The sequence below is a fragment of the Citrus sinensis genome, chromosome 4, assembly GCF_022201045.2.
Source record: "Citrus sinensis cultivar Valencia sweet orange chromosome 4, DVS_A1.0, whole genome shotgun sequence".
In the NCBI taxonomy this organism is placed as follows: domain Eukaryota; kingdom Viridiplantae; phylum Streptophyta; class Magnoliopsida; order Sapindales; family Rutaceae; genus Citrus; species Citrus sinensis.
The window spans coordinates 25073936-25135382 of NC_068559.1; the positions used below are offsets into that span (position 1 = coordinate 25073936).

The 61447-nt window shown below is 34.5% G+C and overlaps 8 protein-coding genes and 1 non-coding gene across 17 annotated transcripts; 4 read left to right on the forward strand and 5 right to left on the reverse strand.

The window, feature by feature from the left end:
• The first annotated feature begins 493 nt into the window (after window positions 1–493).
• LOC102617791 (uncharacterized) lies at window positions 494–2916 on the forward strand. Of its 4 annotated transcripts, none has more exons than XR_001508672.3 (3): window positions 494–1255; window positions 1558–1777; window positions 2569–2916. XR_001508672.3 is itself a non-coding variant. In XM_006484075.3 (2 exons), exons 1-2 carry the CDS (start codon window positions 871–873, stop codon window positions 1641–1643), a joined length of 471 nt encoding a protein of 156 aa, XP_006484138.1. In that variant the 5' UTR covers window positions 494–870; the 3' UTR covers window positions 1644–2092. The 4 variants fall into 4 exon arrangements, 2 of the variants coding, with proteins under 2 accessions (XP_006484138.1, XP_006484140.1); XR_371201.4 differs by having other exon boundaries at window positions 496–1255; window positions 1602–1777; XM_006484075.3 differs by lacking the exon at window positions 2569–2916 and having other exon boundaries at window positions 1558–2092.
• A 1059-nt stretch (window positions 2917–3975) lies between these two features.
• LOC102617509 (hypothetical protein) lies at window positions 3976–4557 on the reverse strand. The gene has a single exon (XM_006484074.4). It carries the CDS (start codon window positions 4428–4430, stop codon window positions 4221–4223), a length of 210 nt encoding a protein of 69 aa, XP_006484137.1. The 5' UTR covers window positions 4431–4557; the 3' UTR covers window positions 3976–4220.
• Window positions 4558–7511: 2954 nt separating this feature from the next.
• On the reverse strand, window positions 7512–8367 carry LOC102617214 (hypothetical protein). Its single transcript, XM_006484073.4, has one exon. It carries the CDS (start codon window positions 8016–8018, stop codon window positions 7809–7811), a length of 210 nt encoding a protein of 69 aa, XP_006484136.1. The 5' UTR covers window positions 8019–8367; the 3' UTR covers window positions 7512–7808.
• Window positions 8368–12991: 4624 nt separating this feature from the next.
• On the forward strand, window positions 12992–22241 carry LOC102616513 (calmodulin-binding transcription activator 4). 2 transcript variants are annotated; one of them, XM_006484071.4, is made up of 13 exons: window positions 12992–13873; window positions 14027–14152; window positions 14239–14354; window positions 15116–15204; window positions 15436–15481; window positions 16026–16488; window positions 16944–17065; window positions 17341–17428; window positions 17524–17744; window positions 18768–19444; window positions 20055–20637; window positions 20933–21223; window positions 21929–22241. In XM_006484071.4, the coding sequence occupies exons 1-13, from the start codon at window positions 13864–13866 to the stop codon at window positions 22016–22018; spliced, it is 2922 nt and encodes a 973-aa protein (XP_006484134.1). In that variant the 5' UTR covers window positions 12992–13863; the 3' UTR covers window positions 22019–22241. The 2 variants fall into 2 exon arrangements, with proteins under 2 accessions (XP_006484134.1, XP_006484133.1); XM_006484070.4 differs by lacking the exon at window positions 12992–13873 and having other exon boundaries at window positions 13999–14152.
• A 655-nt stretch (window positions 22242–22896) lies between these two features.
• On the forward strand, window positions 22897–24895 carry LOC102616034 (uncharacterized). Of its 2 annotated transcripts, none has more exons than XM_006484068.4 (2): window positions 22897–23219; window positions 24133–24895. In XM_006484068.4, the coding sequence occupies exons 1-2, from the start codon at window positions 23091–23093 to the stop codon at window positions 24595–24597; spliced, it is 594 nt and encodes a 197-aa protein (XP_006484131.1). In that variant the 5' UTR covers window positions 22897–23090; the 3' UTR covers window positions 24598–24895. The 2 variants fall into 2 exon arrangements, with proteins under 2 accessions (XP_006484131.1, XP_006484132.1); XM_006484069.4 differs by lacking the exon at window positions 22897–23219 and adding an exon at window positions 23238–23403.
• Window positions 24896–25312: 417 nt separating this feature from the next.
• LOC102615739 (nuclear transport factor 2B) lies at window positions 25313–27890 on the reverse strand. The gene is made up of 2 exons (XM_006484067.3): window positions 27441–27890; window positions 25313–25626 (listed from the first exon to the last, which is right to left on the reverse strand). Exons 1-2 carry the CDS (start codon window positions 27735–27737, stop codon window positions 25552–25554), a joined length of 372 nt encoding a protein of 123 aa, XP_006484130.1. The 5' UTR covers window positions 27738–27890; the 3' UTR covers window positions 25313–25551.
• Window positions 27891–28105: 215 nt separating this feature from the next.
• On the reverse strand, window positions 28106–28187 carry TRNAS-UGA (transfer RNA serine (anticodon UGA)). The gene has a single exon. It is a non-coding gene; the product is annotated as a tRNA-Ser (tRNA).
• A 1056-nt stretch (window positions 28188–29243) lies between these two features.
• LOC102615053 (histidine kinase 3) lies at window positions 29244–36269 on the reverse strand. 3 transcript variants are annotated; one of them, XR_003066214.2, is made up of 11 exons: window positions 34841–36269; window positions 34167–34427; window positions 33789–33958; window positions 33202–33414; window positions 32792–32978; window positions 32649–32700; window positions 32312–32541; window positions 32105–32203; window positions 30566–31704; window positions 29940–30309; window positions 29244–29781 (listed from the first exon to the last, which is right to left on the reverse strand). XR_003066214.2 is itself a non-coding variant. In XM_015531946.2 (10 exons), the coding sequence occupies exons 1-10, from the start codon at window positions 35324–35326 to the stop codon at window positions 30045–30047; spliced, it is 3102 nt and encodes a 1033-aa protein (XP_015387432.1). In that variant the 5' UTR covers window positions 35327–36269; the 3' UTR covers window positions 29244–30044. The 3 variants fall into 3 exon arrangements, 1 of the variants encoding a protein (XP_015387432.1); XR_008054017.1 differs by having other exon boundaries at window positions 34167–34353; window positions 34841–35004; XM_015531946.2 differs by having other exon boundaries at window positions 29244–30309.
• A 19621-nt stretch (window positions 36270–55890) lies between these two features.
• On the forward strand, window positions 55891–59756 carry LOC102614074 (uncharacterized). 2 transcript variants are annotated; one of them, XM_006484061.4, is made up of 2 exons: window positions 55891–56092; window positions 56632–59756. In XM_006484061.4, exon 2 carries the CDS (start codon window positions 56760–56762, stop codon window positions 59178–59180), a length of 2421 nt encoding a protein of 806 aa, XP_006484124.1. In that variant the 5' UTR covers window positions 55891–56092; window positions 56632–56759; the 3' UTR covers window positions 59181–59756. The 2 variants fall into 2 exon arrangements, with proteins under 2 accessions (XP_006484124.1, XP_006484123.1); XM_006484060.3 differs by having other exon boundaries at window positions 56635–59756.
• Window positions 59757–61447: the final 1691 nt, after the last annotated feature.

The following is a 61447-nucleotide window of genomic DNA, read 5'->3' on the forward strand; positions in this document are numbered from 1 at the left end:
TCATTAATTATTAAAAGGACACAGAAATTTATACACGGATTTGCCACATAACAATCTCTGTAATAATCGAAATCACAATAATAATAATAATAATTGCCACTTGCAAGAGAATTGATCAATCACTACAAAATACAAATGGTCGCTGCTCGTGCAGTCGTGCTCGGGGCTGCTGCCACTTTAGAAAATCAATTATATCCTCCTTATCCACTCCTCAAAATTAGCTGAATTCCGTAATCGTGAGAGATTTGTTCTTAATTTTTACATTAATCAACTGCTTCACATAACTGCCAACAATACCCACGCGCTTCAAGGACGCTGCATAAAATAATAACTAAGAGGTCATCAATTCCTTTCTGAGGATAAGGTCCCACGTCAGCAGGCCCCACCCCTTTTCCCCCCAACCCGACTCTTAATCCGGAGCGCGGTTCTCGCACGCGAATACGCTTACGTGTGTCGCGACCTAATCTTCTTTTTTTATCCTGAAAGTCAAAGATTGACAACTTTTTTACTCTTGCGTTAAGTTTCAATTTTTCTAATCTCTTATTGATTTATTTTGTCAAATCTCACCTGGTTGGTTTGGGAATTCAAGATGAAGCATAAATTGCTGTATTGACTGCAAGATTTAAAGAAAGAAACTGAAAGCATCGCGTCACTTTATCTCAGTTTCTCCAAGAATTTTCCTGAGAAACAAACAAATTGCGACCTATCAGAAAGCTACATTTGTGACTTCACGTTACATTCCTCTCCAATCACACACCGTTTTAGATAACAATAGTCAAGTTTATCCATTCGCCTCGTTTTAAGCAATTTTTTTTTTTTTCTTTTCCCTCCCAAAATTTCTCGAGAAAACGAAAAGAAATTGAATCAAACATGATGAGAAGACCACAGCAACACCACCACAACCACCAGGATCAGCAGTCGAGGGCCTTTTACGAGCTGTCAGCGCTAGTACTGAGCATCCTACGGTCGCCGCCGACTCCGATTCCGTACTCCGACCAGTCGCCATCAACGAGTAGGACGTCAGCGGCTCAGATCACGCCGGCGGGATTTGCTTCGCTGATGCTGGGGATATCTCTGGCCTTGATGCTGTGCGGATCGGTCACTTTCTTTATTGGATTCATGCTGATGCCGTGGGTTCTTGGTTTGGTTATGGTGTTTTACGTAGCCGGAGTTGTTTCAGCTATCTCTGTGTTAGGAAAATCGATTTTTTGTTACGCTATGTCCACGCCTTCTTCGCCTAGAAAGGATATTGCTGGTATGATTTTCATATAATTTATTAATAAAAGTTTTGACTATTGTGTTATTGGTTTGTTTGTTTGCTTCTGTGTTTCGTTGCTTTCCAGGAAAGAACAAAAGGGTAATAGTTAGTTATATGTATAATCTTGCGATCGTTTTGTTTGTCCTTGTTTTGGCCGGCTGTGTTGGAGATGGGAAATATTTTAATTAGAACTATGATGCTCTCTCTCTCTCGTAAAGATTGAATCTTGTTATGATATTTAACATTCACTCGATAGATTGAAAATTAATTACATTTTTTGTGGGTTTATTTATGTTCAGCTCATGTCAGGGGTCGAACCGTTAATTCTCTGTTCAATCTACAGGAGATTATTACAAAGCTTACAGAAAATGTGAAAAGGGGCTGAGGTGTTTGATGAGCGATCTCAACAAAATATAGAAGATAGGAAATTACTAGCGAATGGAATTTAAGAATCAGGGTTCCTGGTTTCTTATTGTGAATGCTTCTTTCATCTCTACAAGACAGAAGCTTTAGATCATTGTATGCCTATTACTTATCTTGTAGCCTACATTTAACGTCCGTCCTTATGGGAAAACCTCCATTCTATTCTGTACTTCATGGACAATCTTACATTTGTTGTGTTGATGATACATAAAGTCTTGATGGCATATCAGAGTCTAGATTTAGTAAGGAATAAGTTATTACCTCTTATATTTTGGAACATGTGGATGGTTTTAGGTTAATGGCTAATCGTATAGAAGGGTTTAGTGTTATAGCTTTTTTGGGTTATGCAGCATTGTTCTTGGGATAAATTCTTTAAAACGTATTAAATTGCCAGTTGGTTGATTTCCTTCAGTTCAAGTTGTGTTTTGAGTCTTCTGATAAGTAATTGAGTAAGTCAATTTCAGATGTATCATGTTTGGGTGAATTTGGTGCATCAACCTTGAACTTTGATTGTGGTTTGCTAAGTTTCCTACGTTGTTCAACCTCCTTTTTTTGCAGCCCCCACAACCCCGCCCCCCCCCCCCCCCCCCGCCGCCCCTCTAAGTACAATCTTCCTAGACCCTTGCCCATCATTAGAATTTATCAGTTAACATGTCATCATATATTGTAATTTTTTGGCCTTGGCAAATTCAGGACTGCTCAAGACTATTTCTGCATAATGCCTTCTGTGAAATGGCAGCTAGTTAGCTTAGAGGAAGTTGGCTGTTCAACTTAATATACCTGTTCACTTCTTCTACCGCACTCTTCTTTAAAAGATTAAAAGTTTATTACTCTGTTCAAGATTGACAATTAACTCATTTGTTTCAACAATTTTCCCCTGTTAACAGCATGGAAGCTTTTGTGAAGAGGGTAGGAGATTCAGAAATGTCGCTGAATCATGTAATGGAGAATTGAGCCGCAGCAGTACTCCAGTGAGTGGTGCTAATTGTAATCATCAACACAGAGGAGGAGAAGAATTGATTAAGATTTTGAAACGATCGATTATGCAGGATTTGTGGATAACTGTTTTTCTATATGTTATCGAATTATGTGGATATGTCTTCTTACTTGTTAAAGTAGAAATAGTAAATTGTCCAAGGATTCAAGTACTAATGTTTTACAATTTTCCCATTTGCCCAACAAAATGGTAGGGTTTGTGCCCGGTTTCTTTCATATATTCAATTTCTATTTACCCACGTCTACAGCCCCAGTGTAACCCGAACACTCGTTAACGCTTTAGCGTGTGTTATATTTTAATTGTCCGATTTTATCAAAGAGAGAAAAATTGTCCATTGATTCATTAGCTTTCTTCGCCTTAAAGGTTTTGGTTCCCTTAAGTCAGTTTGCAGAAGCAAAGCAACCAATCCCAAAAATCAATAAATGTTGAAATTTTTAGCGGTTGTGCAGGTCTGGCTTATCCGCACAGTTAGTGTAATTACAAAAAAAAAATATTTGCTGGTGCACAGTATTCTTCATTAAATTGAATGATGACGACGTCGTTTTAACTCGTAGTAATGGACGGCCGCGTGCACTCCGCATCTCGATGCTTATCATCGGGCCTACTTTTGGGCTTTATTGTGGGCCCTTTATCTCAATTGATAAAGTAACGCCATTATTTCAATCTTCCGAAAAATAAAAAACACGAGCACAATTACTTTTTGTTTTTAGTATTTTTTTTTTTTTTGCTTTTTTAATCAAATTCCATGCACACCGACGCAATAATGGAACCCCTTTTTCATTTTTTAGCACCGCCGCGGTGTTTCGTATGTGATCGATATCAAGAGTCGGGCGGTGTACACGCGCGGCGTCTTGTCTGCTTCTATAAATGTGAATTACAATACTAATTCAGATGCATATTAAAAGTTATTTTAAAATAATTTAGATAAGTTGAAGTATTTTTAAATAATTTATATATTTTCACTAGTGCCACTGGGCGGCGCTGTTTTGGATCAAGTTGAGTACACTCATCATGTTCGACTGCCGTAGAAACTTTTGGCTTTTTAGTTGCAATCATTTAGATGGAAATGGATGATACGGCATTATGCAATTGGTATGTCGTAGTCAGATGTTACGCGTAATCATCAATGCTGCGCACAAATGACAGGTGTCCATATCTATGAGGGCTTTCTTAATTCTCAGCAATACTCGTATATAAATCCGAAGATAATTCTTATTTTGCAAACAAATTATTGGCTAAATACATGCCAAAACTTAAAACATAATTTTTGTAATTTATAACATTGCAACACGTCAGATAATAAAGATACTGTATGGCTGCAAATTTTCCAAGTATCACACAAACTTCAATTATTTTCCTCTTTTTCATCCAAAGGCACAAACAAAGACAAAAAAATTATATAGTGCGGGAGAGTTGGTAATAATAGTGACAGGTGAAAGAAATACAAAAGACTAAAACAAAAGCAGAAATCATCAAGAATTGGGAGAGACAGTATACCAGAAAAACGAACACGGAAATCAAACGATAATTATCATCAATTCATCATCCGGTATGGATGTGAACGCCTATGGCGATGAGAAAGATGGTGACGAGGCCAAAGAAAATGATGGTGTGAACAAGAATGGATAGGCCACTTGTATGCATGTTGCCAAACTCGACCACCCTGTTTCTTCCCGGCAGCTGAAACAGCAATCCTGGACTCAACAGCACGAACAGCACCACTGCTATCACAACCGGCCCCCAATCCGCCATATTAATTTCTCTTTTACTAATTCTGCACCAACTCACTGCAATTCTTGTACCTCTTACTCTCTTAAAAGGTCAATTGGGAAGAAAGACAAAAGAGTGTGTGTGTCGTTTTATACAAGAAAAGAATCAAATCTAATGGCGGTATCAGTAAACAACAAGAAATCTTGTTCTTCCACTATATTACATCGTAATCGATACTCTTTTTCTTTCGACACATGCCAGCGGCAATGTGGTAACGTGGCGGTATCTTCTTTTGGTTTTTGCTAGCTGGTTTGCTATATATATTATACTTTACTACTGTTATTATAACATTAATCATCCAATTAAAAGAAGAAACCTGTTTTATACGTAACCCCATTTCTTCTTTTTTTTTCTCCTTTTTGTAACTCTAGGCTTGAAAGTTGAAAGGTGATGCTTAGGTTTATGTTTCTTCACTGGAAACGCACTTAAATGGAATATTTAGGTGCTGGTGGAAAGTGGAAAAAAAAAAAAATTTAACTGGATTACATATTCCTAGTTTATTAGTTACATAATTTGTGGATCGATTAGCAATGTAATGAGTCAAAGATGGTAGATGTCAATGTTTAGTTACATAATTCTAGTACATTAGTTACATTGCATCTCTTATTGAAAACCTCAAACTTAACTTCTGTTTAATCGTCAAGATTTTGTTTTATTATTATTATTAATATTTTGTTGTTAATACTCTAAGCTTTTGTGTGCTATACGCAATGTATAGTAATTTAGGGATTATTTGTGAAAAACTCGGAAGTATAACCAAAATTTGAGACTTTTGTATCAAAGACTAGAAGGTTTTTGTACTATCAGTACTGGAGAATGATAGGTAGCAGATCGATCTCTATGGAAGATTCATTAGCCTACCAATTAGTAAAGCCCACTCTTAACGGTGGAGAGTGAGATACAAGAACTAAAGGGATGTTTGAAGAAGAGCTCTAACTTATTGTTGTGTACCTTCATGACGGATATATTTATTGATGCAGAAATCTGGTATTGTCGTTATCTCGACTAGATAACTATGTCAACACTTAAATTTGTTTTGATGGGAGACGGTTCTGCTTCCACTTGCTTCCTTTGAGTAGATACGAACGTCCACGAACACTTCACTCTGACCTTACCTGCGATTACAAGGAAAAGTCAGGGGGGCGCCGGATGTTTTTCCAACAAAACCTTCCGATGTTCAAGTTAGTTATCGGGTTTCTGAAAAAACTTGTGCCGCAAATCTCCGTGGTTAATTATGACAATTCAAAGCAAAAATTTTAATTCCCCCAAGAAAGAAATAATTCAAGAAGAAAAGTTATAGAATTAGAGAGACAGAATTGTGCTTGTGCTTGGTTATGAGGCGGTTGAGAGGTTGTTACAGTAACCGTCTGGATGTGGGCATCGTGCTTGGTTTTCCAGGACAACTAGCTGGTCGACCTTTTGCCTAGTCTTTGTAAAGACCTGATCTTAGCTTCTCCTCGCAAGTTTCTTGACAGTCCTTGTGTATTCGAGCAGCTGACTACTGCGACTCTCCTTGTGAATTGCTTTGATAACGAGGAGGCCACAACCTGCTCAGGTGTATATCGGGCAGTAGTGTTTTAACCATCTAAACAAATATTATTTGTAAAGGTGTCTCTTGAACGCATTGAATTTCTACTTGTTCCACAATGTGATATGTTAGGTAGTTTATCAATGGAGTATTGTAATGAATTTTCCATAGATCGATCCTGATAGCTGTACATGTATTAGTTTGATGAAATGGAATATATGTATTTCCTTGTTTTAAAAAAAACTAATAGACAAGGTAAGGGGACTGGACACAGGAATCTAATCGATATATCTCGGATCACAGTTCTTTTTTTGGAATAATTTGTGTGGCTGTGGGCATTCTGGACTTCCCACACAGTTTCTTTGATTTAAGTTGCCCCTTTCCTAGCATGTGAACCAAGCACAATCGAATTAATACTCCTTTCATCATTTTTCGCGTGTAGAAAACCAATCCCCACCTACCGGTTAATTATTCTAGAAAATCATTCTACTAATAGAAAAACAGAGCGTTAAGAAAGCAGGGCTAATGACACCTGTGAATTTCCATGGCATAAATACATAATTTGAAAGAGAAAAGTGCTGAGTTTGGCAACATTCCAGCGGATAGTCTATCCGTGTGTTGGAAGAAAATGATCAAGTCCAGGATACCATCAAGAAACTTGTAGACAAAGTTCAAGGTCTATATGATGCATATATGTATATTAGTCAAATTTCAATAATTTTATTACTGAATTGCTCTGCTCTCTGTCAAAATCTCGACCAAATTGTCTCACACAAGCTGCTGCGCGAAACAAACAGGCATGTACTCATTCCTATATGTTGTGTCAAGATTTCTTCCATAACATGATACTACTTGCTATTTGATATGATCTATAGGTAACCAACAGACGTTTCATCTCGATTATACCTTATATTACGGGTTTTAAGAATCTCAGATGATGTCAAAAATTTACACGAGGCAGCATGAGAGTTCAATTCATTCTAATGTAATCATGAAGTAATTGAAGAAGCAACGTTATCCTAACCAAGCTAGTTCGCAGTAGCCAATATATAAGGTACATCTAATTAAATGGATCAGATGAAAATCACCCACCAAGATGTTCGTTGATGTACTAATACAATGAAAACCACACATAATCAGCCAAGTTTTTATCAAGATTCAAAATTAATAAGTTCAACAAAGTTACCACTAAATTCTACAAGCAACCAGCCGGCAGCTAATATGAAAACTACAAGCAATATGGCAGAAATGCTACATATGTCTCGCGTAGCCGACCCAAATTCGAAAAGTGCATGCTAATAACATCATCCAGATAATCTCTAGGCAATGCTTCTTTGAATACGTTTATGGAACGTAATAGCTTTTCCAGATTTAGACCCAGTGTCATCATTGTTATGGCAAAATTGTATTGCTTCCAAGTTCCCATGGAACGGAGTTGTGTTTGCATCTTAATTACAATCCCATTCTACATAAAGAGATTAGTTCCATTTTCATGATTATTCAAAGAACCCAAGCCAAAATGCACCCAATCTATATACCAAAATCATCCAAAGGCAATATTATTAATTAATGGCTACACCACTCACAAGCCCAGAAATAGCAAACAAGAAGAGTGCACAGATAGACAACTGGAGATAAAATAGAAGCCTCCCTGAATAATATTATTCCTCATCACTCGGTTACATCTTACATTAATTCAAAAAAGAACATGAAATACAAACAGAGAGCAGCTGCAATTGACTCAAATCAGAAATGCCGAAACACCCCGGACTGACGGAAATCACCATAATCGGGGACCTTAAAGCTATGTGTAATTAGTACATTACTGTTGATTAACCAAGGTACAAGTGAACCTTGACAGCAAGAAAAAAGACACAAACGAGAGCAAAATAGAGGAGGGAATGCACCATAATTGCTGCGCCACTTGTTTGAAAATTGCCAAACTCGACACACCTGTGTCGCCCTGGAACCTGAAACAACAGGCCTGGCGATAGCAGCACAAACAAGATCACTGCAACAAACACGGGGCCCCAATCCGACATGTTGTTTCTAATTCTTTGCTAGAACTAATGATTTGATTGATTGATTGATTATAGGGAATGGTGAGCAAAATAGCAGGCTTGAGTGTGGTTGCATATACACAACAAAAAGTAAGTACACACAGGATAAAGAGAATCTGAGTTGTGTGTTGTGTGTTGGGTTTTGTGTGGGTTGTGGGGCGGAGCTTAGGAGATGAAGTCACCGTGATTCATTCACTTCATTGTCATTGTCAGTGTGTTGGTTAGTTTTGACACGTGACTATCAGAATAACTTGCATGTTATGCTTACTGCTCATGCAAATCAACTGGGCATTGCTGATTGTCTTTACATCTTTCCCTTCTCTTTCAGTTTTTTTTTTAATTAATTAATAGTTGTACTTAGAATGTTTAATGTACAGGTATGTTGCTGTCTAAGAATAATGTACAAGTTTATTACAGTAATGTAGAATGTTTTGTGTACACGCAAATTTAAAGCCATGTTAGAAACTGAAACACCACCTGGTGGAAAGACATGACATGTGTTAGATATTATCTATATTTTTGGAACTTATCTATAGTGCAAATGTGATACCATACTACAGTTGCTTTCGGCCATTGAATCTAACCATGCATATTTTTGTTGTCTTTTTAATTTTTATATGATTGCAAATATGAAAACTAGTGTAAAATCACACTGGGCTCCAAATAGAAGAGAGGAACCTATGTGTAAAAACAGCTCTTGTTCAGATATTTATCAAACCCCATACCTATGTGTAAGGTATTAAAATAAAGCATGGACTTGAGGAACCTAATAAAGATAGATAACGTAAACAATTTTTTTTTTTGGGCATCAATTAACATGCATAATTTGTTAATTAATTGTTATACGCATAATGTATTCAGTAAGGTACTTATTCAGATTATATAATTTTTACATAACATGAGTAGATAGTGGTGAGATTATGATTATTAACGCGGTTACAGATGGATAAAGTTATTGAGCTCAAATTAATTATGAAATCCATAATTAATTATCATAATTTGAATTGATTATCACAAATTTCGAATCATCCAAGAAAATATTTAAGATAATACATTATGAAATAAGGAGAAACTGTAATCGACTCGAACTCTCAACTTTAAATTAAATATGAAGAATATTTAAATCCTTAAACGTTTTACTTTAATAATGAGGTGAGTAGTTAAGAATTGTTAAGCCAAAAAGTGTTTTTTTTTTCCAAAACTCTTAATATTTGATCAGCAATAATTGACATGATAAATATCGCAATCAGATTTATAATTAAAAAAGAAATTATCTATAAGAAACTCTGGATAAATTTGTTGATATTTTTTGTCAACAAGAATCTATTTTTGCCCCGTACTTTGCTCACATGACTTTTGTTTTTAGGATAATTTTTAGATACCTCCCCTGAGGTTTGACATATTTGTAGATAGATGGCGAATATGTGTTTATTAGTGTAAACTCCCCTACCGTTAGTTACTTTTCTGCTTGACTGTAAGTTCACATTTAAAATACAATATTGCCCTTGATAGCTTTTGGCATGCCTGACATGCCTCAAACCTTAATTAAAGCATCTACTCCAAAATCACCGCTACAAAATTTGACGAAACTACCCTCACGATGTATGTTATTTACAACTGTATCAAACAAATAATACAATAATTTTCCCTTAATTTAACATTTAAAATTTACAAATAAAACCAAATAAAAAGAAAAAAAATGAATGTTAAATTGTTGCCTTCCAAAGTCTTTCAATAGAATGCTAGAATGCTGGATGAATCAGACAAAAGCAAACTAATGAAAACTAACAGTAACCAATAGGTTCTAAAATGCAGTGGTGTGCACTTAATAGTAGCCACACTACAAACAAACAAATTAAGATTCAATCCCACCAAAGTAATCGATAGCTTATTTTAATCCACCACGGGTCTAGTGCCGTAACTACAGTACTAACAAACATAATATTCCACTCAAATATGAATTCAATTGAATTTAGCACAACTGAGAAGTGAAGCTTAAATTGAATATAAAACCAAATATTGCATTTTAGTATCAAATAATTTAAACAGTATTAGTTATAGCCAGAATTAACAACATTCACAAAGCAGGCAATATAGCTGCACACAATAGGCTCCTCGCAACTCATTTCCAATCTGTAGGAATAGCAAGCTTGCGATATTACTTGTCTTTGGCAACATGAATTTTTCATATACAAAAAAATCAAAATAAGAAAAAACTCAAACCTATGCATAGTCTGAGAAGAAGATGATCTATCCGCCTATCTATTTTTGCCTATCAAAATGTGTTATATCACCAAATCAATCCCTTCAAATATCAGTTGGTAGGATTAGATTATGCTTAAATGCTTTGGTTGTCAATGCACCTTTAGTTGATCTGCTTCATTGCTGGATGCTATGGGTCAAGTGGTTTCATTCTTGGGTAAGCTATCTTGGTTTCTAGAAGCAAAAAAACAAACAATCAAAATGAAAAACGATATTAAACATAAACCAATGGTTACTGACTACATTTAAAAAAAAAAACTAATGTGAATTGAAATTAAAATCTCAGCATTATCACAGGCGTTGGACTAGCACAGGACAATCTTTGCAGCTATACCACTTTCAAGATGCTGGGAACTACAACTTACACATCCATCAACACTTGTGACACAATCCACAACATATATAAGCAATGAATGAAGTTATGCTCTACAGAGCAATGTATGATGCACAAAATCTTTATCAAATACAGGCAAAAAAAATAAATAGAAAACTCCACAAAAATTTCAAGATTAGGCAAATTAAAAGAAAATCAAATAGAAAACTCCACATCGTGGTGTCTTAGGTGAAAGGCAGCTTAAAATTGTTTGCATGCATCATCATCAACTAACATTAAACCCACTTTAACTCATAAAAGTTCGGCATCAATTAGTCTACTTGTGTAACAATTTTGAAGGTAGTGCTCTTCAAATACATTAGGAGCATCACTAGACATAAAAATAAAACTAAGAATAAAAAATTCAATTTTTTAACCCATCTAAGTTGAAATCAAGCTCTGATTTAGCACCAACATCAAACCCATTTAATCCATCGTCAGTTAAGCTTCAGGAAAATCACAGCTTAATAAACTCACCAACTTCTTTTTCTTTCCCCTCCCCCCTCCCAAAAAAAAAAATTAGGTTTCTTCACAGTAAATAAACCCACAACAAATACTCGGACACGACCAACTATTAAAAAATGCATTCTACATTTTTTAGTAAAGGCAGCATAAATGCACTCCAAATGAACCCAAACAAGACTTGAATTCGACACTGACCTGTTATAATTGGCTTCCCCAAAACAATCCGAAGGTATAAGACGCTGACAAAATTCAGATCAAAACACAAGGTGCGGTGGCTATTGTTCCTTTACTTCACGTAAAGATTGAGCACTAGACTGGTTTGCATATGACAAAGGTTTCGATTTGATTCTAACACAGAGCTGTACACGGAACTTGAAGAAAGAGAAATAGGAAGCTTGAAAGAAAGAAAAATATATATATTGAAAATCCAACCAGGGGCATTTTTGTATTTATAATGTCAACTAACAGTCAAGCACGAAATTAACTGACGGCAGGGAGTTTTTCACTAATAAACGAATCTTCGCCATCTAAGTGCAACAAGCCCAAAACTTAGGGGAGGAAACTAAAAATTACCCTTAAACATTTTACTTTAATAATGAGGTGAGTAGTTAAGAATTGTTAAGCCAAAAGGTGTTTTTTTTTTTTCCAAAACTCTTAATATTTGATCAACAATAATTGACATGATAAATATCGCAATCAGAATTATAATTAAAAAAGAAATTATCTATAAGAAACTCTGGATAAATTTGTTGATATTTTTTGTCAACAAAGAATCTATTTTTGCCCCGTACTTTGCTCACATGACTTTTGTTTTTATTACAAAGGAAAAGAGGTCAGAGACATAACAAGTGGCATGAAGACACTGGCGCCATTTGTAGTATGTGATGCACCAACGGTAAATTTGTTGCGATAGATATATATCCCAACAACTAAATTGAATGGCATTGATAAATAGAGTTAAAGACTTAAACGCCCACACAGAATCGTCGTCTTTACTCTTCAGATGGTGAGTACAGAGTACCCTCTCAAATGTTCTCTATGGACACGGCAGCCCGTCTCTGTCAACTTGTGCAAAAGCTATTGACGGCCTTTTTTTTTTTTTTTTTTCAAGTCCAAATGCACTCCTATTTTTTGGGCCCACTAAGCTTTTCTCTTGGACTTTTAGCTGGATGATGATGTCAACACGAATCATTTGATTTTGTAATATTTCGTTATTCTCATTGCAAATTTCGATCAATTTAATTTGTTCAATACACGAAAATTTACCAAGGAAAAACTGATATATGGTTTAATAAAATTCTTGACCCTAAACTATGTCAGATTTATAGACAAATATGATAGTTGTCATTTAATTGATAATGAATAACTCCGAACTAATATTCTTTATTGAGATTAGTTTAAGTAACTTCTGACCAATAAATGTTAAGTATTATTTTTAAAAAAAAAATTTAAAAGTAATATCTTCTAAAAGTCTTGAGCATTTTAAATTGGATTGTAATCTAATAAGTATTGATGCAGGATTGGAACATTTAAAATTAGATTGTAATCTAGATTAGATGATATTTGATCATTACCTTCCATCATTAGATTAAATTAAGATGAATTCCATCGAATTTAAATTTAATCTCTATTTAAATCCACGTGACTTACATCGGGTTGTGTTTTCCAGCTTTTATTTTATTTTTTCTTTTTCATATAAATGGGCGAAACACCTTTATCACGTGTCTGTTTATATTGGAAAAAGATAATTATTTAGTCCACAACCTTAAGACCCGGCACTTAGCAGCCATCAAAGCATGACCTTCTGCGCCGCACGGAATGGGCAAAGACAAGAATTTCAAACGACAAAATTACGCTTAAGTGTTGATGGTGTCAAAGTCGTTTTAAGTGATCCATTGTTTACTTAAAAAATACAATTAAAAAAAGAAAATCAAAGCCAAACATATAACCAGCAGATTGCCTCTCCATGAATTCCCATGAATGACAGCGGTTAAGATTAAGTTGTCGGTTTTTGATGCCTTGATTTTGTGTTAAATCCAACGGCGGGGTACAGATTTGGAAGCAGACTCATATGCAAAGTTGACGAACGAGCAACAAATTAGTATGCTACAGACAACTCTGGTGAGTCACTGACTTCGACAAAGGTTAGTTGAGTAATTTACTCTGTACGAGATTCTTCCTCAAGACTCTATTACCTGCAGCTAGACTATTCCTGGTTATGCAGTCACAGCTTACATCGATAAACCTTCCCCCCAAAAAAAAAAAAAATCATTTTTTACCAATGATATTCTGCCACATCAGCAAAAAGAAACCAGGCGTTATTCTAGGCAGAGGAGTACCAGAAACTCTTCTTCCATGCACTTTCGGGCTTTGTCTGGCCTGCTGAGCGCCGAGCTTAAAAATAGAGTATAAAAAAATTGAAAAATCCAACCGTACGGTCGCAGTGCTGCAGTTTGCACTTTGAAGTCAAAATCTCTCTTTCTCTACGTGTGTTTCGCAAGTCCGTGTCAAGCTTGAACTGGTTCGAGAGTGATCTGGTTCAGGATTAACTAATCCTGTAACAGTGGAACTCTTCAATTTCTGCATCCAGTTCCGCGCTGAGCGGCGTCGTTTCGAGCTCTGATCGACACCGCCGGGTACTGTTCAAATGAATATTAAGTGAAAGTCTTTCTCTGCAATTCGTCCGGTTCTGATTTTCTTTCATGTAATTTCAAGCGTTTCAATACGATGCAAGGAGGTATAATTCTGCTATGCTCTTAGAAATTTTAAAAATCTGTCAGATTTAGTCATTATGTTCTGAAAACGTACACGTAGGGGTAGGGCTAAATTTATGTATTGTGAATGACTTGCTAAGTTCCATGGAGCTGTTTTGCGTGTATGATGCTTGCAGGATATGATGTTGACATTTTGTTTAGAGAAGCACAAACGCGTTGGCTGAAGCCAGCTGAGGTGCTGTTTATACTACAAAATTACGACAAGTACGAGCTCACGCAGGAGCCACCGCAAAAGCCAAACAGTGAGCTTCGTATTAAATGTATTGGATTGAAGCAATTCATTCACAGCTTTCTCGTTTGTTCAAAATTTGCTTCGTATTTTCAACAGGTGGATCTTTGTTTCTGTTTAATAAGAGAGTCCTCCGGTTTTTTCGTAAGGATGGTCATAATTGGCGTAAAAAGAAGGACGGGAGGGCTGTTGGGGAGGCACACGAACGCCTTAAGGTTTGTGAAAAAAATATCTACACAATTACCTGCAAATTTTTTCTTTCAAGGTTTTATTTTATTGTTCTCCAAGAAAACTCAAAAACCAAAAGATGAAAAAAGCCCTATGTGCTGCTTCTATGACAAGTAATCAGGGATTGCATTGCCTTGGTAGGTGCCGAGAATTAACTGTTGCATGAGAAACATTTCTCTTAATTTCCATATTTATGTTTACTTTTGTTTCATGGAGGAAAAAGGAAAAAAAAGGTTATTTGAATGGTAGTAATCTTTTAGAAGGGGAACTTTGACTTGCTGTCTGCACTAGAAGGTCATATGATAAATCTTCTCTGACACCTTTAAATTATCTGTTTGTCCGTTTTGGAGATCTGTTTTTCCAAAAATGTAAGTGGATTTTATTTGCCTGATATCTAAATTCCATGTTAAAATTTCATGCTGCTGCTGCTTCTCCTTTAATAATTTAAATTACAAAATTTCCTTTCTCCTCCCCGTATGAAAAAGAGGCCATAATGGAACGTCTTATTGCTTATGTCTGGATGAAGTACACAAAAAAGGGAATGGGTCATGTTGCTGTGATTAGCATGCTAGAATGCACTTAACACTGACATTATGAAATGAAATTACTCTATAAATCAAGTTTAGCTGCTTAAATAAAAAGGGACTTATGTAATGTGCACAAAGCTTCTTTTTGAAGTAATTATCCGTCTTATGGCACATCAGTTTGTTCTGAGAACTATGGTGTACTGTGTATTATTTGTGGTTAGGTTGGAAATGCTGAAGCTTTAAATTGTTATTATGCACATGGTGAGCAGAATCCTAATTTTCAGAGGCGTAGCTATTGGATGCTGGATCCGTAAGTGTACTTATACAGTTATTTTTGTTGAAAGAAAAAGTTTTTGTGTGATTCATAAATTCTTATATGTTTGAAGTTCCCTGTGTAGAATGGAATTTTATATTTTCAAAGTTTTTATTCCTGCTGGGATGAAGAAAAATCTGGCTTCATTGTATTTTCTATCACTTTGTTGTCTCCCAGTCCATGGAACAATGAGCAGGGATATTTTCTGACAGTTTCTTTCGTGACCAGGGCTTATGAGCATATTGTCCTTGTTCACTACAGAGAAATAACTGAGGTGAGCTTATATGAATCTGAATGTTGGCAAAACTTACCAGACCTTTACTCCTAGATTTGTATATAATTTGTTATAATTACAATAAAAACCTTATTGTTGTCCTCATTAATTTAAAGCTGTAGTCCAATCATTCCTTGCCCTGTTGTCATCATTTTATTTTTTTCCATTGCTTTGGGTCAGTCCTAAATTCTTTCCAGCTGAATGTTGTTTGCCTTTTTCAGATAGGCAGCCTATTTTGTATCCAAGTACTGGTTTTCTATTAGCTGTGTCTAAATTCCCCCCTTCAAGGAATCATTTTTACGGAGGAATGTTTCGCAGCTATGAATGATGTTGGAGTAAGGTGGAATTGGTTTTACGTTAAAAAAAAAAAAAAAAACTTATACTGGTGGACTTTTGGGTTCCAATCATATCATCAGTAGATCAGGATCCTTTAGTATTTTTCCCCTGCATGATTGTTATCAAGTACTCTTCCATTGGCAATAGCTGTTGGTGATGAATAGCCTGAGTTTTGGACTAACATCCTTCATGACATTTTGTGTGACAGGGAAGGCCTAGTCCTGGATCTGTTGTAGTATCACCAGGAGCTTCTTCCACTTTCACTTTGAGTCCAGCATCTTACGTCACTCCAAATCCAGGACCTACCTCTCTGAAAAGTGATTTCTATGAACCATATCAGAGTATATCTAGTCCAAGTTCCATAGAGGTTACTTCTGAGATGGCAAGTAAGGATAATGCAGTAGATAGTAAAGGAGGATCAACTAGTTCTGAAGCTGAGGTTAGTCAAGCTTTGCGGAAGCTTAAGGAGCAGTTAAGTTTGAACGATGACATGTTTGAAGAAATTGATTCACTCTCCAGGCAGGATTTGGACAGCGAAAGCAAGATCTCCCAGCAGGACCAGTTTAGAGCTTTTCTGCAAAGCCCAGAATATGTTGTCCAAGAGGAATATAAAGGTGGACATGCTGGATTCCAAGATCAGTCAAATAATCTTGTGATGCATCAGGATGCAGGTTGGTTAAGTTGTCTTATATGTGATATGCTCAAAGCTGTCAAAATGTAATAACAGTTCTGAAATTTTCTTAAAGACTGTTTGATTGTGTTTCATCTGTTCATACTATATTGTATAGTTTCTGATATGTTGTTTGATTTGCTGATCTTCATTGCTGAATCTGATGGAATTTTATCTCTTCTTATTTGATAATTTAGGGCATCGTTGGCTTGTGGAATTTGTGCAACTGTTGTCAAACGCATGAACTTCATAAAACTAGAGTTTGCTTAATGTAGTTGGATTGGAAGAATAAATTATGGAAATAGAATTTCTTTAAGCAATCGTGCAGTTTCCTCTGTTTTCTTTCCTTTGGTTTTGTTTTTTTTTATTTATTGGTTACCTCTATTCATAATCAAATTCTAATTACACTAAAAAGGAAAAATAGCTGGAATGTGCTGCTAATTTTTTTTTGGGTAGGATATGATGGCAAACATCTTCAGCAATCTTATGGGCATGGTTATGCGGTTGGAAGTAAAGGACCTTTATCTTGGGAAGACATGCTTGAGTCATGTGAGAACGCATCAGGTGTTGAGTCCCAGGTAATACAAATGTTTTATTGAATGGAAGTGCAAGAAAGTATAATTCAATTTGTATTATCCTCTTAGAGATTATGATATCTTGTATTATGGTGTACTGCCATTTTCTGAAATTATCATTTTAGTTATTTTGGCTATTTGCCTTGGTGTTATTTCTGCAAATAACGCCAAATTCCTAATATTATTGTTTGTTACAAAGTCAATTGGATTACTCGAAAATCACTTGTTGCAGCTTTGGCATTTCTTTCACTAGAATAATGATTTCATGCTTAAAATAGGATAAGCCACTTTCTTCTTGTTGGAGGGAACCAGTTGAAGAGCAGGAACTCTCTTGTTGGCCAAATTTCAATGGGTCCATTGAATATCGTATGATTTTCCTCTGTTCTTTATCATGATTCATTTTTTTAAGTTTCAGTACCTCCTTAATTTTTACCAGCTCTGACGTTCTCCCATATTGCCAGCTTCTTTGTTGATGCCTCAGGAAGTTAAAAAATTTGAAATTCCTGAATATTCATCTCTAATAGGAACTCAACAAACCAATTCCAATTACACAACAATTTTTGACCAAGATCATATTGGAGTGCCACTTGAAGCAGATTTGAGATTGACCGTTGCTCAAAAGCAGAAGTTTGCAATTCGTGAAATATCCCCTGATTGGGGTTATGCAAATGAATCTACGAAGGTATAGCTCATGCAAATCCATGAATTGTTATTTCTTTCAGAAAGGCTTATTATGCTTCGTTGTATAAATTGTAGTATATTTTCCTGCAATGACCAAAGAAATTATAAAGTAAAATATAAAAGTAGAACCTGATTTGTCAACCTGATCCTAATTGACCTCTGATAGATTGTCCTCTTGGTAGACTCAATTTGTTTATGATAAGTTGGATCAGCGAAAGTTCATACGCTGCTCATAATTACCAATCTGATTTTAGATGATTGTACATAGTCACCTTTCTCGTATTCTGGGTGGTTTTCCCATGGGGGTGGAACTGTGTTTATGAAGATATAGGAGGAGGCTAAGCAAGACCAGAGCCTAAAACCCTTTCTTGTCACATCCAACCCTTTTACAACTACAGCCAAGCCCCATTGTGTTCCTTCTCAACACAGATGTCTTAGAATCCAAACAAGCTGATCACAAACTGTCCCATTCAAATATTAGTGATGGATACAGCTTAGTAGGAATTGTTTGACCCTGATTATGTTTTTCGTTAAATTGTTTCATTGTTTACTGAATTCAAAAAATATTCATTTGCCCACTGCTGAGTCAAACTCCAAGCAACTAAAGGAAATGAAATAACAAAAATAAAAAACTTGATGTAGTTGTCTTTTGCAAAAGTGGAATATAAAGAAGAGAAACTTGTTTTCCTAGACTCTGCGAAGGGCACATGAACTTGTTTTGTGCTCACAAGGGATTCCTAAAAATCCCTAATGTTAGTGGAAATAGAGTTACCATGCTGTGGATTCTGGTCCAGCAATTTTTTACCCTGATTCTTGGCTTGGTATAATCTGATTTACCATTGATACTACCCAGAGCTCTTGGCTCAGTATTATAACTTAGAATTGGGTTTCCCTTGACCTCTTATCTTTTTGGGGATATATTTTTGTGATGCATCTGTTGTCAAGGAGGAGTCCAAATCTTCTTCATCCTGTTTTCTCTGACAAAAGTTGGTTCGGAAGTTGAATCAGAATTTAATCAATGCAGGTCATAATTGTCGGATCTTTTCTCTGTGATCCATCAGAATCTGCATGGTCATGTATGTTTGGTGACACTGAAGTACCTCTTCAGATCATTCAGGAAGGTGTTATCCGTTGCGAAGCTCCTCCTCGCCTTCCTGGAAAAGTCACTCTGTGTATAACTTCTGGCAATCGGGAGTCTTGCAGTGAAGTCAAAGAATTCGACTACCGAGTTAAGCCTAATAGTTATGATAATTGGTCCCAAAAAGAAGCTACTAAGAGCCATGATGAACTTCTGCTACTTGTCAGATTTGTACAGATGCTTTTGTCTGATTCATCAGTGAATAAAGAAGAGGGGGTTGAGCTGGGATATCATGAATTGCGAGGAATGAAAGCTGATGATGATTTGTGGGGACAAGTTATAGATTCTCTTTTAGTTGGTAGTGGTAATTCGCTGGATACTATTGATTGGCTTCTGCAAGAGGTTCTTAAAGACAAGCTGCAACAGTGGCTATCTTCCAAATCCTTGCGAGAATCTGATCAGCCAGGTTGTTCCTTGTCCAAGAAAGAGCAAGGGATAATACACATGGTTGCTGGGTTGGGCTTTGAGTGGGCCTTAAACCCAATTCTCAGTTGTGGAGTGAGTATAAACTTCCGGGATATTAATGGATGGACTGCCCTTCATTGGGCTGCACGTTTTGGAAGGTAAAGTGAAAATCTCTTTGTTGTTTACACATTTATTTATATGCATATATATGTGTGTGCAGAAATTAGCATGGAGCAATACTGTATTACCTATGCTATTGTGTTGTCTCTTCGTAAGTACTTCCTAGTTTCTATCAATCACCGAAGTAAAGAGAATTGAGATGGATGGTGAACATAAATGAGTTTTCCTCTTTTTTTTTTTTTTGTGGATAAAGCCCAACTCAAGTTTTTTAGCCCCCTATCTCCTCTAATATTTAAACTCAGGTGACCAGCTAAAGAAAGCTACTTGAAAACCAATCAGTCAAACCCCTACGGCAAAGAAACAAGAAATGAGATAGCATTATTGTAATCTGTTTTCTGTTTTGCATACAGTTTGGCATTCTCCAATACCTTTTTTATCATCAGAGTTTCTGCCCAGTTCATATTATCCATGCTTTCCACAATAATTTATATATTGTTGCAAATGTGAGAATTTGATTGTTCATGTTATGTTCATCAAGTTTCTGTTAATAAAAACCATTGATCATGTATAGCTTTAACCATAATAACATTTGCTCATTTTGTCTTATGCAGATCGATCATAGTGATATATGTTGTTCTTTTGTTACAGGGAAAAAATGGTGGCGGCTCTTTTGGCTTCTGGTGCATCAGCTGGTGCAGTGACAGATCCCAATCCACTAGATCCAACTGGTAGAACCCCAGCATTCATTGCTGCCTCCAGTGGGCACAAGGGTCTTGCCGGTTATCTTTCAGAAGTGGCACTAACTAGCCATCTTTCATCCCTCACTCTGGAAGAAAGTGAGCTTTCCAAAAATTCTGCTGAGGTTCAAGCAGAAATAACTGTGAATAGTATCTCGAATGGAAACATCTCTTCCACTGAGGATCAGCTTTCACTTAAAGATACATTGGCTGCAGTTAGGAACGCAGCTCAGGCTGCTGCACGCATTCAGGCTGCTTTCCGGGCTCACTCTTTCAGGAAGCGACAACAAAGGGATCTTGCAGCTATCGGTGCTGGCCTAGATGAGTATGGAATCAATCCAGATGACATTCCAGGGCTTTCAGCTATATCAAAACTGGCATTTCGTAATGCTCGTGATCACAACTCAGCTGCTTTATCCATCCAGAAGAAATATAGAGGATGGAAAGGTCGCAAAGATTATCTAGCAATTCGTCAGAAAGTCGTGAAGATACAGGTATTGCATTTCCTGTTACTGTTGTTCAAATTTCCGCTGAGAACATATTGCAAATGGAATCACATCTAGGCTCAAGAACTGAAGTCGAATGTCTGAATCATTCCACTCACAGATGAATCAATTAACAAATTTGATACATGGAGTTAATAATTGTCATTCCCTCCTGTGTCTCCAGTACTTTTTCTGTTAGCCAGGAAACATGTGCACACAGAGTTTGAAATTAAGATTTGTTTATCAATTATCAGTGCAATGGGAAAGATGATTTACAAAAGTACTTACTTGAACCTTTTTGCAGGCTCATGTGCGAGGCTATCAAGTTAGGAAGAAGTACAAAGTAATATGGGCTGTGGGAGTTCTTGATAAGGTAATACTACGGTGGCGACGGAAAGGAGTTGGTTTGCGAGGTTTTCGGCCAGAGACAGAGTCCAATGATGAAAGTGATGATGAAGACATTCTCAAAGTTTTTCGCAGACAGAAAGTGGATGCAACTATTGATGAATCTGTCTCACGAGTATTGTCCATGGTTGATTCTCCGACTGCACGTAACCAATATCGCCGGATGCTTGAAAGATACCGACAAGCTAAGGTCAGTGGACAAACATTTAAGCATAGGAATGTCCATGGGCTCCTCTAATTACTCATACCCTTTCTGAAATGAAGCCTAAAATTTACCTCTAAACATCAGTAATTAAGATTTGCATTGAGTGTGGGTAAATGAGCGTGGGGTGATATTTTTTACCGATAAAAATAAGCTGTCCTGGTTAAAACTTCATTTGGCACAATCTTGTCCCTAGAATATGACCATAAATTTTACCTTCAAATTAGTTCGGGTTGGTGTGGCTGCCCCTTTGTCAATCTTTTCATCCCATGAGCCTTGACCTTAATATAATACTTATATATATTCACTTGCAACTGAAATCGGACATGTATGGAGTTCATTACATCAGTCCAAACAGTTTCTGTAATTATCCTGAATTTTTTTGTGTGTTCAATAGTGTCTGATCAAGTTCAATTGCCAAAACGATGTTGTACAGCAGATTATATGAACTAATGATCTAGTAAGTGGGATCAACATCCTTATATTGGAGCTTGTAGGTTGTGAAGTTGGACTTGTAATTCAAGTCAATGATCATGAATGATGGATCATGATGATGATCCACCATCTAATTTTCTGTAAAATCAGTTGGCTTTTGAATTTTTGAAAATACAGCTCCTGAAGTATTTGCACTTGGTGCATTTTGCCTTTGGTATCTTCAATTGTGTTTTCTGATATATTCAATCATTCTTGCAGGCTGAACTGGGTGAAACAAGTGAAGCGGCAGCATTATCTGCAGGTGATGCTGTCGATATGGATGATGAATCGACATACCGATTTGTGTAGAACCAAATATTTACCATCCTAATTTGTGTGCCTTTCGCTGGACCATCTTTAACTTAATACTTGGACATGGTCATTCTATACTGTCTCTGTGTAGTGCTATGCGTTTGGTAGTATTTGGTAGTTATTCTCATTGATAAATCCATGTTTCCGTGTACTAATGCTGTAAATGCTGGAAATGCTGGAAATGATGACCTACCTTTTATAAGAAAAGAAAATGAACGTATACCAAGGGCAATACCGCAATAGCATTTCAGTATGTATATATATATATATCTGTGTGTGTGTGTGTGTGTGTATTATCCCAATTATGCTATTTACAAATTTCCCTTGTTTTTTTTTTTTTTTTAAAAAGAATACTCATCCTGTTTTGTAAGAGAAATATTGGACAAAAGAAATAGAGACCCACTAAAGTTGAGCACTGAATTTTTACTTTCAAAAAAAAAAAATTTGAAAATTATGTGTTGGGTTAAGTTAGTTGCGAGCATACCATTCACAAATTAAAAATGAGTGATAACAGAGTTATAAATTCTTATATAAATTTATTTTATATAAATTAATGTGATATTAATTTATTAATTGAATAAAAATATAAAATAATTAAAATAAATTATGTGTATTAAAAGATATTTAATTTAATTAATAAATTAATATCGTATTAAATTATATAAAAATAAATTTATATAAAAATTTATAATTACTCGTTGAAAATACAGGGTTTTTCAATTTTCACTGCAATTACTTTACTTCTTATCTCTCCAAACACACTCTCTCTCTCTCTCTCTCTCTCTCTCTCTCTCTCTCTCTCGATTCATTTATAATAATACCTGTGATAAATGAAAAGTGACCGCTGAAATCACTTGCAGACAGCGCACGACCTTTGATGATTACGGGGCCCACAAGAGGGGCGGCTATAATTGGGCCACGATAAGCACGAGTGCCACGTGTCTCCCAAATAACGGTGAGCCCGGAACTCAGAAAAATGGTCGCGACTTGGTTCTCATGAATCAAAAATTGGTACGTCCTAAAAGTCAAATTCAAAATCCAATTTCGAACTCCCAAAAGAAGAGCCAAAATGGAATCAAAAGACAAAGCAGAGCTAATCAATCTTGCAATTCAGAAAATCAGAGAAGAAAGGAAGAACAACGAAGATGCCTCCTCTGCCCAAGAAGATCAGCTTCTGATCTCTAACTTGCTTTCTCAGGTTTTTATAATAAATTGAAGCCACCACTATCACTTGCATTTCATTTCTTTTTACTGTGAGTTTTTGGGTTATAAACTCTGGTTCTTGATCTCATAACTCTTATAAAGTTTTTGATATAGAGGAAATGAAAAGCTTTAATTCAGTCGGATACAAAATGGTTTCCTTCACTCTTCGTGTCGTGAAGGTTTGTTCTTGCTTTCTGGGCAGTCGTTATTCATTAATTGATTATGTTTTCCGTTGTTCATTCTAATTGCTGTGCAATTGAGTAATTTAGTTTTGTCCCTTAGGGCTCTGTGTGGATTATCTCGTACCGAATTCAACAAGCTCCAAACTTTTTTTTTAAAAAAATAAATAAATAAAAGGAGGGTGCAACGCAAGAACTTCGCGAGTTCATCTTCTTAGCACTGTTTTTGCCTAAGCAACCCACACTCACTATTTCAAATGTATCCCTTTGGAATAAAAAATTCTCTTTCTAGGGACACATGCATATCTAGCTGTAATATGTTGAAAGAACGCACATCATACAATTGATTTAAAAACTTTACCGTGTTGTCACCATGATTCTTTTTTTTTTTCCTTGTTAATCATCAGGGCATTGAGAACAATTGGAACTCTTTATGTATGATATTACAGATTGTCTTGTTGAATGATATATTTGAAAGTAGTGGGGGGTGGTGGTTTTATATTTTAAGATGAACGCATCTCTTCTTAATTTGCATTGTTTAAGTACGGTAAAAGTGTTTAAAACACTTGTAAATTGTGCCGGTTTAATTTTGTTAATTGACCAAATTCTATGCAACAATGTTGTGGACAAGTTTGGCACATGTGAGTTTACTTTGAATTCAGCTTAAAAAGACCATGAGTATGGTGGACAAATTGTACATGATGTGTCTTTACTTTCTACTGATGATAGTTGGAGTCATTAGAAGGGGGTGGGGTCCTAAAGCAACCTGGAGGAATACCGGGACAAGAGGAGGCCAATTCCTCTGCAGTTGGTGAAGTGGAAACTGAGGGTGATAATGCTGGTCAGTTAGGTGGTGAGGGTGCCGAGATTAGTAGAGAAGAGATCATCAATGAGCTTAGGCATGTGAAGAGACAGAACTTTATAACTCATTGTCTTCTTTCGGCAATGATTTTCCTCACTTTGTCATGGCAACTATCTGAGGTCAAACTGATTTTGAAAGTTAGAGATGGAATAAACCACCCTTTTAAAGCTGTTGGAAGCATGCTGAAAGGGATGTTTAAACGTCCTAGAGACAATGGCCGAGATGCAGAACAACAACAGCAGCATGAGGCTCCTCAATACTCTCCTTTCAAAATGCCGGAGCTACCCCATATGGATTTAGCAGAATTAGGTATGAATGGCGAGAGACACTGAAACCATTGTGGTGTTTGGCATAAGCATAAAACTGGGGCTTCATTGTGCTGTCACCAGGTTCAACGAGTTGTGTTTGTATTAGGGGAATGCAATTGTATGCCTGCCCCTCTTCTCATTTTCCCTGGCAAATGTGTGCATGTGTTATAATGTTTGTGTGATGCAACTGTTTATATGTTTGTTCAACTTGATTTTGCGCAATTGGATTCTAAAATTGCTGAATTCGATTGCAGTGGAGAAAAGTGGACTCCATGATGTTGAAACAAAAGAGTCAATGCAACCAATTTTTCCTGCTGAAACATTTCCGGAAACAAATTGTTTGGATGTTTTATACGGTGAAAACGTTGATACCGTTGATTTTATTTGTATTATATTACATTAGATGAAAATATGGCAGAGTTTTTAAGTTGATTTTTCATTGTGCGCGACAAAATGTAGCGAAACAAATCTCTACTTAGCAAGAGGGGGGCAAAGCCACTAAGCCAGAACCAACACATCTATTGGATCCATCCTAGCTAATACGTATACTTTGAAGCTCTTCCAACCACTAAGCCCAAGAGCTTTCAAAAATGCCTATCCTCTTTGCATTGGGTTCTCTAAAATCACTTAGTGAACTCCTTTCCACGTTGACACAAAACCAATACAAAGGAATAGTGTCACAATATCAATAAGCAGATGCTGTGAAAATTAATACAACCAAAAAACTGTAATCAGACAATTGCAAATATTTCTGATTCATTTCACTAAGACCCAACTTCTTCAGGGAGATCTTGCAGTTACTCAACCAATCACAGAAAAGATGTCTCTATTTAAAGTTCAGGAAAGGCACAAGGGAACCTTAAACATAACCGACCACAGAAAAACCCAGTGTTCATTTAAATGTTTAAAATCCAATAAAGATAAGGAAACATGTTTCACTCCTTCAGGAGTTGCATCCCTTTTCAATCAATCTTCTCTTCATGCATAGTTCAACCTGAATATGTCATTCAACACATAAAAGCTTCCCTGAGGTGTTGGCATCAAATGGAACATCTGAGAACAGAAGGATGACCATAAATATTGGTTAGGAGCGAGAATAACATCAAATGAATACAAGAGAGAAAATCGAAAACAAATGCGAGGTAACAATAAACCAATTAAACAAGGGACAGGATAGGAGCCCTCTTTTTGCAAACAATTATTCACGCACATTTGTAGCTGTTAGATTACATTTCATCTGACGGTCAAGATTAAAACAAACTTAATCATATTTTTTAAAGAATTAAAATAAAATAGTGCACTCACTAGTCAAATTTACCTTTTTTTCCTCTCCTTCCTCTCTCGATTTCTTCATTCTTTGTTTATTTGTCTTCCTAAAAGAGTTTTACTTTGTTATTAATTGTGTCTCGGTAAATTGGATTAAATCTTAATTAACAATCAATTGTCTCTATTTTGTCACTCTTCGCTCCTTATGATTTATAATCTCTTTTTTTCACTCTCCCCACAAATCCTAAAGCACTAACTATCAAAGGAAGGCAGCTTATCTGAAATGCTCCTCTTCTGTGTTTCTAGTAATGGATTTCTTTCTAGTTTTCAGATGATTTTATTCAATTATTCATTTCTTGACAAATAAATTAGGAAAAAGAAATATTAAGTTTGATTTGAGAGGTTACTTAATATAGTTGCAATATCTAAGAATTTTCTGTGTAGATTTCTTTTGACACTGGTAATTACCATAAAAGATTCATTTAATTCTCTTAAGATTTAATCTAATTTCAGGAAGATAAAATTAAAAACAAAATAAAAACACTAAAACTTTTATAGAAGCCGGCACAGAGTTCATCAGATGCTCAATAGATGTACTTTAGACAAAAAACCAATAGTGAGAACAAATCTCATTGCAATTTCACCACATAAGAAGCATATATTAATAGACAGGAAATTTATATAGCAATGACTAGATATAATAACATTATCTGAAAACTGAAGTACTTCAAATTGCATGATTTAGAATAGCAATAGCATCATCCAAATAAAACTGAACAGATTAAGGCTGTTACAGCACTCTAACCTCAGCTGTCTAGTCATCATTACTTGAAGCATTTAACTAGCAAATAGACAATCTTTAGGCAATATCATAGCCCTACAACTGCGCATTTTCTTTCTTATCAATGTGAGAGATCAGCATAAGGGTGCAAGGGATGTTATAAGTGACAAAGAAATTATATCATGTATGAAGAGAAGTTCCAATCTTCCCATTTCACCTATCGATAATTAAATTACTACAATGTTCTTACTAGCATTGGCAGAGAACAGCTGTCAAAACATGGCAGGATCTGTCCAACTATAGCATATGGAAGCGAATTTATATTAATATTTGTTACAGCGAGAAAATCAAATAATGGCAATATCCATTTTACACATTCTACAAGATATTATTTTAGAAAGAAAAGCAATGAGCTGAGTAAATAGAATATGTTCAAATTTTAAAATTGAAAAAGCGAAAACTGTCAGTGGCATGACACCACAAGTATCTCTAAGATCTAAATAAAAAAAAAGATTTTTTAAAATCAGACAAACATCACGACAAATCTACAATTTAAAGGCAAAAGATAATCAGAATATGGAATTAATATTAAATAAATGAAACGAAGATCACGAAGAGGCCTGTAGATACACAAGTACTAAACTACAAAGCCAATAAGAAACCCTAGATCTAGCAGATATATCAATTGAAAGCTATCGGTTTCACCAAAAAACAAACAACATCATAGAATAGCAATGAGATCGATCAAAATAAGCGGCATAGATAGATCACAGAAAAAATCAAATCAGAATAATATAAAATAAGAGTAGTAAGTAAAGACCTGGCTGAACTTGAGAGCGTGCTGTTCACCAGCGAGTTGGAGATTACCGGAGACAAAAACGAGCATGCCGCCAGCGGGACCGGAGGGCTGGCAATCGACGGTGGTGATGGAGTGCTGGCACTGCTGGAAGGGAAGGCTAGTGAGCTTAGCGACGATGTTTTGCGAGCCTTGGATTTTTTGACCTTCAAAAGTCAACATTGAACCTTCCTGATAGAGATTGGCGAGCCCCGTACGATTGGCATCAAACGTCGTGTAGTAGTGCTCGACGAAGGCTTTAGCCACTGAGTCTGGATCCATCTGATTGAATTTCAAAATCCCCTCCTACCCCTGCCTCTCTTTTCGAATTTTGCGTTTGCTGTTTCCGCTTGAGACTCACGCTAACGAGAGAGAGAGAGAGAGAGAGAGCGCTCTCAGATTTCGTTTGGGAGTTGGAGGGTTTTGGTTTAGGTAAAAATAGATCAACGACTGAGATTTGAAAATTGAAAAATATCAATAGTCGAGGCGGATTTTATCGGCTGGTCTACCGTACGAGTGCTGGTGTTTTTATTATATTGTTACGGACAGTGGGTTCGGCCTGTACTGATTAATAATATTAATATGGGCTTCGTTCGCGCTATTGATAAAAAGAACCAAAAAAAAAAAAAAAAGTATATTCAAATTTAAAACGTCGACAGCAGGGATCGAACCTGCGCGGGCGAAGCCCAACAGATTTCAAGTCTGTCTCCTTAACCACTCGGACATATCGACGCGTCCAAGGAACTTAATAGCATAATTTATTTATTGCTGTTCTCGTTGTTGGAGGATCATCACTCTCGTGGTTGGATAGAATCACGGGGTGGTGACTCTCCCCACGGTCTTATGATGGGCTCCTATGCAGGCAAGGCGGTAGAGCAATCGCGCGCGGGCGAAGGAGATGGATTTCTGGTACTGTTAGTATTGGACAAGCTCTGAGTCTCAGGGAATAACCTCTCTTTCTTATTTCTGCCTTTCTTTCCCATGACGACTATGAACGGGCAAACAAAAAATTTCTCGTCGAATTTGGGACCTCAACATCCTGCTGCTTATGGTGTTTCTTCACGATCAGTATTGGAAATGATATTTGATCTTTTTAATTGATTAACAACTAAAACACAATATATAGGTATTTTTTTCAAGTGCTTATTTTAAAAAAGCATGTTCGTGTATGTTATTTTTAATCTTTGAAATTTGTATAAAGTAAACGAAAAGTAATGACCTAAGGACAGTTGTATATAAGAAAAGTAATAAAATTATTTTAAAAACCTTATTGTAGGAGCAGATAAAAAATTAGTGAACCAGATTAACCTAAATTACAATTTAATTTTTGGTTTGGTTATTAAGAATCAAATGGAAAAATTGGTGAACATATGGCTGGGCAGAAAATTTGTTGAACCAAATAATTCTGCCATTGTCGCAGAGTCACAGTTTAATTTTATATGTAGTTGATAAAAACTAAATATTTTCGGTTCGTCCAAATAATCCAAAAAAATTAAAAATTGATTTTTATGGCTTTAACCAAACCGGTCCTTTTCTTACCGATTTAATCGGTTCGGTTTGGAAAATAAATCGTTCGAAACAAATTATAAGACATAAAAACCAATCCGGTTGGTTCAGTTGAGCAAAGTCCGATCCAAATCGAAAAAAATTGGGACCATTTTGCGGAGCAATTAGCATCAAATAAATCATGTTATTACTATCATCTCTACCGTATTTGGTTCTCATCTAATTTTGTGTCTTAAAATTAAAAATTAAAAAATAATGACAAATGGAGACACAGATTCTAAATGATGTACAAATCAGGGAATAATCATGGGATTGCTCAAATTTGATTACACTGTCACTGTACTTGCTACACTAATGGCGGGACACACGCAGTGTCAGAAGGAATTAATAAGATGAGAGGGCAATTATAAATATACATCAAATAAATTTTTATTTGACAATCATAAATATACATGATGGCATCAGCATTCTCCCCTTGGTTGCTGAGAAGCCAGTCTTGAATCCTTTCAATCGAATCAGTTTATATGACATGATAAACAGTCACATTGAGAGAGAGAGAGAGAGTAAGAGCTCGAGATCTCCTCAAATAGTTGCAGCTTTTACTGCTCAATATGAGTAATTGATGCATGCAACCGCTTAGCTTCTACTTCTATGATACACTCAAAGCAATTAGATTTCTCCGATCAGTTTATGAGTAGTCCTGACTTTGCACAGAAATCACATATTACTGAACCTTTTGGAATGTCGGAAATAAGATGGAATATACAACTGAACTAGGCATGACTTCTACGTACTCTCTGGCCACGGAACATATGTTTTCCTGGAAAAAAGAGGTGCAGAGGAAGGAGTCAATTGATTCCTTATGCCAGTTAGTATTCTACAATTAGAGGGAAACAAACTTAGGGGACTGTTGCAAGGTTCTGACACGTAAAAGTGTGTGTGAATATGTTAAAGAGCATGTCTTGGATGAAAACTCACTCTTGGGAAGAAGTTGGAACAAATTTAAAAAATTCCAAGCATCCTGGAGAGTAAGGCCCTGAGCCAACGGCATCGGTATCGGTGTGCCTTCAACAGACATCCCCTCTATGGACTCCTATCAGGAATTGGTGGGAAAAAACGTGAAACTTCTCGATATAGTTGTTCAGCTTCAAATGGTTTTGAAACATATCCATCCATTCCACTCCTTAGGCATTCCTCATAAGTAGCTTGGATCACATCTGCAGTCATGGCCAAAATGGGTACATGGAAGTTTGAAACATTTTCATAGGCCTCAATAGATACTTCTCCGCGTCGAATTCGATTGTTGAAATTATGTTCCATTTCCCGAATTATCTTTGTAGCTTCAAACCTGCAAAGAAACAGAATAAATAGCTTTTAGAAGCAGAATGAAGAAGATTATAAGTAGAGAGCTATGTATGCAGGATAAGTCAACCATGATAAGTTGCCATCACATCATCGGTCAACAATTCAAAGCTTCAGGCCAAATAATGACAATTTTACGGTTGAGAAGCTTGTAACTCCTTTTCCATGAGATTTTCAAGTTTAATTTCCAAACAAGAATTGCTATAAGTAAAAAACTTTCAAAGCAAGGAAGCATCTCATACCCATCCATTTCCGGCATCTGGATATCCATGAAGCAGGCATCAAACTGATGGGGTGGCATGAGCAGCTCAGTCGCCTTTTTACCTCTCTCTACACAAACCACAGCAGCTCCATACCTCTTCAAACCAGCAGCAGCTACTTTGAGGTTCACATTATTGTCATCAACGATTAATATTTTTCTCCCTAAAAGAAGATGACGCAGAGACATGCTGGGGAGCTCCCAATTGCGGATATTACCCTTGTTCCCGACACCCATGGCTCGTTGTAGAGATGCAGCCAGCATGCTCGATCTTAGGGGCTTCATGATTACGGTAGGAATACTAACACCATCAGTTGAAGTGTTTGCTCTAGAAGAGCTGATAGAATTAGCCAGAAGAAACAGCTTTGACTGAAACCCACAACCAAGTTTTCTCAAGTTGTTAACAAAAAGGGTTGAAACACTAGTATCCTTCTCCCAAACTTCTTGCTCGACAAGGATCATGTTGATAATCTTACTACCACTGGCTATTTGAGATAAACATTGAAGCTGGTCAGAAACCACTTCGACTTGAATTCCAAGACGTTGGATATGATATCTCGACACCTTGGCTCGGATGGGTCTGGGGTCCACAACTAATGCCTTCATACCTTGAAATTCTGAAGACACAGAGTTTGGCTGGTTGTTCATTTGCTGGCTATTGTGCTCGTTTGAAGTGGAGGAGCCATTGCCAAAGACAGCAGTAAATGTAAAAGTAGACCCAATGTTTGGAATGCTAACAAATCCAATTTCACCCTTCATGCGGCCAACCAAATACTTGCTTATGCTTAGCCCAATACCCGTACCTCCATGAGTTCGGGAAATAGATGGACCAACCTGCATAAAAGGGGTGAAAATGCGGGATTGGGCTTCTAGAGGGATTCCTTGACCTGTATCTTCAACTGACACAATTAAATTGATGAGATCAGCGGATGATGATTTGAACGGACTAGTTGATCCATCTTGATTGAAAGTTTTAAATCCTTTCCAGCTGTGGCATCTGTCTGCAACAGGATAACCACTCAAGGTGTTCTTTGATGATGACAATTCTGTCTCAACTTCTATAGAGTCAACCACCTCTTCAACAAGGTAAACAGTGACAAAGATGTGTCCTTTTTCTGTGAACTGTACAAGCACGGTGAAAATTCATTTACATTGCTACTCATGTAAACAACACAGAACACGTCCTACATTAAATATGCATTCATACTGATACCTTATATACTTATACATACAACAGAAACCACAATCATGCCTGTAGCAAACCACACACAACATAAATCTTTTTCAGAACAAGGTTGTGGATCCATTGTCTATAAGCTTGGATTTTCTTTTTCTTTCACTTCCCACAAGGCACAATATTGAACTACAAACACAAATCTTTGCTTTGTCCAACGCACATACTAAATAAATCCTCTGGATAGTTCATTTGTTCCCCTCAAAGTTCATGTCACACAAAATCTGAATTAAAAATTCCCGAATAATTTCTTAAGTAAACTCAATTGAGAATTGACTGCAAACTTACTTTAATTGAGTTCCCCATAAGATTGGTGATGATTTGTCGAAACCTCCCCGGGTCACCAATTAGAGTTTCGGGAACGCGATCAGAGATATATACTGCCAACTGCTCTTGCCCATGAATTATTTTATGCAAATTTCAAAAGTTTAGATGTTAGACCACAAAATATTAACACCAGTAAAAAGTCATTGCAATAATGAGGACATAGCTGACCTCTACGCCTTTATCTTGAGACTTCCCAGAAAAGAGTGATAATACATCATCCAAAATTGCCCGTAGATTAAAGCTCACTGCCTCAAGCTCAAGCTTACCAGATTCGACCTTTGCCTGATCCAAAACCTCATTTATCAGTGAGACGAGAGCTTTACCGCTGGCTTGCGCAGTTCTGACATAATCCTGTTGAGTGACATCTAATTCTGTATCCATAAGCATATCCAACATCCCTGCAAGATAATAAAATCACAGTTATTAATTCCTCGATTTCATCGTAAACAATTTTCCAGAATAATTATTATGAGCATATAGAGAAAAAAAAAGCTTTAAAGCTCACCTAGAACACCATTCATTGGAGTTCTGATCTCATGAGAAACAGTAGCAAGGAACTACAGAAGGTCAAAGTATGATTAGAATAACATAAACATAAGAGGTGAAACTGAACAAATCTTTCCAGAATATATTAGAGGAATCAAGCACCTGTGACTTTGCAACATCAGCTGCCTCAGCCTTCTTTTTAAGCTCCATCATCCCATGGTAATCTTCTTCAACTTTAGCAATTCGATTCACAGTTGCCTGGAATATATGTCCAACAAGTGATGCAATCACAAGGATGCCTATTGAAGTTGATATTGCCAACAATGGCCATGGGGCTTTTTGCTTGAATCTGCATTAAAACCAACTCAGGTCATGACCGTTTAAACTACTTTACATCCTAGTAACTAAAATAATAAGGGAAACAGGGAAGGCTCCTTTCAAATAGAAGATTCCCTATCTTTTAGGTAAGTGATCTACAACATGATTATATTATAGCCGTTCACAAACAAATGAACCAGACAGAAGGAGAATCTTAAAGAATCTGCGGTAAGAGAGAAGAAGTTATTGACTACCTGCAACGCATCTCATGCTTTCTAAACGGATCTCCAAAATTAAGGGTGCTAACAAGCCACAAACCATCATCTGATACATTTGAACCATACATGCTGATTGGATGAGATAAATTTGTGATGTCATATACATTCACAAATATGGTTTGTTTGCTTGCTAACTGGTGAAGTAACTTCTCCACAAGTGATTCAATGTCAAAGATTCCACCAAGATACCTGGTTTGGCAGCAGCAACAACATTAGAAACATTCCCTGATATTCTTCATCATAGTAATTCTGTACTTTTTCAGTGCTCACTGGAAAGCATTCTACTACTACATAGCATGATATCAAGAAGAATAAAATCTTTTCATTTTCTACTGCATATCATTCACAACACGAAGTTGTTTTCTGAACATTAAGTTCAGCATATACAACCTATTGTAAGAGATTAACTTTCTTTATTTATAAAAGAAAAAAAAGAAGTTATTTTCCATTTTGTACATGTCTATAAATGGAACTGCTTAATCCTGATCTTGTCATTGAAGATGCAGAACCATGTCAATTTTTTCTTAAACAAATATGACTTCTCGATAGAATTCAATACATACCCATCAGTCGCTTCAATCCTCTCATTCGGAGTAGCATTTGAGGGGAGCTCCCTCTTGTAGACAGCAAATGTCAAAATAACTCCGAGACGGTTTGTTTTCAGTAACCTGAAAGGAGCAGTTAGGACTCCTTTTCCTGATGCTCTTGCTCGCAACACATTTTCACGATCTTCCTGTGATACGCAAGTAATGAAACTTCACAAATAAGCTTTCAAAATGATAAACTATGACCATGAAAGGTCAAGATAATTTCAACTTGTCATGATTTTAAGATGAAGTAATACAAACTAGAATCAAAATTCTGCATTTCTCAGTGAAAGCTATAGGTATGGCAACGAAACTTCACAGCATGAAGCGCTGAAAATGTAAAAAGAAACTTACTTTTCCTGAAAGCATATCAAGAGAAATCACATGTGAAACAGTATCCTGTGCAAAGATAACTGGAGCATATTCTTCTTCGATTGGGGATGGCTCATCCTTATGAACAGGATTATGTTCGAAGGTATCCATCCTCTTAATAGTCCAGCCTTGTTGCTTTTCAAATTCTTCCCTTTCAGAGCGGAGCACCCTAACAGCATATGCCACGCCACTTGTGAGCGGCCTTTCAAAAGCAGTTCTTTCTGTGTACCTAGTGAAAGTCATCTACGTGTTCTTACAGTTAGTTTGTTTTGTTCACTGAAGACTAATGAAAAGAACACACACAAAAGAACTCAGATCTGGCTTTTGGTTACGCTAAGCTGACCAGATTAACAATCTCTACAGAACCGCATAGAAATTTAATTAATTTAACATTTTGAGACAAAACCGTGTATCATACAGAAAATGCTTGTGCTCTAATTGCAGAATTAAAAGCAACTACAAAATTAAGCACCCCATTCACTCCAAACTTAGGAGTTCCTCCGCCAAAAAGTTTATGCGAACAAAAGAAAAATTAAGACAAATTCTCTCCAAAAACAAAACCAGAGCAAGGGAATTGAGGGCTGAAAGTGGAGAATTATCAGTTGCAAACTGTTTCAAATCTAATGTTGCAAAAGATAACAGAGGAGATCACATACCTGATCAATAGCAGACGGGTTCTTGCCATGGTGGAAAGTTGAGATCAGTATGGACATAGCCTGAACATGGTTCATGCTCACATTAAACTGATCCTGTAACATCCTAGCCCTCTCATCACACATACTACCAAGAGCCTCTCTCCTCTTCTCGGTGGCTTGTGAGCTCATGTACCAAAAGATCCACAGAGAAACCAAAGTCCAAAAAAGCAACCATGTGATTAAGACTTTTCTCCACCATGTTTCTCTAACTCTTTTGGACCCAATAGACTGGTAATACAAATGATGAATGTAGTAACTGTTCCCTGAGATCCTCTCCCAGCAATTTAGCCACATCTTAAAAACTTCACCACGCAAATCAGTCTTGGTATCCTTGCTTTCATAATTCATGAAGCAGTTCATTGAAATCACAGAAACTATCCAGCAGCATAGCATCCAAAGTAAATGCCCCACCTTTAAACCAAACCCAAACACATGAAGCAAACTCATCCAAAAGAGTTTAATTAGTTCCACCTCCACCTCCAGCTAACTTGAAACAGTGACAAGTTGAAGTGGGTCTTACTTATAGTTAATTCCAGCTATAGAAATGACCCACTACCAAATATACAGAGGCTGCCCAGTAAAACCCAACATAAACAAAAATCCAAATTTGAAATAAGAGGAATAGAAGTTAGCAAGAACTAGAGCTCACCCACCCCCAAATTCACTACAAAAGGCTATCCTCCTAAAAGGGAATGCATTCAACCCCCTCCAACAAAAGGGAAAAAAAAAATCAAAGAACCCCTCAGAAGTCTCTAATTCTTAATAGAAATTGATTTTTATCCTGTTAGCCAAGCCAGTTTAAAAATCAAAGCACAGAACCAAACTGGCCAGCAACAAAAGTTTCGAAATTTAGCAATCAAATCAGACACCCAACAAAGAATCTTTAGACAAGATAATCTTAGTTTATAAGACTCTCCTTAAACTCCTGAAATCAAACATAAAGAAAATCAAGCAAGTGGATGTTGTTATTGAGGTTTGACTCCACAAGAGTTTACAACTTCTTGTACATGTAAAAGAAGGTAAAAAGAAATTATTCATGGACGCTACTAAAACACTAGTACGATTTAAGAAAGAACAATTGGAGAAACAAAAAGATTAGCTTGACAAATGGAAATGGTGGTAGAAACTAGAATTGTCTACTAGCAAAGGCTATAATCTCTATATCCATACCATCCACGCAATAAAAATTTACAAAAATAATAAAAGACTTGAAATTTACATATAATAAGAAAAAAATATTTTATCATATTTTAGAGACATTAAATAATAAATAAAATACGGACAGAAAAGGTAAGCTTCCACCGAACAGAAAGAGAAAATCACTGCGTTTGTTTTGTTTTTTGTTTTTTTTTTTTTTTTTTGAAATTTTGCCCTCCGCGCTTAGCTTTCCTTCGTGTTCGCGTCCCTATCCATCCAATGCGCAGTAGGCAACTTCTACACGCTAAGTGGTTAACTTATGTGTTTGTATGGCTGTACTTTTTATTGACAAAAGTAACCTTACATGACAAACAATATTTCAAACAGTAACCATCGACTTTATTTTTAGCTCTCATGGCATTAGATGCCCCCTTGTTTTTCCGAAATTGCCACAAGAGTACCCTTTGAGTCAAAAAGATTAGGTAAGAGATAAGACCCCCCACGATAGGAACCTCTCAAGGTCTTGTTATGTCTTCTCTGTTTCGGAATCTAAGCCTAACCTTTTGCATATTGCTACATTATGCTTTGCCCCTAATGTCAAGATGTATCCTTCATTCATTCAATGGATATCAATTAAGAAATAAATTAAGTTAATAATTATTTAAAATGTAGTGTCGGTGTATTAATATTTTTGTACTATATCCCCCAAATTTCTTTAACTTTAAATTTATTTTTACATTGTTATCTTATTAGAAATTAATAAAAGACTATCATTTGATTCAAAATTTAAACAAACAAAATGTAATGGTTAATTTATTTCTTAATTAGACGAAAATTTTATTCTATCATTTCTTAATTTATTTCTTATTATTTTGTTAATAGCTATGACGAATTTTTTATTTATGAAGAAGTGTGCATAATATCAATCAGAGCAGTGAGAGTAACCAATAATCAGTGACTTAATAATACCCAACTATTGACATGTGCAAAATGAAATTAAAGGTAAGTTCATAACTTATAACAAAATAAGGAATTTATTGTGTGTGTGCATGACACCTCATCTCATAATGTAAGCTAAAAAGTTAAACCCCACAAATGATAGAATAAACTTTATAGTAGAATTGTAGTTGTAACCAACACTTATAACCTATGGGTAATAGGACGGGCAATGAGCATCTTTTTTTGTTTGTTTGCTTTTACAAGTTGTTTACGTTATAGGAAGCAAATGCTTTATTACAAGGAACTAGGTATTGCATGCAAATAGATAGTACTAAGGAGGGCATTAATGTCAATACGATCCACGGGTGTCGGAAAAGTAGTTAGACGACAAACAGTGGCAAAATAGCAAATAAGAGAATAAAGTGATGGCAAGAGTACAAGGACACTTTAATCAAGGCATGTCACCAAGTGATTAGCCCATCACTACCCACTTACATGCTGTTGGCGTCTCTCTCTCCCTCTCTCTCTCTCTCTCTGACAGCGATGTTCCACATCAGCGCACCGTTCTTTGGCTCAAACCAATAATATCAGACAACGTGTCGCGGCGGCGACGGATGATCTTGCTACGTGTCGCCTGCAGGGTTTAGATAAGACGAATAGCATCTGTCTCCCACGTGTACAAGAATGGACTTTCTTAAAAATCTTCAATTTATTTTGTCCGCATCTGCTCAGGTTTTTTTTTTTTTTCACTAACTTCTTTTTTCTTCTACAACTGTATCGGGTCGCTGTGATCCGTGAAATTCTTGTGTACGTCGATGGACTTGCCAAAAAAGTTAAAAATATATATATATATATATATATATTTTCTTTCATTAAAAATAATTAATAATTTAATAGTAGATTTTTTTTTAATATTCTTTTAACAATACATTACAGTGGCCAGAGAGGATTATGGGTACCTAATAAATTTTGAATTCTCCTAATTTTGTTAATTATTTAGGAAAAAAAACAATGACTGATCATATAATTTTCAAGGAAGACAATACATATTTGATTGCAACATCTCATATCAACAGTAAAAATTGGTTTCCAATGGTTTACGAGATTTGAATTCTTCTTTAATTACAAAGTTAAAAAATAAATCCGTAATGAATTATGTGCCAAAAAAGACATTTAAATAAAGGTCTCGTAATTATTTGAGCTTATAACATGCACCCAAAAGTAACTCAAAACTCTTATCAACGCGTTGAGAGTAGAAAATGACAAATATATTTAGAGATGTAAATTTAAATTTTGTGAAACTTCATTTTAAAAAATAAAAATAAAAAGTCCAATTTGAAGTCATTGTAAAAATTTTGCAAGGCATAGAGCTATAGATAGAAAAAGCAACGGGGACCCCCGCGTCACGGGGATGCAGTTTATCTCAAAATTTAACGTAAGAGAGAGTAGTTTTATACACTATTGTGCCAGATGGATGATGTTGAAATTACTATGAGCTAGTTGTTAGACACTCCCGTGAATTTTAAAAAAAAAAAAATCACCACAAAGCATAACAATTATGTGCGACCTTTTAGAAAAGTTCAAATTCAATGCTGCATTGATGATAAAAATAATTTGTAATAAATTTCTTCTCCGGTTAGAAATTTATAAATTCAATTGGGGCTCAGTTCAGTTCTGAAGCCAGGCACAGAGGATATTGTTTTTAATTAAAGCCATATAAAAAATAAAATAAAAATAAAAAAATTGTTCAGTAAAACATCCCCGATTAGTCTAATCACTGCATCCCGTAATTAAAGAGAAATTAATGCATAAAATAAGATAGGTCAGCTTTGTCTTACATGCATGAACATTGAAAAAATTATTCATCTGATTGTGACAAATGACATTAACTTTCAACAGAATTGGTATGAACAGGTACAGGTTTGTCCGGCTCCAAATTTGTGTACAGCTCCATGGGTCCCCTTAATATGCAGCGGCTGTATTTCACACAGTTGCTTTTTATTATTATTATTTTTTTTAATAGACTATTTAACCGGCCACCGGATCAATTATTTAAAGAGGCAAATATTAAAGGTCATTATCATGCAACACACTCATGTTAGCCAAATATCCAACTAATCAATTTAAACTAGGAAAATACCCAATACCCCCTCAACTTGACACGAGCTTTTTTTTTTTTTTTTTTTTTGGGGAAAAACATAAAAAATATACTTAAAGTATCTAACTTCTGTGCTAATGAGAATAATGTTTAAATATAATTTAATAAAAAAATTGACAAATTGATTAATTTTTAATATTTCATTACAAATATAATCATATTTTGCATAAAAATTATCAAAGTATTGTTATCAACTTTTTGATAGTGCATTACCGTCTAAATAGCTCGAGTCTAGACCTATATAAAGAACTAATTTTTTTTTTCAAACATCTAAAAGAAATTAATCTCACAATGCTCATTTAGTGACTTAAACCTCTGCCTACCATTACGAGGGCATTTGTTTTAAATCAAAATATTACATAATTATCAAATGATTATCCTGTGGATAGTTATAATGGATACAACATTACTAATGGACACTTATAAATGTAATGTTAGTTACAATAATCAAACAATTTCTATGGATATTTATAATGGACACTTGTACATGTAATGTTAATTTTTGATTTATTGCTATTAGGATATTGGACATTATAACATTAAAATCGGTATTTACAATTATAAGCACAATTTAAGTTAATTAACTTATTAGTTAATTATTTGATAGATTAAATTGCTTCAAAGCTTAGGTTATGATCGGGATTGCATTGGATTCCCAAATAAATCATTTAGGATTGATTCTTAAATAATCAGCTTTCGAAATAATTTATTTGTTTATTTGGTAAATTTAGATTATCGAAGAATAACTCCTCAAATAATTTCTAAGAAAATGTTTGGTAAATTACCCATTTATGTGTTTTGCGTATAGAAATGATAAAAATAGATATTTTATATTTCTTCCTGGAATAATAAATACATCTAAAATTTATTTCAAAATTACTTTTTAAGGAAACTTAAAAAAAATTAACTCGAAATTTCAAAATTATTTAATTCGGCAATTAACTGACTTCTTTTTTTTGTTTATATCTTATAGAAATCTAATTAACATTGAGTAAGATAATTAATGTTATTTATATTAATAAGCACAAAGAGAGAATTGGTTGAGGCCACCAACGTGACTGCTCTAGCACCCTCAACGGTAGAGTCACCAATGATGGTGAAGGAACCATAATATAGGCATATTTGGTATCATTAAATTTACAATTTTTGTATTTACAATATGGTAATACATTTTTCATAAAAAAAATAAAAAATAAAGACCTCCTTTGGGTTTGTATGGTACTATGATTAGATAGTTGTGACTTTTAACGAATAGATTTAAAGTTGTAGTTTGAAATCTGAAATGATTTTATCTCACAATAATAGGTACAACACCTACATTGTCCCCGTAATTTATCAAAAATACAATTATTTTAATTTATAACAAATTCTAAATTTTATTATAGTAAGATAAAAAACTAAGGGCCAGTTTGGGAATGTTGTAGATTTTAAAATCATTATTGTTAGCTTTATTGTAAAAATAATCAGTTAAATGTTTGGTAAATTTTATTTTCAGAAATATTGTGAGTTTTGAAAGCAGTTATAGACATTTGGTAAAATTTATTGTTAAACTGCTGAAAGTAAACAAATTACTAAAATGTATATAATGTAGGATAAAATTTACTTATACATATAAAAACATGTCCATATAATATTTTTAATTGTGCATTATAATAAGTTTTGGTAAAAATAAAATTTATAAAATATTGATTTTATTTTTTTTATCTTAAAACAATTGATAATTAAATTTATAATATAGTGAAAAAAAATTAATAATAATTCGACCAACAATTTGATATTAATAAATTTATATTGATGAATTATAATAAAAATTTATTAAAATATTGATTTTGTTTCCAATTTGAATAAGAATAATTTTGGGTTTAGGTAATAATTTTAAGGATATTTATGAAATTGTATTAAAAGATAAAATTGATTCTCAAAATCATAATCTAAAATATACTCCTTCCCTAATTTTCAAAATCAGTTGTAGAAGGGGCTAATTTTGACAAAAAAGTGATTTTAATTTTGTTTCACCAAACACTAAAATTAGTTTTAAAATTTTTAAAATTACTTTAAGCCTCCTAAAAATAATCTCAAACAGGCCCTAAAACCAATGGTGAGTGTCATTAGCCAAAGTTATCGGACAAGTAAAAATTACGCACGACAGCACTGTCGATACCTTTAGAATTCTTTTATTGCAATTTAACCAAAACTAGAGATTTATATGTTGCAATCTTAAAAAAAAAAGGAACATTAAATCTAAAATTACTAGTTAACTGGTTGGAACTTTATAACTAAAAAAATGAGAAAGTTTAACAAAAACTAAAGACTTATTTATAATGTTGGAATCTAACTAAAAAAAATAAAATTATGAGCATCAAACCTAAAACTGGTGGTCGATTAGTTGGAATTTTCAAAAATAAGAAAGTTTAACAAAATTAGATACTGATGAAATTAAATTGGAACAATCATCCAACATATTGGTATTTAACTAGAAGCATAAGAATAGAACTATTTTATAGTTTTTTACAATTCATTTTACTACATTTAAAATAAATTTTATTAAAATATTTCGTATCATTCAACATCTTTCTGTGTTGATTATTTTATTTTTTAATTTTTTTTTCAGAAAAACAAATTAATTTAATAAACAACCAGTAAAATACCGGTTGCCCAAGTCCTAAAAGCAGACTGTATTTCAGACACCCGGGCATAGTAGGATGACAACCCCAGCTCTATAAATATAAAAGAATTACACAAGTCGTTACTGACCATGGCCGGCACAACCTTCATAAAATATTCTTAAATCCAGCCTAATTTCTTTTTTATAATTATAATTTCTCTTTCCCAACATTGTTAGAAGAAAGATTCAACCAATGTATCAAATTTGTTTATACAATTATAAAATATCTTCTTTAGTCCACAAGAACCATATGAAATACATTTCTAATGTAATAGGTTTTATATCAGGAAAAAGACAAAAGGAAACTATTAACAGAAGGAAATTAAGATAGTTTATTCACTTATTTACTTTTTTTCTTCAATCGAATTGCTCATTAAGTAGTTTAATTCAGGCAATATAGCGAAAATTATGGTGGCTGTCCAGGACCAGGTCTTATTATTATTATTATTATTATTTTTCACTCTGTCATCGATTGATTTATTTCTTCTTCAATAAAGTGGGCTAGGATGTCGGTGCTAGATGACTTGACCATTCAACACTCTTTGTGAGACTAAAAATAAAACCATATTACATTATTATTTTGAGTAAATACTTATGTTTTAAATATTATTCAAAATAAATATAGTAGGTACTATTCAAAATAATAAATTATTAAATAAAGATTATCCTAAATATATTTATTCACATACAAACAAATTCTCATTATTATTATTATTATTATTATTATTTGTGTATTCTAGCTCACCAAATACACTACATGACTTCACATCACTAATTTCATAGGGTTCATTTGACACACTCTATTGCATTATAATTTATTCCATTATTTAATGTTGAGTGCATTGTGTTAAGTTGTATCGCATTAACATTATATTATATTAATGTTTTACATTGTTTGGTACTACATTAGATTATATTAATTTTATTTATAGGTTTATCCTATATTTGGTGTTTCATTACATTGTATTAATTTTGTGCTAATTAATTCAAATTAATCACTCATAATACAATAATTATATAATCTTCGACATCAATCTTCTTTCTCCAAATGCTAGCACACTTTTTTTTTCGATTTGTTAAATGTATTATTTATTGGTTACTAATATTTTAAAAAAGTTTGAAGCAAGCTTGATAAAATCAAATATCAATTTTAATGAACAACTAATGCAAAAACTAAACAAAAATAAAAGAAAAAGTAAAAGAACATGGTCTCTTCAAAGTTTTAGTTTGACAATGAAATTGCAACAAATCTAACACCCATTCAAAAAAATTTATCAGAAAAACTCCCTTAACAACCAGTTCAATAATTACAAACGCTGATTTGACTATACATTCAAAAATAAACCCTAAATCAGAAAATAAACCCAAATTAAGAAATCAAATTTGCATCTTGGTTATTCATGTGGTGAAGGATAGGCACGTTGATGAAGGAGCCATAGTGTCTCACAGCGAGGTGGTGGTGGGGCTGTGGTGTCACATGGTGATGGAACTGTGTTATCGCGCCATGAGATGGAAATGGAGCTACAGCAAGTCAGGATGGCATGGTGGTGGAGCAAGGCTGCCATGCATTGAAAGATGGAAGAGAAGACAAAATTTGCTTGATGGGTGTTTCGAGAATATATATATATGAGAAGTATCTATTATTATTATTATTATTATTACCTAAGTTACATGCATGTAACTTAACATTAGCATTATTAGTATTATTTTACTTTTAATAAGATGTAATGCAATAATAGGTTTCCATTTTGCGGGTTTTGCCGTATTATTATTATTATTATTATTTTGTTATGTAATATTGTGTAATAGTCAAACATTGGCTTGTTAATGTTTTAATATAATTGGAGACATTAATACAACATAATGAGTGGTGCCGTAACATACTATTTCATTTTACACTTTATCTCGAATATCAAGGAGTTTAAATTTGGGGAACAAGATGCCAGTCCTTACTCTAATAACACGATAAACAAGTGATGGTTGGGTGGGCTATAGTTTTTTTTTTTTTTACCCTTTTATTCTTCTTCTAAAGAGAGAAGCGTTTAGTATAAACATTTAAAAAAGCAAAGAGGCATTACATTCAACTAAGTCGAAAGTTAACCCATCAAATCAAAGCCGACACTTATATAATTAAAAATTAATCAGTTCACAAATTCTGAAATTTTCAAACTATTAATTAGCTTCGAATGTTTCGATCAAACTTTAGCGCTAGAGACAGCCGAATATATTTTTTAAATTGTTACAATTACAAATATAATACAATATAAAGTTTTTTGGTATACGTGTGTGTCTATATATATATATATATATATATATATATATATAGTACAACCTAACAATCTAGCAAGACTAATTGGATTATCTACTCTATCAAATATTTGGGAGATATATTTATTCATACAATAAAATCTTGCTATATTAATAACAATAGGATTGTGAGAAATTTATAAATTTATCGCATATTAATATATTGATAAATTAATAAATAATTAATTTATGAAGAAATTTCTTAACTTTAAAAAAATATGATCACATTTTTAAAAATTATTTACTTGGTTTAATATTTAGTATGTTTTATTTGAATAGTAGTTAGTGTCTTACATTGCTAGTAATTAGATTATTGGCGAGTTTTTATACTTTATATTGAAGATAACATATGAAGTATGTCTCGCTCTTGTTAGAAAACAATAACAAAAACTCGAATTTCGCACTATAAAAAGAGTTAGAGAATTTCAAATCAGTTTCAAGAAATAACAAATAACACTAACAACATATTTGACAAAAGTCACATGATATATAATGTGAATTTAGTTTCAAATTAAATAACTATTAATTTATATAGTAAATGTGTCCTATGGAAAAATATATGAATTCTTTTCAATTCCATTTTCATATATTTTTATGAAATTATTAAGCTACCATATTAACCTCGAGTCAGGACTAATAAAATCTATTATCTGAGTGAGATTATCAATTTGTAGAGTTCAAATTGACTGAGATTCTACGTTCTGTCATTTTGTGGAACAATATAAAGAAACCTTCTGGTTGCTAGTAACTGATACTCTCAACCAATCTGCTCTCAAAACATTATTTGAGGACACGAATCATTCATGGGACTACACACACACAATGACAAAGTCCGAGATAAATTAATAACTTTGTCCAAGCCGGTTAAATTAAACAACAATAATCAAAGTTTCAAATTAAGAAGAATTAATAATAAGAGATTTAATTATATGCTCGCACGCATAGAACAATGGTCATTAATTATTAACAAAATAAACGAACGCGTCAGAAATTGCGGCATTGGTCCAACCACTACGACACGACTCCGGATTGGCTGATGAGATGCTTTCGTCAATTGGAGAATAAAGGGTTAAAGTTTAGGCAATACTAAAGAAGCAGCATCTCCTGCAATTCATTACTTGTACTCATTCCTATTTACGCATCGGTCTTTTTTCAATCTAATTATTTAACTATTTTTCGCTGTCTAAACGTGTCTTTAAAAAGTTATGGGTTATTTTTCGCCACCCCCCATAAGAATCGATAAATATTACCACGCACCCTAATATTTCAACAACTATTATTGCACACCCATTCCATTAGAAATTACCATTAACTTAACTGCTACAAGGATAGAATAGTAAAATTGTAGGGATGAATAAAGGAAAAAGAAAGAAAGAAATTTGTTTTTTTCCTTCCTTCACCACAACGCCATTCACGCTCCATCTTCGTCTCTCCTCTATTCACACTCCACAACAAGCGCTTATTTTTTCCCTTTTCCATTTACGCTCCCCAGCAAGGGCTGTTCGCTTTTCCCTTCCATCGACATCACAAGGGTCACATAACCAAATGCACTGCCATAGCGAATGCTCATTTCTGGGTGGAAACAAGCGACAGGAGCGTGATGCGAGATCGAGAGGCTTCTGGTAATTCGCAGAGTCATGGCCTGCTGCTGACTGACACGGCATCGTTAATGGCGACTAGCAACTGCAAAATCACAACCCTAAAATTTTGGGGTTTCCATGTTATTGTTTACTAATTTTAGGTTTGGGTATTTTATAATTTGTTTGATATATAAATTATTTTGATTGTGCGTAGAAATTGGAAGTTTATGTTGTCTGTGGTTCTTTCAAAGTAAATATTCGGGATATAGTGAATTTTTTTTTTTTTTTACTTCAAAAAAAATTCACCTCAAGATGCTTGTTTTGCAGAGGGGTGAAAGTTTTGAAGAAATAGAAGAAGAAAGAAAGAGTAGTAGCCATGATTGATTTCCTCTGCGCAGGAGTTTGGGATTTGAGAGTAAGCATGACTCTGAGAAGATCTCTGATTGTGATCAATTGGGTTTCAATCAAATCTTGGTAATAACGAATGACTTGCTTGATTTCTCTGCATCGGCTCGTGAAAGGGAAGTGTGAAATGTGACGATGTTGGAGCAGAAGAGTTGGACTCTGGGCTTTGGTTCTAGAACTGATAATTCTAATTATTTTTGTTTTAGTTTAATTTCTTAAAAAAAAGCTTAATTTATTGTAATTATTTTCTGTATGTATTTCATCATTTTTGTTTTACATTTTATAATTATCTTTTCAAGAAAATAAATTGGCAACTGCCAAATAATATATTCTTATAATTTCTTTATAAATGTATGGGTTATTTAGTACTTCCAGTCAATTCAATTGTATAGAGGGTAGTGTAGTAATTTTAGCAAATATCAGTCAAAACTGTTAAAGTTAACGGTAATTTCTAACAAAATGGGTGCGCGGTGATAATTGTTAAAATATAAGAGTGTACGGTAATATTTGTCGATTCTTATGGGGGGTAGCGAAAAATAACCCATTTTTTAATTTTTGGAAGCCATCTCAGCGTGCCGGCAGCCGACGGGCGCTGTAACATTTCAACAAGTGGCTTGTTATTGACCGCCGGATGAATGTGTGAGGTTACGCAGTTTATCAAACGCAACAGCGGGTTTGATTTAATTTAATCGTTAATTATTTTGTATGACGTGCGATGGCGATGCGTCCACGTGATTAATGGTGGGAATTAATTTGGCCAACATTATTCCTCTTTCATTAAACTAACAGTTCAACTCCTTCAAGCAAATGGAGCCGTCTGTGGGGGGAACGGACAAAAAAGTACAACAAGCTTGCAATAATGATCAGCACTGTGTACCTCCATCACTGGCGTTAGCATTAGAAGGTGCCCGGCCTACTAAACAAAAATTACTAAATTACAAATAACGATATGGGTCCGGTTACGGTTGCAATCAGTCCTTGGATCCACTTAAATAGATGAATCTATGAGGATCTAATGATTAAATATAATAGTGGTACGATACTATCATTGTACTATAATTTTCTTCTAATAATATAATATAATAATAATTTATGGTGTATTTACTTGAGAGTTTAGACGATAAAAATGAAAGAATGTGAATAAAATACATATTTACTTAGCAAAATATAATTTGACAATTAAAATAAAATGTGTGGATCTCACACAATTTGAGAATAAAGAATGAGAATTTCATTCTTACGAGGGTTGGGAATGAGATTCCTATTCACTGAAGTGATTTTTGTATTTCTTTAATTTTTTTATATTTCTTGAATTATCCTTGTTAAAATCACAATTAATTTTATTATTTTAAATGTCATTATTGTTATTATTATTAAATTTTATTAACTTTATTATTTTAGTTATTATTAGTTATTGTTATTATTATTTTATTAATATTATCATTATAACATTTATTATTATTATTAATTTTATTTTTTTAATTAATATAATTTTTATAATAATATTTATACATATATATAGTTAATGAAAATTATATTTTTTAATACTATGGGTATTTTGATAAATTGATTCTCATTCTCATTCTCGTTTATTTTATCAAGTAAATACTTTAATGACATTTCAACATATTTTTATTCCTATTTATTTTTGTCAAGTAAACATTAAATTTTTATTTTTATTTCTTATTTTTATTTAAATTTGTTCTCATTTCATGAAGTAAACACACCGTTAAAGTGATAAAGACGAATCGGGCACATAATAATAACTCCAATTGCTGACTGTCGACCCTACCCAGAAGCCATCGGAATTTGCACGAGTGGCCACCAAAACGCACGCGGCCATGACTGCGATCTGCCACCTCCAGCCGTGCATCGACCGCGGCGACCACTTCCATTGATTTTTATGTGGCCTACAGTTTCTATCCCGACCACTGCCGCTTAATTTTTTGGCCGCCAATGGCCAACGAGATAAACAAACCTTAAGTTTGTTAAATTACTTTTTTGCCATGGCTTTGGTGTGATTATTTACAATATTCCTTATTCGACCTCATGTCATTTGAGATATCCGTAAGACATTCAAGTTATCTCCACGCCATTCGAGGTTTCTTCATGTCAATCAAATTATCCTGACGTCATTCGAGATTTTCTAATGACATTTGAGATCTCACGATATTCAACGAGAGGTAACAAGAACATTTAACATACTACAAATTATATCAATTTACAATATTCACTCCTAAACTCGTAAAAAATATAAATTGGGAACTAATAATGTATCTATTTTTTTTTACCAAACTCAACCAGATGACATAAAAGAATGGGCCCTCGAACTCGAGGACTCATATAAAGTAACATGTCCTAATCTAAATAGTATAAAATAATACAAATCTTAATTATTGTTAAATTCAAATCGTACAAGATAAGAGATATGTTTTCCTAATTTGATTATACTTCTAATTTATATATATATATATATATATATATATATATATATATATATATAAGTCACTGCTGAAAGGTAAAGAATGAAAAAATATTATTTTGGAAGAGTATAATATCTTTCAAGTATTTTCTCATTCGGTCTCTCATTGTTCATTTATTATCGTGCTACTATAGATTTCTGACTTAAATATAGAAGGTTTTACACTGGTAACAACCCAATGACCCTTAATGAGTTATTCTTTTACGGGATTCCAATTACCAAGTTTTTAACTCTCGTTGTACAATGGCAATCTCTAGCACAAGCTCTCTCAAACCCTATTCCCCAAGTAAGACAACTCTTCTCAACTTTTACTGTATGGCCAAATTTTTTTGTATCAACAATATATTTACAAAATTAAGATTAAATTACAAATCCAATTAATCTAATATATGAATTACATTAAAACCAAATTATGCAGATTTAAGGTGATAACTGGATCTCGTTTTAAAAAAATGATAATAGGATTCGTAAGCGCCACAGCACATCAAATCACATTTTTGTCATGGTGATCTATTCCGCATTACCACTTTCGGACGCTTAGCTGTCCAATAATGCAAAGACATTAGAATTTGATTCATCTTAATTTTGAGTCTATTGCTTTCATTTCAATAGTAAGCAAAGAGCGAAGTACTAAATAGCTGGCCATAATGAGTGTAGCGACTAGAGGGAAGGATGGCGTATTGCCGACAAATAAAAGATTGAATCCTAGCCATGAATGAGGAAAGATAAGTCAATTACGATCCGACTATTGAATGGTTTTGTAAAATTTCATGCTATACATATATATATTACAAAAGTTATATATTCGCAGTAACAATCCACTGTCAAAATCTCCAACAATATTGATTGACAAGGATGTCTTTTGTTTCTCTCTCTATCTCTCTTTTTTTTTTTTAAGTAAGGTATGAATAGGCAAAAACCAATGCAAAGAAAATGCTTCAAGAATTATAGATGTGGTATGTACTCTGCAGTACCAATCAAAACGCTTCATGAAAGGAGTTATACTTATTCCATTCATTTTAAAGGAACACAGAGAGGTTCCTATTCGACCTTTATTTTAATTGTACCAACAAAAAGAATTGTATTTGTGTGACCACTCGAGGGATTATCGCATTATGCATGCATGCATTATTTGAGGAATTTGTAGGAGAATCCGATTCATTTTAGGCTTTAGTTCCATTCATATACTCGGAATCCTGTTAAGTTTCTGATAGATGAAAATGCTGACCATTTAAGAGCACAAAATGTTTAGAATCTTTAAAAATGTGAATTATTAATCTACAATACAGCGCGCCTTCCACTAAATCACTGTGGGAAGAAAAGAAGAGCTTTTAAAGTTATTAAAAATGTTTAATTAGATAAGGGATAGCCGCAGCAACAACACATGTCACTTTTGATCAACTACAGAAAAGAATAAACCTTTTGCCTTTAACACGTGCCACAGTTGGAAATGGACTGGGCACCTTATCTGGTGCACAAACAAAGCTCAAACAATCAAATATCAAGAAATCCTTTTGGCAAAAATTTTTCAGACTAATTAAATGGGTCCTCCAGGCAAATGGGTTGTTTCAATCATTGTTCGTGTTCGATTTTAGTGGGAGATGAAATCATCAAGCTTATATCAAGATCTTAGCATTAGCACTAGCATGCAGCATGCAACAAGGCTTGAATTTTAAGAGGATGCATATTCAGTGAGTGGAAACGTGCCTGTTTGATGGGCCCTAGTTTTTGCTTTTGATTTCTGCAAGCAATAACAGAGAGAAAGAGGGGGGAGGGGGGGGGGGGGGGCGGGGGGCGCCGGGCACTATGATTGTTTGGCCAACCAAACAGTCCCATCATTGACCTCACCTCGCCTATAATTAATCATCAGCAGTTAAAATCCTCAACAACTGAAAGAGCTCCAAGGTTACTTTTGCAAAAAAATTTGTAATTATTCGATATGCATATTCTCGATGGGACAATAATTTTGACATATCAAAATCATTGGGGGGGGGGGGGGGGGGGAATTTTTTTAAAAACCTCCCCTGAGTTTTGGGTTTGTTGCAAGTAGATGGCGAGAATTGATTTATTTGTAAAAAACCCCCTACCGTCAGTTAAGTTTAACATTGACCGTTAGTTGACCGTGCAAATACAATATTACCCTTAACAATAGTTTATAAACGAAAATAACTAAAAAAAAAACCAAAATTATTAGCTATTTTACACTTTTTAAATTATTAATATTTTCTTAAAGTTCTTATAAAAAATTAAAATTAAAAAATTAAAAAATCCTCTTTAAATTATTGATATTTCCTTAAAATTCCTACAAGAAAGATAAAATTAAAAATTTAAAAATGAAATAGCCATAATCTTTACCTATGATATTGTAAATTTTTAGAATTGACAAGGATAAAATTGTCAAAAAATAGGGTTTGTGCTTTTTGCACCAATAATTTTGGTTTTTTTTTTAGTTATTTTCGTTTATAAACTATTGTTAAGGGTAATATTGTCTTTGCACGGTCAACTAACGGTCAATGTTAAACTTAACTGACGGTAGGGGGTTTTTTACAAATAAATCAATTCTCGCCATCTACTTGCAACAAACCCAAACCTCAGGGGAGGTTTTTAAAAATTACCCGGGGGGCGCACCCATAGTACAAAGCTAGCCAGCTACGTACAGGATTTCCAAGTTGGATACAATTTTGTTGGGATGCCTCCATCACAAAGTTCACATGCATGGGACCATGGAAACAATAATGTCCATATTTGGCTTTCCTTTACCTAGGTCAAAATTATATGTGGTTGATTTTTAGTGTTTATTGGCCCTTTTTTTTTTTTTGACAACTAAAATTCATTTTCTTTGTAAATTTGAAGGTTTAAATTAGTTTTCAGATATATAGAACTAATGACAATGTATTATCCCTAGTCCCCACAAGGGATTTTGCTAAAGAAGATTCGTCGTTGGTATAATTAACCACTCAAGTGGTGGAGGGCAGTATAAAAGAGTTGATGGCTTTTGTTATTTATGGTTCAAATTTGTGGTGATACACATTTAAGAGAGAGATCATTTAAAAACAATCCAGTATACCAATTTGTATACGTTGGACTTGCAGCTGTTTTGTTTGTACTAATCTTAGAAAAGATAAAAAGGGTTCTCCCGAATTACTTGTAACTGAGATGGGATTTCATTTTTTTTTTTTAAATTCTTTTTTGGGGGAAAGAGACGAACATAGTCCCCACGAATTCGTTCAATAATTGGTCTTTATGTCATGGCACCGAACCACTCTCAATCTCATCATGCCATCAAAACGACAGTGTGTAGCTTAAGTATCAATTGGAAAGCGTCAGCTATCTTTACATTTCTAGACAAGAATCTGCCATGACTCTCGGATATGTTTGAGAATGAGCTTTTGGTGACTTTTTTTTAATCCTCAGTTGCTCGATGGTCAAGAGAGTTATTCACCGCCGTGATGAGCGGTAAACTTTTTAATATCAAGTAAATCTCTGACTTTAGACTAGACCTTAAGGCATTTGTACTTTCAAAGTTGAAGGCACGGCATTCTCAATAATACGCCACCAATTAACTTCAAAGCTTTTTAAGTTCGGAATTGAAACACAAAACATACAAGCTGCAGCTTTTTATTCCTTGTCTGTGAGGCTTTTATTTAGTATCGATGTGTTATAGTTTTTAAGTTATCGTTGTTACGAGAAAAAAATAATTATAGTTATAAAACAAATGTTGATATTGTAAGTAAATATAATTTTTAAATCATAATTATGATAAAATTTATAAATATATTATAAATTTTTTTCGCCATACAAGTGTGAGAGAAAATTAACTTATTTTTTTAAAATTATAATAATAAGTATTTACCAAATATTTTATAATTGTAATTTATAAATTAGAATTGGCCAACTACAATACCAGTCAGGCATTAACTAATTGAAAACGAAATCACTCAAGTTACACTACTATTAAATAGTATCATGAAATCTCCAACGTCAGAGCTACTGTATAAATTGTTCAAATAATCAAATCAAGGACATTATGGGCTTTGAAAACTCAACAATTGCTCACGGTCCAATTAGTTATTCTCAAAACTAAAAAGAGATGGACTATTGGCACCCCTCTGATGTCCTCATAAAACCCCTTTTTCGGTTATATTTTTTTTTTCTAAAAATGTCTTTTTTTTTCCTCAAATATACTTCTGATTTTTCATTTAGTTTTTTTTTTATTGTTAAAACTCAAAGAAGTATTGTGATATTTTTCATTTCTTTTGCAATCCTATTATTACCCTTCACACAAATTTAAAAAGTTTATCGGGGCAATGAAATTTTGAATCTTAATCATTGGCTTAAATTACACGCATTTTATATTATAATCGGAAAGAAATCTTAAGTACAAAGATATTTTATCAATAAGATATTTGAAAAGGATAATAGATTATTCTAAATTTGTACAATTGATTTAAATTAGATAGGAAACAATAGGTAGAAAATTTTAAAAAAATTTTTTTTTTTAAAAAATTGAGTATAAATGTAAGTAATTTGTTTGGAAAAAAAAATTATGTTTGATTAATTCTATTTATCTTTAATTGTAATTTTATTTGAAGAGGAGTTTCATAAGGATAACGAAGGGGGCGCCAATAGCTTCACCCAAACCCAAAAGGACAGCACTAGCAAGCAATGAAGGAACCTCAGAAGAGGCCCGTTCATGTAGAATTCGATGAACAAGCCCACTTGATGATCGCGACTTTTCCCACTTTTGCTGCTTCAAAATAAATATGTATGCACACACTTCCTTCACAACTTTTGCAGATAACCCCTCGCGTTTCTCCCTTCAGTTTTTTTTCTGGCAGTGCCTTGAAACGGAAGCGAATTAGTTTTGAGTGAAAATCGTTTGAATTCAAGACCATGTTGCGCAAGATTTTGCAAATAATAATTTTTTTACTGATAAATTTATATGACAATTAGTATCAATCTCAGTGAACCCCGATTGTCTTGAAATTAGATCGATTCTAAACTAATTTCACCTAATTCACCCAATCAAAAATTAAAAAAATGTTTCACATTAAAGGAGTTGTTAGACTCCACTTTGTACTAATGTTGAGACTCTTTGCAATTAATTGTCTATCGGATATATATTTTTATACTAATCTTAGAAAAGATAAAAAGACTCAACTTCCTTTTTTAAAATTTTGATCTATCCCAATTGGGTCCAAAGATATTTATATTTAAAATTAAATCCACTCTAACTCAATTTCATTGGAGTTGCATGACCCTAAAATTACATTTTGATTTCGAATGAGAAGGTCGGTTATGTGCGACTTTAATAATGATGTTGGGGCTCTAATTTTTAAACTAATTGGTTTCATTGAATCTAATATAATTATAATATTAAAATTACTTTACTTGGATCTCACTAAATCTGTTTATCATTGAAAATTCATATTTCACATGAAAAGATCGTTACACTTAATTCTATAATCTTATTGGACCTTTTTTTAGGTCAAGAATTATTAATTTGTATATTATAATAACTTGATTTTTTTTTATGTATTGATATATTAAAATTAGAGCTCCACTGATATTTATAATTAGAAATCAACTAGAACTCTATAATAATTCTATTATAGCACAGTCTGAATGTCCACCCTTACTTAGTACTCAACAGAGAATTATTCTATTTCAAATACAAAAAGACAACTAAGTCCAAGGCAATCCACGATTGATAACTATTAAAATAAGGAACTTGCTACCTTATATTATTATGTAAGTTACATAACTTTTTTCACAATCGTTTGATGAAAATTCAACGTTTATGGAAATATAAAATAATAAAATCGTGTAATTCTACAACCGTTGAATTTTTATCAAATAATTGTGGAAGAATTATGTACATTATATAATAATGTAAAATAACTAAAGCCTTAAAATAATAATTCTCGAAATAAATAATAGTTGCGCAAGTCAGTACTCGATAGAAGATTGCTTTGTCCAGGAGAAGAGGAGCAGAACGCAATGATCATACACTTAACCATGGTTAGTAATGTACTTAACCATGGTTGAACTTTGTGTTGTTTACAAGCCAAAACTCAAAAACGAATAATTTGTATTTTGCACGACCTCTAATTTTGGAGGGCCCAACTAGAGGTGGCAAAAATACCCGCTCGGTCCGGACTCGGACCGTACCCGGGTGTTGTTACCCGGCCCGGGTATGAAGCCGAGTCGGTCTTGGACATCACTTGATAAACCCGGAACCCGAATTTTATTAAAAAATTATAAAATATATATTATTTTAAATATTTTATATTTATTTGACTTATTTATTATGCATATATAAAGTTTTAAACACTTAAAATTTATATTTTCATGTCAAATTTTATTGAAATAAATTTAAAACTTATAAAATTACCAAAAAATAAAAAATATATACACATAAAATTTTAAAAAATATAAAATCCGGGTACCCGGATTAAAACCCGGCCCGGACCCGGACCCGGACCGGTTGCATCCGGGCAGGGTCCGGTCATGGCAATACCCGGACCCGGCCCGGCGTTTTGCCATCTCTAGGCCCAACAAAACTTTAAGCGATTTATTTTATGGTGAAAATTTTGAATGATCCCACAGGAGTGTACACTCTGCACGCAGATCTTATAATCTAAATACCGATCGAATTTGATTGATTTCTCTCATTTTATATTATAACAAATGAATGTTATATTAAAAATTTATTAAACAAATAATAATTTAAAAGAATTTCAATAATGAAAAGGACATACTAATAAAATAATTATTTATAAAAATGTAAAGTGTACTATGATTGGATAACTATAGTTTAAATGTTATAATATTAAAAAGTTCTGTAAATATTTTTAATTGTGATTTAGAAAATAAATTAATTTTATCTCACATCTGAATGATAAAAAAAATTATAATATCTTTATTATTTTTCTCAAAATTATTATTTAAAATTTATATTAAAAATACTCTATTAATTTGTATTTCAATACTATAATTTTTTATAATACCCGTAATTTTTTTAACCATAATAACTCAATATCAAACATAATATTCACCTTACTTAAGATGATATTTATATAATTTACTTGCCGTATTATTTGTGGAATAGTGAAAAAAAAAACCCCACTAAACACACATGAGAATTTTTTATGAATGTCACGAAAAAAGAAAAAAATTATTAACCAATTGATTAAACACACATGATAATTTTTTATGAATGTCACGAAAAGAAAAATTTATAAACCAATTGATTAACCAGGGTTAAGTTTCTTACCTAGGACTAGGGTTAACAAAATAGTGACATACAAATACCCTCGAGCCATACCACATTTTTGTAATTTTATTGGTTGTTATTTTTGTTAAATGAGAAAGCCATTCTAGGTCTGGGTCTTGGGGTTTTCACAAAAAGTCCAGTTTTTTGGGGATTCTTTTTGATTTGGGTTAGAAAAGAGGGGCATAAAATGAAAAATAATTGGTACTGAAGGCCTGTCCATGGTGTCTCGTTGATTCAACTTCATAGCTCACCTCTTATGTTTCGGTAATTTTATTCTTTAACTCAATCTGGGTTGTTCCCAGTTCGTTAATTCTCTTACAGCTGGTGACTGATTTTAGAGCTCTTTTAAGAGAATTAAAAGTTGTATGTTGTTTATGCGATGATTGTGATTGAGCTAGAAACGTGACGTGCCCAGATCCGTAGATGATAGTTTTGTTTTGATTCGTATTGCTTTTCTTTATATTGTATTGTAATAATTGCCAATTGAGTGATCATATTTTATTGGGGGTTATGTTTTGTAATTACTTCTAAAGATTTGTTAAAATTTCTGCCACTTGATTACCCGGACTGTTTGGTTATTATGTAAGTGCAATGTGAAAATGGTGAACCCAGAAGTTTATGTTTTTACTTGTGACTTGACTGGTTTCTTATCGATGTTATTGATTCTCTATGTTGAAGTTTGCTTTTTGCAATTGTGTATGATGTGTGCTTTTGGTAAAATGTAATTATTAGTGTCCTTTTTGGTGTTTTCTTCTAGCAGATTCCTCACTCGTGTTGTTTCTATTTTTTTCTCTTGTTTTAAGTAGGGATTTTTCATACGCCAAAAGTGCATGAATGGTATTGAGATTTAGAGTGGCTGAATTTTGTTGTTTTTTCCTGGTGGCCTTAAATCAATAAACAAGTAAAACATTGAAGAAGATTAAGAAGCGAAATGGAATGCAATAAAGATGAGGCCACGAGGGCAAAAGAGATTGCTGAGAAGAAGTTCACTGCCAAGGATTTTACGGGGGCAAAGAAATTTGCTGTGAAAGCCCAGAATTTATATCCTGGGCTGGAGGGAATTCCACAGATGATAGCAACACTGGATGTATATATTTCTGCTGAGAACAAAATTGGTGGGGAGGCAGATTGGTATGGGATACTTGGTGTAACTCCACAAGCTGATGATGAAACAGTGAAAAAACAGTACAGGAAGCTGGCCCTCATGCTTCACCCGGATAAGAATAAATCTATAGGAGCTGATGGTGCATTTAAATTTGTTTCAGAGGCATGGATTTTATTGTCTGATAAGGCTAAGAGAGCAGAATATGACCAGAGAAGGAATGGAAAGGTATTTCAAAAGGTTTCTACTGCAAGTGGAGGAACATCAACAGCAACAGCTGCAAATGGGTTTTACAATTTTACCAAACCAAGTGCAAAGGCTTCCAAGAGTACTCCGCGGTCAGGTCACTCTTCTACTCCATCTCATAAGTTGAAACCAAATACCTTTTGGACAGTGTGCCACCGATGCAAGATGCAATATGAGTATCTCAGGGTTTATCTGAATCACAATCTCCTATGCCCCAATTGTCACGAGCCATTTTTGGCAGTAGAAACAGCTCCACCTCCTTCAAATAGTTCTAAAACCCCATGGAATTTTTCACAGCAGCGGCAGAGCTCAAATCATCAATCAGGTAGTAAAAACACAGTCAATTCGGCAAGAAATAATTCCAGCACCCAGAATGTGGGAGCAGGAGGATTTGCTAGTCCCGAATCCCATGGTCGCACCAACTTCCAGTGGGGTCCATTCTCCAGGACAGGTGGTGCTCCAACTGCTGCTCAAGCTGCTACTGTGGTTCAACAGGCATATGAGAAAGTAAAGAGAGAGCGTGGAGAGGCACAGGCAGTCTCAAAGAGAGAGGAAGCATTGCGGAGAAAGCATAATGCCTCTAAGAGGAGTGGTGCTCCAGGGCACTCTAGCTCTGCAAAGAGAAGAAGAGGCATGGAGGACATTGGTGCTGCCAACTGTGGGAGTAATGTTACTAGAGCCAACAATGAAAATGCAGGAGCTGCAGCAGCTAATATCTCTGGGTCTAAACAGGGTAATTTTCAAACAGTCAGGGTCAATGGAATCACTAGAGCCAACAACACAAAGGAATTATCCCAGAGTGATATTCAAAATCTACTGATGGAGAAGGCTAAAACAGAAATTTGCAAAAAACTAAGTGAATGGAGATCAGGTACAGCAGCTAAAACTGCATTCAAAGAGGAGTGCAATGGAGTTGAGAAATCTAATGAGAAAGGAGAAAAATCTTTGATAAACAATGAATCACATGGTCAAGACAAGTCTGGTGAGTCCAATCAGGAAAAAAATGGAGTCCCCAGAAGTTCTCCTGCTAGACCAAATGCAGAGACTGTGGAAGCTTTGTCCATAAATGTCCCTGATCCAGATTTTCATGATTTTGATAAGGATCGAACTGAAAAGTCATTTGGAGATAACCAGGTATGGGCTGCATATGATGATGATGATGGGATGCCTAGATATTATGCCATGATTCATGGTGTGATCTCTTTGAATCCATTCAAAATGCGAATCAGTTGGCTTAATTCTAGAACTAACAGTGAACTGGGCCCATTAAACTGGGTGGCTTCTGGTTTCTCCAAAACATGTGGAGATTTTAGAGTAGGCAGATATGAGGTCAGTAACTCACTCAATTCCTTTTCGCACAAGGTCAGGTGGTCAAAAGGCTCTCGTGGGGCTATTCGTATATTTCCCAGGAAGGGAGATGTATGGGCTATCTATAGGAACTGGTCCCCTGACTGGAATGAGTTGACAGCTGATGAAGTCATACACAAGTATGACATGGTGGAAGTTCTTGAAGACTATAATGAAGATCATGGTGTGACTGTTACTCCATTGGTGAAGGTTGCAGGTTTTAAGACAGTGTTTCATCAGCATTTGGACCCCAGAGAAGTCAGGAGGATTCCGAGAGAGGAGATGTTTAGGTTCTCTCATCATGTGCCTTCCTACTTGCTTACAGGCCAGGAGGCTCCCAATGCTCCAAAGGGTTGCAGGGAGCTGGATCCAGCAGCTACACCAGTGGAACTTCTTCAGGTTATAACTGATGTTAAGGAAGAAGATATTCTGGAGGAAAGACTTGAGGAGCTAAATGTAGTGGATAATGCTGAGAGAAGTACTAAAGGGGCAGTAGAGAGTTTGGAAAAGGCTGGGGAGGTAGAGAGTTTGGAGAAAGCTCAGCAAGTAGAGAATGCTAATTCCAAAGATAACCAGGAGGTAAAAATCATTAAGGATAATGAAGTAGCTGACAGAGGCAGGAGAGTGGACCAACCTAATGAAGAGCCAGTTACCTGAGTTCTGGATTATTTGTTCTCATGTGAATAAAATTTGTTGACTGTATTGCATTGGGAGCTAATCCGCATTTTGAGGATCCACGTCTGCTTTAAAATGAACTATCAATTTCATGAAGTCATGCAGGTTTGATGTCTGCAACTTGATAATACTCCAAGAAGGGAGCTCACATGGTTCTTTAGAATTCAAGTGGCTAAATGCTGAAGTTCTGTACAGTGTATTTCATGCCTGATCAAGCTTCCTCTGATGATTTGGCTGGTGAGGATTTTTATACTTAGTTCGAGAGCTCTTACATGCTTTGAAGAAAGTCTCCTTCTTGATTGGAACTTGCAAAAGCATGGGAGTGCCCACAATTAAGCTGCAACTCTCTTTATTATTCTACATTGTTTACCCCGTTCAATTTTCATTATAACTGTTACAAAATTTAATTTTTTTAAATCCTTGTTTGTAGAGATGTAATATTGTTAGTTCTGATTATAGGTTAAATGATAGTTTGATCATATGTTGATTTAAGTTTATGATTGAATTATGGTTACAAATTGGCGTTTGCCTTACTATATCATTTAGAATTTTGATCAATGTGTTGTGGTTGCCATTTTAAGTTTATGATTTTTTTTTTTCCTGAAATCTTTGAAAGAATTTCAATTTAACCTCAGTGCTTTTTCCCTTCCATTTGTACTATGATTTTCACATATTTACTCTTCAAATGCTGGCATTTTCTTCTACGATGTATTGCACTATTGTTGGTTCAAGGTTGGATAAAATCCTTTTGTCAGATGAAGGTACTCCTTTATGCTTATTACAGGAAATCGCTAATCCCTTTGTGTTTTTCTAATTGATTATTGTTATGCAAATGTGAGATGAACATGGGTCAGAAACTCATGCTCACTATTTTTATGGTGCTTACTTCACATTCTAAGACAAACACATTTTTAACATCACCTAAAGTTTGTTATATTCTGCGGGTTTTAGTAATTAGTATAATGTGGCATTATTGGCTATTAGGCGTGCTACCTGTTTCTAGATGAATATCATTCCTTCTATGGTAGGGGGAGCTAAATTCACTATTGTTCTGTGCCTCTGGTCTCTAGACTCTTGCATTTACCAGATCCACCTTCGAATTGTCTGCACAAATCTTGTTATGCTTTTCTGCTCAGTTTTGGTTGCGTCTTTAGTGAAATTTCAGTCATACCCCGTTCTATCAAAATCTATTGACTGACTTTATTGGCATTTCCACTCTCTGTTATGAAATAATCCGGTTATAATCTGTGCTCATCTGTTTTGGCTTATAATTAACCTGTACTTAGGTTGCTGTCGATCGTATTGGTTTTTTTTTTTTTTTGGTTGTGGGGTGGGGTGTCATTAGTAATGCTATGGTATCAGTTTGATCCTCCGGTTGTTCCAAAGGATTTTGTCCCTCACCATAAGTTTCCTGGGCCTTTGGAGACTGACAGCAAGCTTGCTGTTCCCCTGCCACCAGAGATTCCTCCTCCTGAGGATAATAATCTGAAATTGTTAATAGAGGGGGTTGCGACTTTAGTAGCTCGATGTGGAAAATTGTTTGAGGATATTTCCAGAGAGAAGAATCAGTCAAATCCATTGTTTAGTTTTCTCACTGGAGGAAATGGCCATGATTATTATGCAAGGAAGTTGTGGGAGGCTCGTCAGAAACGTAAATTAGTCAACTTATCTTCACATTGAAAATGAAGAAGACTACTATTTTTTTCCTTTTATCTTTTTTTCTCATAGTGTATATATATACTAACTCAGATGTGTTTTTTTTTTTTAAATACTCTTTTAAGTATATATTATAATTAGAAATATACTAAAATTTACCATTAAAATTTTACTGGGATTACAACTCAACTTATTATAACATAATTTAAATTTATACACTCTTTTAATATTAGAATGAAAATGCTCTATCCACATTAATTAAAAAAAAAAAAAAATACTCGCCTTCGCTCAATTAAATTGAGAGGGAAAATGATTCCCAAAAATTTTTAGGACACGTGGCTCAGATGTAAGAAATAAGGGGAATGAGGCAGCTTCTTAATCTATGTGTATGTATGTAGTATGTATGTACGTACGTACGTACGTATACGTATGTATGTATTGGCTCCGGCTTATCATTAGGTGTCCCCGTGCTCGTCTTTCTGTCTATATTGAGGAAACTTCTATCCAACGGTGCGGCGCCCAACTATCACGCTAAATGCTTCATTATGGAAGCCTTCGTACCACCACTCTACTTTTGCCACCGTGACCGATTA

Excerpts from the sequence above, each read along its gene's own strand:
- LOC102617791 (XM_006484075.3), top strand. The coding sequence starts at position 871 with ATGATGAGAAGACCACAGCAACACCACCACAACCACCAGGATCAGCAG. Across the intron at positions 1,256-1,557 it reads GCCTAGAAAGGATATTGCTG|CTCATGTCAGGGGTCGAACC; the intron begins GTATGATTTTCA and ends ATTTATGTTCAG.
- LOC102617509 (XM_006484074.4), bottom strand. The coding sequence starts at position 4,430 with ATGGCGGATTGGGGGCCGGTTGTGATAGCAGTGGTGCTGTTCGTGCTG.
- LOC102617214 (XM_006484073.4), bottom strand. The coding sequence starts at position 8,018 with ATGTCGGATTGGGGCCCCGTGTTTGTTGCAGTGATCTTGTTTGTGCTG.
- LOC102616513 (XM_006484070.4), top strand. The coding sequence starts at position 14,014 with ATGATGCTTGCAGGATATGATGTTGACATTTTGTTTAGAGAAGCACAA. Across the intron at positions 15,482-16,025 it reads ACTACAGAGAAATAACTGAG|GGAAGGCCTAGTCCTGGATC; the intron begins GTGAGCTTATAT and ends TTTGTGTGACAG. Across the intron at positions 21,224-21,928 it reads AAAGATACCGACAAGCTAAG|GCTGAACTGGGTGAAACAAG; the intron begins GTCAGTGGACAA and ends TCATTCTTGCAG.
- LOC102616034 (XM_006484068.4), top strand. The coding sequence starts at position 23,091 with ATGGAATCAAAAGACAAAGCAGAGCTAATCAATCTTGCAATTCAGAAA. Across the intron at positions 23,220-24,132 it reads TCTCTAACTTGCTTTCTCAG|TTGGAGTCATTAGAAGGGGG; the intron begins GTTTTTATAATA and ends TACTGATGATAG.
- LOC102615739 (XM_006484067.3), bottom strand. The coding sequence starts at position 27,737 with ATGGATCCAGACTCAGTGGCTAAAGCCTTCGTCGAGCACTACTACACG. Across the intron at positions 25,627-27,440 it reads ACGCTCTCAAGTTCAGCCAG|ATGTTCCATTTGATGCCAAC; the intron begins GTCTTTACTTAC and ends TTCTGTTCTCAG.
- LOC102615053 (XM_015531946.2), bottom strand. The coding sequence starts at position 35,326 with ATGAGTTTGCTTCATGTGTTTGGGTTTGGTTTAAAGGTGGGGCATTTA. Across the intron at positions 33,415-33,788 it reads AGGATTGAAGCGACTGATGG|GTATCTTGGTGGAATCTTTG; the intron begins GTATGTATTGAA and ends CTGCCAAACCAG. Across the intron at positions 32,701-32,791 it reads CTGATGTTGCAAAGTCACAG|TTCCTTGCTACTGTTTCTCA; the intron begins GTGCTTGATTCC and ends GACCTTCTGTAG.
- LOC102614074 (XM_006484061.4), top strand. The coding sequence starts at position 56,760 with ATGGAATGCAATAAAGATGAGGCCACGAGGGCAAAAGAGATTGCTGAG.